Source organism: Tenrec ecaudatus, chromosome X (genome assembly GCF_050624435.1).
Source record: "Tenrec ecaudatus isolate mTenEca1 chromosome X, mTenEca1.hap1, whole genome shotgun sequence".
In the NCBI taxonomy this organism is placed as follows: Eukaryota; Metazoa; Chordata; class Mammalia; order Afrosoricida; family Tenrecidae; genus Tenrec; species Tenrec ecaudatus.
In genome coordinates, this window is record NC_134548.1 from 68,488,886 (window position 1) to 68,560,974 (window position 72,089).

A 72,089-nucleotide genomic window follows, 5' to 3' on the forward strand; every position below is an offset into this window, starting at 1 on the left:
TCAACACAAAAGAGACAGCTCTGTGGTGACCCGTCTTCCACGGTAAAACATTTCCTAGCGAATAAGGAATCTTCCCATCGCAATGACAATATGAGAGTATTGCCACCGATGGATTTGCCGCTGTGCCTACAAACATCATCTTGAGGCCATACAGTAGTGAAGCACGGGAACCCAGGCGCTCCACCCTTTACCCCAGACCAGTGAAACACTGTGTCTAAAATGCCCACATGCCTGTATCTATGCCCGTTTAAAGTTAACGCTAAACCGAAATCTTCTTTCCCACTATTTTGCAGCATTTTAAAGAAGTACACTGGGAAAGATTTCTCTGCAAGGAAGAAACTGCAGGCGGCGTGGCTGAAATGAGAATATCATGCTGCACGAGCTCTTTGCCCTCAGATGTAGAAGTGTCATCAGTGGGCATCATAGAGAAACGGGACTTTAATAAGTGATCATCAACCTCTGTGAATTCCCTTTGTTCTAGACGCCTGAAATAAAGAGTTGTCCTGAGTCACATGAACCTCCACCGAGTGGTCTTAATGTGGCGCGGGAACATGCCGGTATAAGAGAATTCCGAAGAAGGCTGAACGTCCACAATTGAATGGTCATTGCCAGAAATGAAGTGGCAGCCGGATCAGACTGGGAAACTTCAGCTTCCATTAGACAATGAAGATGTGAGAATCTGGTACGTCCACAATTCACGGTTTCCTTAGATCCATGAAATTCCGTGTAGAATTTTAGTCAGAAAATGAAAACTCCGGAGCCTCTGTTCTGCAGGCCCGGGTGTAGCTCCCAGAGGCACCCTGGTGCTCCTCTAGAATTTCGATAAAAATCGTTTTCACTGGAATAAAGAACCTTGATCAAGACAGGTGGGTCTTGACAAACGAAATTGCTGCGTGTGCCCGGTATACTGACAAGCACCCACCTGTGCTAGTCCATGGCGTATTCAGCACAGGAATCTGCATCGATTGAGCCAAGACAAAGGAACGCTCAGGGAGGCAGCACCCGTGTAGAAAAGCATTTGTACTTCAAAGATGAGGCCAATGAGGTGAAAGGACAAACCCATGGCAAATAGTTTTCATCATCGGCCGAATTTCACGGAGCAATATTGCTGGGAGAGAAAAGGCACCCCCAGAGGGTGGCACGCTCAACAAAACTACCTGGGGCAGGAGCCGAGTTGCCCAAGGCACTAGGCGTGTCAGGCCTCAGCATTATAAGGAGGGTTCACTGAAGTCCCTGAGTGAAGTTTTCTCCGCTGTCCTACGGCTACGTTCCTAAAATTTACTCTGCGGTTTCTGATGATCCTGGGTTATGAACGGCCACCATTCACCGTTCTCCTTACACTCGTGCGTCTCCATCGACCTTAAAAGAAAGGGAGGACAGGCAACTGCTGGCAGGTAAATTCAGCACACTTTGTCTCAACACAAAAGAGACAGCTCTGTGGTGACCCGTCTTCCACGGTAAAACATTTCCTAGCGAATAAGGAATCTTCCCATCGCAATGACAATATGAGAGTATTGCCACCGATGGATTTGCCGCTGTGCTTACAAACATCATCTTGAGGCCATACAGTAGTGAAGCACGGGAACCCAGGCGCTCCACCCTTTACCCCAGACCAGTGAAACACTGTGTCTAAAATGCCCACATGCCTGTATCTATGCCCGTTTAAAGTTAACGCTAAACCGAAATCTTCTTTCCCACTATTTTGCAGCATTTTAAAGAAGTACACTGGGAAAGATTTCTCTGCAAGGAAGAAACTGCAGGCGGCGTGGCTGAAATGAGAATATCATGCTGCACGAGCTTTTTGCCCTCAGATGTAGAAGTGTCATCAGTGGGCATCATAGAGAAACGGGACTTTAATAAGTGATCATCAACCTCTGTGAATTCCCTTTGTTCTAGACGCCTGAAATAAAGAGTTGTCCTGAGTCACATGAACCTCCACCGAGTGGTCTTAATGTGGCGCGGGAACATGCCGGTATAAGAGAATTCCGAAGAAGGCTGAACGTCCACAATTGAATGGTCATTGCCAGAAATGAAGTGGCAGCCGGATCAGACTGGGAAACTTCAGCTTCCATTAGACAATGAAGATGTGAGAATCTGGTACGTCCACAATTCACGGTTTCCTTAGATCCATGAAATTCCGTGTAGAATTTTAGTCAGAAAATGAAAACTCCGGAGCCTCTGTTCTGCAGGCCCGGGTGTAGCTCCCAGAGGCACACTGGTGCTCCTCTAGAATTTCGATAAAAATCGTTTTCACTGGAATAAAGAACCTTGATCAAGCCAGGTGGGTCTTGACAAACGAAATTGCTGCGTGTGCCCGGTATACTGACAAGCACCCACCTGTGCTAGTCCATGGCGTATTCAGCACAGGAATCTGCATCGATTGAGCCAAGACAAAGGAACGCTCAGGGAGGCAGCACCCGTGTAGAAAAGCATTTGTACTTCAAAGATGAGGCCAATGAGGTGAAAGGACAAACCCATGGCAAATAGTTTTCATCATCGGCCGAATTTCACGGAGCAATATTGCTGGGAGAGAAAAGGCACCCCCAGAGGGAGGCACGCTCAACAAAACTACCTGGGGCAGGAGCCGGGTTGCCCAAGGCACTAGGCGTGTCAGGCCTCAGCATTGTAAGGAGGGTTCACTGAAGTCCCTGAGTGAAGTTTTCTCCGCTGTCCTACGTCTACGTTCCTAAAATTTACTCTGCGGTTTCTGATGATCCTGGGTTATGAACGGCCACCATTCACCGTTCTCCTTACACTCGTGCGTCTCCATCGACCTTAAAAGAAAGGGAGGACAGGCAACTGCTGGCAGGTAAATTCAGCACACTTTGTCTCAACACAAAAGAGACAGCTCTGTGGTGACCCGTCTTCCACGGTAAAACATTTCCTAGCGAATAAGGAATCTTCCCATCGCAATGACAATATGAGAGTATTGCCACCGATGGATTTGCCGCTGTGCCTACAAACATCATCTTGAGGCCATACAGTAGTGAAGCACGGGAACCCAGGCGCTCCACCCTTTACCCCAGACCAGTGAAACACTGTGTCTAAAATGCCCACATGCCTGTATCTATGCCCGTTTAAAGTTAACGCTAAACCGAAATCTTCTTTCCCACTATTTTGCAGCATTTTAAAGAAGTACACTGGGAAAGATTTCTCTGCAAGGAAGAAACTGCAGGCGGCGTGGCTGAAATGAGAATATCATGCTGCACGAGCTCTTTGCCCTCAGATGTAGAAGTGTCATCAGTGGGCATCATAGAGAAACGGGACTTTAATAAGTGATCATCAACCTCTGTGAATTCCCTTTGTTCTAGACGCCTGAAATAAAGAGTTGTCCTGAGTCACATGAACCTCCACCGAGTGGTCTTAATGTGGCGCGGGAACATGCCGGTATAAGAGAATTCCGAAGAAGGCTGAACGTCCACAATTGAATGGTCATTGCCAGAAATGAAGTGGCAGCCGGATCAGACTGGGAAACTTCAGCTTCCATTAGACAATGAAGATGTGAGAATCTGGTACGTCCACAATTCACGGTTTCCTTAGATCCATGAAATTCCGTGTAGAATTTTAGTCAGAAAATGAAAACTCCGGAGCCTCTGTTCTGCAGGCCCGGGTGTAGCTCCCAGAGGCACCCTGGTGCTCCTCTAGAATTTCGATAAAAATCGTTTTCACTGGAATAAAGAACCTTGATCAAGACAGGTGGGTCTTGACAAACGAAATTGCTGCGTGTGCCCGGTATACTGACAAGCACCCACCTGTGCTAGTCCATGGCGTATTCAGCACAGGAATCTGCATCGATTGAGCCAAGACAAAGGAACGCTCAGGGAGGCAGCACCCGTGTAGAAAAGCATTTGTACTTCAAAGATGAGGCCAATGAGGTGAAAGGACAAACCCATGGCAAATAGTTTTCATCATCGGCCGAATTTCACGGAGCAATATTGCTGGGAGAGAAAAGGCACCCCCAGAGGGTGGCACGCTCAACAAAACTACCTGGGGCAGGAGCCGAGTTGCCCAAGGCACTAGGCGTGTCAGGCCTCAGCATTATAAGGAGGGTTCACTGAAGTCCCTGAGTGAAGTTTTCTCCGCTGTCCTACGGCTACGTTCCTAAAATTTACTCTGCGGTTTCTGATGATCCTGGGTTATGAACGGCCACCATTCACCGTTCTCCTTACACTCGTGCGTCTCCATCGACCTTAAAAGAAAGGGAGGACAGGCAACTGCTGGCAGGTAAATTCAGCACACTTTGTCTCAACACAAAAGAGACAGCTCTGTGGTGACCCGTCTTCCACGGTAAAACATTTCCTAGCGAATAAGGAATCTTCCCATCGCAATGACAATATGAGAGTATTGCCACCGATGGATTTGCCGCTGTGCTTACAAACATCATCTTGAGGCCATACAGTAGTGAAGCACGGGAACCCAGGCGCTCCACCCTTTACCCCAGACCAGTGAAACACTGTGTCTAAAATGCCCACATGCCTGTATCTATGCCCGTTTAAAGTTAACGCTAAACCGAAATCTTCTTTCCCACTATTTTGCAGCATTTTAAAGAAGTACACTGGGAAAGATTTCTCTGCAAGGAAGAAACTGCAGGCGGCGTGGCTGAAATGAGAATATCATGCTGCACGAGCTTTTTGCCCTCAGATGTAGAAGTGTCATCAGTGGGCATCATAGAGAAACGGGACTTTAATAAGTGATCATCAACCTCTGTGAATTCCCTTTGTTCTAGACGCCTGAAATAAAGAGTTGTCCTGAGTCACATGAACCTCCACCGAGTGGTCTTAATGTGGCGCGGGAACATGCCGGTATAAGAGAATTCCGAAGAAGGCTGAACGTCCACAATTGAATGGTCATTGCCAGAAATGAAGTGGCAGCCGGATCAGACTGGGAAACTTCAGCTTCCATTAGACAATGAAGATGTGAGAATCTGGTACGTCCACAATTCACGGTTTCCTTAGATCCATGAAATTCCGTGTAGAATTTTAGTCAGAAAATGAAAACTCCGGAGCCTCTGTTCTGCAGGCCCGGGTGTAGCTCCCAGAGGCACACTGGTGCTCCTCTAGAATTTGGATAAAAATCGTTTTCACTGGAATAAAGAACCTTGATCAAGCCAGGTGGGTCTTCACAAACGAAATTGCTGCGTGTGCCCGGTATACTGACAAGCACCCACCTGTGCTAGTCCATGGCGTATTCAGCACAGGAATCTGCATCGATTGAGCCAAGACAAAGGAACGCTCAGGGAGGCAGCACCCGTGTAGAAAAGCATTTGTACTTTAAAGATGAGGCCAATGAGGTGAAAGGACAAACCCATGGCAAATAGTTTTCATCATCGGCCGAATTTCACGGAGGAATATTGCTGGGAGAGAAAAGGCACCCCCAGAGGGAGGCACGCTCAAGAAAACTACCTAGGGCAGGAGCCGGGTTGCCCCCAGGCACTAGGCGTGTCAGGCCTCAGCATTGTAAGGAGGGTTCACTGAAGTCCCTGAGTGAAGTTTTCTCCGCTGTCCTACGTCTACGTTCCTAAAATTTACTCTGCGGTTTCTGATGATCCAGGGTTATGAACGGCCACCATTCACCGTTCTCCTTACACTCGTGCGTCTCCATCGACCTTAAAAGAAAGGGAGGACAGGCAACTGCTGGCAGGTAAATTCAGCACACTTTGTCTCAACACAAAAGAGACAGCTCTGTGGTGACCCGTCTTCCACGGTAAAACATTTCCTAGCGAATAAGGAATCTTCCCATCGCAATGACAATATGAGAGAATTGCCACCGATGGATTTGCCGCTGTGCCTACAAACATCATCTTGAGGCCATACAGTAGTGAAGCACGGGAACCCAGGCGCTCCACCCTTTACCCTAGACCAGTGAAACACTGTGTCTAAAATGCCCACATGCCTGTATCTATGCCCGTTTAAAGTTAACGCTAAACCGAAATCTTCTTTCCCACTATTTTGCAGCATTTTAAAGAAGTACACTGGGAAAGATTTCTCTGCAAGGAAGAAACTGCAGGCGGCGTGGCTGAAATGAGAATATCATGCTGCACGAGCTCTTTGCCCTCAGATGTTGAAGTGTCATCAGTGGGCATCATAGAGAAACGGGACTTTAATAAGTGATCATCAACCTCTGTGAATTCCCTTTGTTCTAGACACCTGAAATAAAGAGTTGTCCTGAGTCACATGAACCTCCACCGAGTGGTCTTAATGTGGCGCGGGAACATGCCGGTATAAGAGAATTCCGAAGAAGGCTGAACGTCCACAATTGAATGGACATTGACAGAAATGAAGTGGCAGCCGGATCAGACTGGGAAACTTCAGCTTCCATTAGACAATGAAGATGTGAGAATCTGGTACGTCCACAATTCACGGTTTCCTTAGATCCATGAAATTCCGTGTAGAATTTTAGTCAGAAAATGAAAACTCCGGAGCCTCTGTTCTGCAGGCCCAGGTGTAGCTCCCAGAGGCACCCTGGTGCTCCTCTAGAATTTGGATAAAAATCGTTTTCACTGGAATAAAGAACCTTGATCAAGCCAGGTGGGTCTTGACAAACGAAATTGCTGCGTGTGCCCGGTATACTGACAAGCACCCACCTGTGCTAGTCCATGGCGTATTCAGCACAGGAATCTGCATCGATTGAGCCAAGACAAAGGAACGCTCAGGGAGGCAGCACCCGTGTAGAAAAGCATTTGTACTTCAAAGATGAGGCCAATGAGGTGAAAGGACAAACCCATGGCAAATAGTTTTCATCATCGGCCGAATTTCACGGAGCAATATTGCTGGGAGAGAAAAGGCACCCCCAGAGGGAGGCACGCTCAACAAAACTACCTGGGGCAGGAGCCGGGTTGCCCAAGGCACTAGGCGTGTCAGGCCTCAGCATTGTAAGGAGGGTTCACTGAAGTCCCTGAGTGAAGTTTTCTCCGCTGTCCTACGTCTACGTTCCTAAAATTTACTCTGCGGTTTCTGATGATCCTGGGTTATGAACGGCCACCATTCACCGTTCTCCTTACACTCGTGCGTCTCCATCGACCTTAAAAGAAAGGGAGGACAGGCAACTGCTGGCAGGTAAATTCAGCACACTTTGTCTCAACACAAAAGAGACAGCTCTGTGGTGACCCGTCTTCCACGGTAAAACATTTCCTAGCGAATAAGGAATCTTCCCATCGCAATGACAATATGAGAGTATTGCCACCGATGGATTTGCCGCTGTGCCTACAAACATCATCTTGAGGCCATACAGTAGTGAAGCACGGGAACCCAGGCGCTCCACCCTTTACCCCAGACCAGTGAAACACTGTGTCTAAAATGCCCACATGCCTGTATCTATGCCCGTTTAAAGTTAACGCTAAACCGAAATCTTCTTTCCCACTATTTTGCAGCATTTTAAAGAAGTACACTGGGAAAGATTTCTCTGCAAGGAAGAAACTGCAGGCGGCGTGGCTGAAATGAGAATATCATGCTGCACGAGCTCTTTGCCCTCAGATGTAGAAGTGTCATCAGTGGGCATCATAGAGAAACGGGACTTTAATAAGTGATCATCAACCTCTGTGAATTCCCTTTGTTCTAGACGCCTGAAATAAAGAGTTGTCCTGAGTCACATGAACCTCCACCGAGTGGTCTTAATGTGGCGCGGGAACATGCCGGTATAAGAGAATTCCGAAGAAGGCTGAACGTCCACAATTGAATGGTCATTGCCAGAAATGAAGTGGCAGCCGGATCAGACTGGGAAACTTCAGCTTCCATTAGACAATGAAGATGTGAGAATCTGGTACGTCCACAATTCACGGTTTCCTTAGATCCATGAAATTCCGTGTAGAATTTTAGTCAGAAAATGAAAACTCCGGAGCCTCTGTTCTGCAGGCCCGGGTGTAGCTCCCAGAGGCACCCTGGTGCTCCTCTAGAATTTCGATAAAAATCGTTTTCACTGGAATAAAGAACCTTGATCAAGCCAGGTGGGTCTTGACAAACGAAATTGCTGCGTGTGCCCGGTATACTGACAAGCACCCACCTGTGCTAGTCCATGGCGTATTCAGCACAGGAATCTGCATCGATTGAGCCAAGACAAAGGAAAGCTCAGGGAGGCAGCACCCGTGTAGAAAAGCATTTGTACTTCAAAGATGAGGCCAATGAGGTGAAAGGACAAACCTATGGCAAATAGTTTTCATCATCGGCCGAATTTCACGGAGCAATATTGCTGGGAGAGAAAAGGCACCCCCAGAGGGAGGCACGCTCAACAAAACTACCTAGGGCAGGAGCCGGGTTGCCCCCAGGCACTAGGCGTGTCAGGCCTCAGCATTGTAAGGAGGGTTCACTGAAGTCCCTGAGTGAAGTTTTATCCGCTGTCCTATGTCTACGTTCCTAAAATTTACTCTGCGGTTTCTGATGATCCAGGGTTATGAACGGCCACCATTCACCGTTCTCCTTACACTCGTGCGTCTCCATCGACCTTAAAAGAAAGGGAGGACAGGCAACTGCTGGCAGGTAAATTCAGCACACTTTGTGTCAACGCAAAAGAGACAGCTCTGTGGTGACCCGTCTTCCACGGTAAAACATTTCCTAGCGAATAAGGAATCTTCCCATCGCAATGACAATATGAGAGAATTGCCACCGATGGATTTGCCGCTGTGCCTACAAACATCATCTTGAGGCCATACAGTAGTGAAGCACGGGAACCCAGGCGCTCCACCCTTTACCCTAGACCAGTGAAACACTGTGTCTAAAATGCCCACATGCCTGTATCTATGCCCGTTTAAAGTTAACGCTAAACCGAAATCTTCTTTCCCACTATTTTGCAGCATTTTAAAGAAGTACACTGGGAAAGATTTCTCTGCAAGGAAGAAACTGCAGGCGGCGTGGCTGAAATGAGAATATCATGCTGCACGAGCTCTTTGCCCTCAGATGTAGAAGTGTCATCAGTGGGCATCATAGAGAAACGGGACTTTAATAAGTGATCATCAACCTCTGTGAATTCCCTTTGTTCTAGACGCCTGAAATAAAAAGTTGTCCTGAGTCACATGAACCTCCACCGAGTGGTCTTAATGTGGCGCGGGAACATGCCGGTATAAGAGAATTCCGAAGAAAGCTGAACGTCCACAATTGAATGGTCATTGCCAGAAATGAAATGGCAGCCGGATCAGACTGGGAAACTTCAGCTTCCATTAGACAATGAAGATGTGAGAATCTGGTACGTCCAGAATTCACGGTTTCCTTAGATCCATGAAATTCCGTGTAGAATTTTAGTCAGAAAATGAAAACTCCGGAGCCTCTGTTCAGCAGGCCCGGGTGTAGCTCCCAGAGGCACCCTGGTGCTCCTCTAGAATTTGGATAAAAATCGTTTTCACTGGAATAAAGAACCTTGATCATGCCAAGTGGGTCTTGACAAACGAAATTGCTGCGTGTGCCCGGTATACTGACAAGCACCCACCTGTGCTAGTCCATGGCGTATTCAACACAGGAATCTGCATCGATTGAGCCAAGACAAAGGAACGCTCAGGGAGGCAGCACCCGTGTAGAAAAGCATTTGTACTTCAAAGATGAGGCCAATGAGATGAAAGGACAAACCAATGGCAAATAGTTTTCATCATCGGCCGAATTTCACGGAGCAATATTGCTGGGAGAGAAAAGGCACCCCCAGAGGGAGGCACGCTCAACAAAACTACCTGGGGCAGGAGCCGTGTTGCCCAAGGCACTAGGCGTGTCAGGCCTCAGCATTGTAAGGAGGGTTCACTGAAGTCCCTGAGTGAAGTTTTCTCCGCTGTCCTACGTCTACGTTCCTAAAATTTACTCTGCGGTTTCTGATGATCCTGGGTTATGAACGGCCACCATTCACCGTTCTCCTTACACTCGTGCGTCTCCATCGACCTTAAAAGAAAGGGAGGACAGGAAACTGCTGGCAGGTAAATTCAGCACACTTTGTCTCAACACAAAAGAGACAGCTCTGTGGTGACCCGTCTTCCACGGTAAAACATTTCCTAGCGAATAAGGAATCTTCCCATCGCAATGACAATATGAGAGTATTGCCACCGATGGATTTGCCGCTGTGCCTACAAATATCATCTTGAGGCCATACAGTAATGAAGCACGGGAACCCAGGCGCTCCACCCTTTACCCCAGACCAGTGAAACACTGTGTCTAAAATGCCCACATGCCTGTATCTATGCCCGTTTAAAGTTAACGCTAAACCGAAATCTTCTTTCCCACTATTTTGCAGCATTTTAAAGAAGTACACTGGGAAAGATTTCTCTGCAAGGAAGAAACTGCAGGCGGAGTGGCTGAAATGAGAATATCATGCTGCACGAGCTCTTTGCCCTCAGATGTAGAAGTGTCATCAGTGGGCATCATAGAGAAACGGGACTTTAATAAGTGATCATCAACCTCTGTGAATTCCCTTTGTTCTAGACACCTGAAATAAAGAGTTGTCCTGATTCACATGAACCTCCACCGAGTGGTCTTAATGTGGCGCGGGAACATGCCGGTATAAGAGAATTCCGAAGAAGGCTGAACGTCCACAATTGAATGGTCATTGCCAGAAATGAAGTGGCAGCCGGATCAGACTGGGAAACTTCAGCTTCCATTAGACAATGAAGATGTGAGAATCTGGTACGTCCACAATTCACGGTTTCCTTAGATCCATGAAATTCCGTGTAGAATTTTAGTCAGAAAATGAAAACTCCGGAGCCTCTGTTCTGCAGGCCCGGGTGTAGCTCCCAGAGGCACCCTGGTGCTCCTCTAGAATTTGGATAAAAATCGTTTTCACTGGAATAAAGAACCTTGATCAAGCCAGGTGGGTCTTGACAAACGAAATTGCTGCGTGTGCCCGGTATACTGACAAGCACCCACCTGTGCTAGTCCATGGCGTATTCAGCACAGGAATCTGCATCGATTGAGCCAAGACAAAGGAACGCTCAGGGAGGCAGCACCCGTGTAGAAAAGCATTTGTACTTCAAAGATGAGGCCAATGAGGTGAAAGGACAAACCCATGGCAAATAGTTTTCATCATCGGCCGAATTTCACGGAGCAATATTGCTGGGAGAGAAAAGGCACCCCCAGAGGGAGGCACGCTCAACAAAACTACCTGGGGCAGGAGCCGGGTTGCCCCCAGGCACTAGGCGTGTCAGGCCTCAGCATTGTAAGGAGGGTTCACTGAAGTCCCTGAGTGAAGTTTTCTCCGCTGTCCTATGTCTACGTTCCTAAAATTTACTCTGCGGTTTCTGATGATCCAGGGTTATGAACGGCCACCATTCACCGTTCTCCTTACACTCGTGCGTCTCCATCGACCTTAAAAGAAAGGGAGGACAGGCAACTGCTGGCAGGTAAATTCAGCACACTTTGTGTCAACACAAAAGAGACAGCTCAGTGGTGACCCGTCTTCCACGGTAAAACATTTCCTAGCGAATAAGGAATCTTCCCATCGCAATGACAATATGAGAGAATTGCCACCGATGGATTTGCCGCTGTGCCTACAAACATCATCTTGAGGCCATACAGTAGTGAAGCACGGGAACCCAGGCGCTCCACCCTTTACCCTAGACCAGTGAAACACTGTGTCTAAAATGCCCACATGCCTGTATCTATGCCCGTTTAAAGTTAACGCTAAACCGAAATCTTCTTTCCCACTATTTTGCAGCATTTTAAAGAAGTACACTGGGAAAGATTTCTCTGCAAGGAAGAAACTGCAGGCGGCGTGGCTGAAATGAGAATATCATGCTGCATGAGCTCTTTGCCCTCAGATGTAGAAGTGTCATCAGTGGGCATCATAGAGAAACGGGACTTTAATAAGTGATCATCAACCTCTGTGAATTCCCTTTGTTCTAGACGCCTGAAATAAAGAGTTGTCCTGAGTCACATGAACCTCCACCGAGTGGTCTTAATGTGGCGCGGGAACATGCCGGTATAAGAGAATTCCGAAGAAGGCTGAACGTCCACAATTGAATGGTCATTGCCAGAAATGAAGTGGCAGCCGGATCAGACTGGGAAACTTCAGCTTCCATTAGACAATGAAGATGTGAGAATCTGGTACGTCCACAATTCACGGTTTCTTTAGATCCATGAAATTCCGTGTAGAATTTTAGTCAGAAAATGAAAACTCCGGAGCCTCTGTTCTGCAGGCACGGGTGTAGCTCCCAGAGGCACCCTGGTGCTCCTCTAGAATTTGGATAAAAATCGTTTTCACTGGAATAAAGAACCTTGATCAAGCCAAGTGGGTCTTGACAAAAGAAATTGCTGCGTGTGCCCGGTATACTGACAAGCACCCACCTGTGCTAGTCCATGGCGTATTCAGCACAGGAATCTGCATCGATTGAGCCAAGACAAAGGAAAGCTCAGGGAGGCAGCACCCGTGTAGAAAAGCATTTGTACTTCAAAGATGAGGCCAATGAGGTGAAAGGACAAACCCATGGCAAATAGTTTTCATCATCGGCCAAATTTCACGGAGCAATATTGCTGGGAGAGAAAAGGCACCCCCAGAGGGAGGCACGCTCAACAAAACTACCTGGGGCAGGAGCCGGGTTGCCCAAGGCACTAGGCGTGTCAGGCCTCAGCATTGTAAGGAGGGTTCACTGAAGTCCCTGAGTGAAGTTTTCTCCGCTGTCCTACGTCTACGTTCCTAAAATTTACTCTGCGGTTTCTGATGATCCTGGGTTATGAACGGCCACCATTCACCGTTCTCCTTACACTCGTGCGTCTCCATCGACCTTAAAAGAAAGGGAGGACAGGCAACTGCTGGCAGGTAAATTCAGCACACTTTGTCTCAACACAAAAGAGACAGCTCTGTGGTGACCCGTCTTCCACGGTAAAACATTTCCTAGCGAATAAGGAATCTTCCCATCGCAATGACAATATGAGAGTATTGCCACCGATGGATTTGCCGCTGTGCCTACAAACATCATCTTGAGGCCATACAGTAGTGAAGCACGGGAACCCAGGCGCTCCACCCTTTACCCCAGACCAGTGAAACACTGTGTCTAAAATGCCCACATGCCTGTATCTATGCCCGTTTAAAGTTAACGCTAAACCGAAATCTTCTTTCCCACTATTTTGCAGCATTTTAAAGAAGTACACTGGGAAAGATTTCTCTGCAAGGAAGAAACTGCAGGCGGCGTGGCTGAAATGAGAATATCATGCTGCACGAGCTCTTTGCCCTCAGATGTAGAAGTGTCATCAGTGGGCATCATAGAGAAACGGGACTTTAATAAGTGATCATCAACCTCTGTGAATTCCCTTTGTTCTAGACGCCTGAAATAAAGAGTTGTCCTGAGTCACATGAACCTCCACCGAGTGGTCTTAATGTGGCGCGGGAACATGCCGGTATAAGAGAATTCCGAAGAAGGCTGAACGTCCACAATTGAATGGTCATTGCCAGAAATGAAGTGGCAGCCGGATCAGACTGGGAAACTTCAGCTTCCATTAGACAATGAAGATGTGAGAATCTGGTACGTCCACAATTCACGGTTTCCTTAGATCCATGAAATTCCGTGTAGAATTTTAGTCAGAAAATGAAAACTCCGGAGCCTCTGTTCTGCAGGCCCGGGTGTAGCTCCCAGAGGCACCCTGGTGCTCCTCTAGAATTTCGATAAAAATCGTTTTCACTGGAATAAAGAACCTTGATCAAGCCAGGTGGGTCTTGACAAACGAAATTGCTGCGTGTGCCCGGTATACTGACAAGCACCCACCTGTGCTAGTCCATGGCGTATTCAGCACAGGAATCTGCATCGATTGAGCCAAGACAAAGGAAAGCTCAGGGAGGCAGCACCCGTGTAGAAAAGCATTTGTACTTCAAACATGAGGCCAATGAGGTGAAAGGACAAACCCATGGCAAATAGTTTTCATCATCGGCCAAATTTCACGGAGCAATATTGCTGGGAGAGAAAAGGCACCCCCAGAGGGAGGCACGCTCAACAAAACTACCTAGGGCAGGAGCCGGGTTGCCCCCAGGCACTAGGCGTGTCAGGCCTCAGCATTGTAAGGAGGGTTCACTGAAGTCCCTGAGTGAAGTTTTCTCCGCTGTCCTACGTCTACGTTCCTAAAATTTACTCTGCGGTTTCTGATGATCCAGGGTTATGAACGGCCACCATTCACCGTTCTCCTTACACTCGTGCGTCTCCATCGACCTTAAAAGAAAGGGAGGACAGGCAACTGCTGGCAGGTAAATTCAGCACACTTTGTGTCAACACAAAAGAGACAGCTCAGTGGTGACCCGTCTTCCACGGTAAAACATTTCCTAGCGAATAAGGAATCTTCCCATCGCAATGACAATATGAGAGAATTGCCACCGATGGATTTGCCGCTGTGCCTACAAACATCATCTTGAGGCCATACAGTAGTGAAGCACGGGAACCCAGGCGCTCCACCCTTTACCCTAGACCAGTGAAACACTGTGTCTAAAATGCCCACATGCCTGTATCTATGCCCGTTTAAAGTTAACGCTAAACCGAAATCTTCTTTCCCACTATTTTGCAGCATTTTAAAGAAGTACACTGGGAAAGATTTCTCTGCAAGGAAGAAACTGCAGGCGGCGTGGCTGAAATGAGAATATCATGCTGCACGAGCTCTTTGCCCTCAGATGTAGAAGTGTCATCAGTGGGCATCATAGAGAAACGGGACTTTAATAAGTGATCATCAACCTCTGTGAATTCCCTTTGTTCTAGACGCCTGAAATAAAGAGTTGTCCTGAGTCACATGAACCTCCACCGAGTGGTCTTAATGTGGCGCGGGAACATGCCGGTATAAGAGAATTCCGAAGAAAGCTGAACGTCCACAATTGAATGGTCATTGCCAGAAATGAAATGGCAGCCGGATCAGACTGGGAAACTTCAGCTTCCATTAGACAATGAAGATGTGAGAATCTGGTACGTCCACAATTCACGGTTTCCTTAGATCCATGAAATTCCGTGTAGAATTTTAGTCAGAAAATGAAAACTCCGGAGCCTCTGTTCTGCAGGCCCGGGTGTAGCTCCCAGAGGCACCCTGGTGCTCCTCTAGAATTTGGATAAAAATCGTTTTCACTGGAATAAAGAACCTTGATCAAGCCAAGTGGGTCTTGACAAAAGAAATTGCTGCGTGTGCCCGGTATACTGACAAGCACCCACCTGTGCTAGTCCATGGCGTATTCAGCACAGGAATCTGCATCGATTGAGCCAAGACAAAGGAAAGCTCAGGGAGGCAGCACCCGTGTAGAAAAGCATTTGTACTTCAAAGATGAGGCCAATGAGGTGAAAGGACAAACCTATGGCAAATAGTTTTCATCATCGGCCGAATTTCACGGAGCAATATTGCTGGGAGAGAAAAGGCACCCCCAGAGGGAGGCACGCTCAACAAAACTACCTGGGGCAGGAGCCGTGTTGCCCAAGGCACTAGGCGTGTCAGGCCTCAGCATTGTAAGGAGGGTTCACTGAAGTCCCTGAGTGAAGTTTTCTCCGCTGTCCTACGTCTACGTTCCTAAAATTTACTCTGCGGTTTCTGATGATCCTGGGTTATGAACGGCCACCATTCACCGTTCTCCTTACACTCGTGCGTCTCCATCGACCTTAAAAGAAAGGGAGGACAGGCAACTGCTGGCAGGTAAATTCAGCACACTTTGTCTCAACACAAAAGAGACAGCTCTGTGGTGACCCGTCTTCCACGGTAAAACATTTCCTAGCGAATAAGGAATCTTCCCATCGCAATGACAATATGAGAGTATTGCCACCGATGGATTTGCCGCTGTGCCTACAAACATCATCTTGAGGCCATACAGTAGTGAAGCACGGGAACCCAGGCGCTCCACCCTTTACCCCAGACCAGTGAAACACTGTGTCTAAAATGCCCACATGCCTGTATCTATGCCCGTTTAAAGTTAACGCTAAACCGAAATCTTCTTTCCCACTATTTTGCAGCATTTTAAAGAAGTACACTGGGAAAGATTTCTCTGCAAGGAAGAAACTGCAGGCGGCGTGGCTGAAATGAGAATATCATGCTGCACGAGCTCTTTGCCCTCAGATGTAGAAGTGTCATCAGTGGGCATCATAGAGAAACGGGACTTTAATAAGTGATCATCAACCTCTGTGAATTCCCTTTGTTCTAGACGCCTGAAATAAAGAGTTGTCCTGAGTCACATGAACCTCCACCGAGTGGTCTTAATGTGGCGCGGGAACATGCCGGTATAAGAGAATTCCGAAGAAGGCTGAACGTCCACAATTGAATGGTCATTGCCAGAAATGAAGTGGCAGCCGGATCAGACTGGGAAACTTCAGCTTCCATTAGACAATGAAGATGTGAGAATCTGGTACGTCCACAATTCACGGTTTCCTTAGATCCATGAAATTCCGTGTAGAATTTTAGTCAGAAAATGAAAACTCCGGAGCCTCTGTTCTGCAGGCCCGGGTGTAGCTCCCAGAGGCACCCTGGTGCTCCTCTAGAATTTCGATAAAAATCGTTTTCACTGGAATAAAGAACCTTGATCAAGCCAGGTGGGTCTTGACAAACGAAATTGCTGCGTGTGCCCGGTATACTGACAAGCACCCACCTGTGCTAGTCCATGGCGTATTCAGCACAGGAATCTGCATCGATTGAGCCAAGACAAAGGAAAGCTCAGGGAGGCAGCACCCGTGTAGAAAAGCATTTGTACTTCAAACATGAGGCCAATGAGGTGAAAGGACAAACCCATGGCAAATAGTTTTCATCATCGGCCAAATTTCACGGAGCAATATTGCTGGGAGAGAAAAGGCACCCCCAGAGGGAGGCACGCTCAACAAAACTACCTAGGGCAGGAGCCGGGTTGCCCCCAGGCACTAGGCGTGTCAGGCCTCAGCATTGTAAGGAGGGTTCACTGAAGTCCCTGAGTGAAGTTTTCTCCGCTGTCCTACGTCTACGTTCCTAAAATTTACTCTGCGGTTTCTGATGATCCAGGGTTATGAACGGCCACCATTCACCGTTCTCCTTACACTCGTGCGTCTCCATCGACCTTAAAAGAAAGGGAGGACAGGCAACTGCTGGCAGGTAAATTCAGCACACTTTGTGTCAACACAAAAGAGACAGCTCAGTGGTGACCCGTCTTCCACGGTAAAACATTTCCTAGCGAATAAGGAATCTTCCCATCGCAATGACAATATGAGAGAATTGCCACCGATGGATTTGCCGCTGTGCCTACAAACATCATCTTGAGGCCATACAGTAGTGAAGCACGGGAACCCAGGCGCTCCACCCTTTACCCTAGACCAGTGAAACACTGTGTCTAAAATGCCCACATGCCTGTATCTATGCCCGTTTAAAGTTAACGCTAAACCGAAATCTTCTTTCCCACTATTTTGCAGCATTTTAAAGAAGTACACTGGGAAAGATTTCTCTGCAAGGAAGAAACTGCAGGCGGCGTGGCTGAAATGAGAATATCATGCTGCACGAGCTCTTTGCCCTCAGATGTAGAAGTGTCATCAGTGGGCATCATAGAGAAACGGGACTTTAATAAGTGATCATCAACCTCTGTGAATTCCCTTTGTTCTAGACGCCTGAAATAAAGAGTTGTCCTGAGTCACATGAACCTCCACCGAGTGGTCTTAATGTGGCGCGGGAACATGCCGGTATAAGAGAATTCCGAAGAAAGCTGAACGTCCACAATTGAATGGTCATTGCCAGAAATGAAATGGCAGCCGGATCAGACTGGGAAACTTCAGCTTCCATTAGACAATGAAGATGTGAGAATCTGGTACGTCCACAATTCACGGTTTCCTTAGATCCATGAAATTCCGTGTAGAATTTTAGTCAGAAAATGAAAACTCCGGAGCCTCTGTTCTGCAGGCCCGGGTGTAGCTCCCAGAGGCACCCTGGTGCTCCTCTAGAATTTGGATAAAAATCGTTTTCACTGGAATAAAGAACCTTGATCAAGCCAAGTGGGTCTTGACAAAAGAAATTGCTGCGTGTGCCCGGTATACTGACAAGCACCCACCTGTGCTAGTCCATGGCGTATTCAGCACAGGAATCTGCATCGATTGAGCCAAGACAAAGGAAAGCTCAGGGAGGCAGCACCCGTGTAGAAAAGCATTTGTACTTCAAAGATGAGGCCAATGAGGTGAAAGGACAAACCTATGGCAAATAGTTTTCATCATCGGCCGAATTTCACGGAGCAATATTGCTGGGAGAGAAAAGGCACCCCCAGAGGGAGGCACGCTCAACAAAACTACCTGGGGCAGGAGCCGTGTTGCCCAAGGCACTAGGCGTGTCAGGCCTCAGCATTGTAAGGAGGGTTCACTGAAGTCCCTGAGTGAAGTTTTCTCCGCTGTCCTACGTCTACGTTCCTAAAATTTACTCTGCGGTTTCTGATGATCCTGGGTTATGAACGGCCACCATTCACCGTTCTCCTTACACTCGTGCGTCTCCATCGACCTTAAAAGAAAGGGAGGACAGGCAACTGCTGGCAGGTAAATTCAGCACACTTTGTCTCAACACAAAAGAGACAGCTCTGTGGTGACCCGTCTTCCACGGTAAAACATTTCCTAGCGAATAAGGAATCTTCCCATCGCAATGACAATATGAGAGTATTGCCACCGATGGATTTGCCGCTGTGCCTACAAACATCATCTTGAGGCCATACAGTAGTGAAGCACGGGAACCCAGGCGCTCCACCCTTTACCCCAGACCAGTGAAACACTGTGTCTAAAATGCCCACATGCCTGTATCTATGCCCGTTTAAAGTTAACGCTAAACCGAAATCTTCTTTCCCACTATTTTGCAGCATTTTAAAGAAGTACACTGGGAAAGATTTCTCTGCAAGGAAGAAACTGCAGGCGGCGTGGCTGAAATGAGAATATCATGCTGCACGAGCTCTTTGCCCTCAGATGTAGAAGTGTCATCAGTGGGCATCATAGAGAAACGGGACTTTAATAAGTGATCATCAACCTCTGTGAATTCCCTTTGTTCTAGACGCCTGAAATAAAGAGTTGTCCTGAGTCACATGAACCTCCACCGAGTGGTCTTAATGTGGCGCGGGAACATGCCGGTATAAGAGAATTCCGAAGAAGGCTGAACGTCCACAATTGAATGGTCATTGCCAGAAATGAAGTGGCAGCCGGATCAGACTGGGAAACTTCAGCTTCCATTAGACAATGAAGATGTGAGAATCTGGTACGTCCACAATTCACGGTTTCCTTAGATCCATGAAATTCCGTGTAGAATTTTAGTCAGAAAATGAAAACTCCGGAGCCTCTGTTCTGCAGGCCCGGGTGTAGCTCCCAGAGGCACCCTGGTGCTCCTCTAGAATTTCGATAAAAATCGTTTTCACTGGAATAAAGAACCTTGATCAAGCCAGGTGGGTCTTGACAAACGAAATTGCTGCGTGTGCCCGGTATACTGACAAGCACCCACCTGTGCTAGTCCATGGCGTATTCAGCACAGGAATCTGCATCGATTGAGCCAAGACAAAGGAAAGCTCAGGGAGGCAGCACCCGTGTAGAAAAGCATTTGTACTTCAAACATGAGGCCAATGAGGTGAAAGGACAAACCCATGGCAAATAGTTTTCATCATCGGCCAAATTTCACGGAGCAATATTGCTGGGAGAGAAAAGGCACCCCCAGAGGGAGGCACGCTCAACAAAACTACCTAGGGCAGGAGCCGGGTTGCCCCCAGGCACTAGGCGTGTCAGGCCTCAGCATTGTAAGGAGGGTTCACTGAAGTCCCTGAGTGAAGTTTTCTCCGCTGTCCTACGTCTACGTTCCTAAAATTTACTCTGCGGTTTCTGATGATCCAGGGTTATGAACGGCCACCATTCACCGTTCTCCTTACACTCGTGCGTCTCCATCGACATTAAAAGAAAGGGAGGACAGGCAACTGCTGGCAGGTAAATTCAGCACACTTTGTGTCAACACAAAAGAGACAGCTCAGTGGTGACCCGTCTTCCACGGTAAAACATTTCCTAGCGAATAAGGAATCTTCCCATCGCAATGACAATATGAGAGAATTGCCACCGATGGATTTGCCGCTGTGCCTACAAACATCATCTTGAGGCCATACAGTAGTGAAGCACGGGAACCCAGGCGCTCCACCCTTTACCCTAGACCAGTGAAACACTGTGTCTAAAATGCCCACATGCCTGTATCTATGCCCGTTTAAAGTTAACGCTAAACCGAAATCTTCTTTCCCACTATTTTGCAGCATTTTAAAGAAGTACACTGGGAAAGATTTCTCTGCAAGGAAGAAACTGCAGGCGGCGTGGCTGAAATGAGAATATCATGCTGCACGAGCTCTTTGCCCTCAGATGTAGAAGTGTCATCAGTGGGCATCATAGAGAAACGGGACTTTAATAAGTGATCATCAACCTCTGTGAATTCCCTTTGTTCTAGACGCCTGAAATAAAGAGTTGTCCTGAGTCACATGAACCTCCACCGAGTGGTCTTAATGTGGCGCGGGAACATGCCGGTATAAGAGAATTCCGAAGAAAGCTGAACGTCCACAATTGAATGGTCATTGCCAGAAATGAAATGGCAGCCGGATCAGACTGGGAAACTTCAGCTTCCATTAGACAATGAAGATGTGAGAATCTGGTACGTCCACAATTCACGGTTTCCTTAGATCCATGAAATTCCGTGTAGAATTTTAGTCAGAAAATGAAAACTCCGGAGCCTCTGTTCTGCAGGCCCGGGTGTAGCTCCCAGAGGCACCCTGGTGCTCCTCTAGAATTTCGATAAAAATCGTTTTCACTGGAATAAAGAACCTTGATCAAGCCAAGTGGGTCTTGACAAAAGAAATTGCTGCGTGTGCCCGGTATACTGACAAGCACCCACCTGTGCTAGTCCATGGCGTATTCAGCACAGGAATCTGCATCGATTGAGCCAAGACAAAGGAAAGCTCAGGGAGGCAGCACCCGTGTAGAAAAGCATTTGTACTTCAAAGATGAGGCCAATGAGGTGAAAGGACAAACCTATGGCAAATAGTTTTCATCATCGGCCGAATTTCACGGAGCAATATTGCTGGGAGAGAAAAGGCACCCCCAGAGGGAGGCACGCTCAACAAAACTACCTGGGGCAGGAGCCGTGTTGCCCAAGGCACTAGGCGTGTCAGGCCTCAGCATTGTAAGGAGGGTTCACTGAAGTCCCTGAGTGAAGTTTTCTCCGCTGTCCTACGTCTACGTTCCTAAAATTTACTCTGCGGTTTCTGATGATCCTGGGTTATGAACGGCCACCATTCACCATTCTCCTTACACTCGTGCGTCTCCATCGACCTTAAAAGAAAGGGAGGACAGGCAACTGCTGGCAGGTAAATTCAGCACACTTTGTCTCAACACAAAAGAGACAGCTATGTGGTGACCCGTCTTCCACGGTAAAACATTTCCTAGCGAATAAGGAATCTTCCCATCGCAATGACAATATGAGAGTATTGCCACCGATGGATTTGCCGCTGTGCCTACAAACATCATCTTGAGGCCATACAGTAGTGAAGCACGGGAACCCAGGCGCTCCACCCTTTACCCCAGACCAGTGAAACACTGTGTCTAAAATGCCCACATGCCTGTATCTATGCCCGTTTAAAGTTAACGCTAAACCGAAATCTTCTTTCCCACTATTTTGCAGCATTTTAAAGAAGTACACTGGGAAAGATTTCTCTGCAAGGAAGAAACTGCAGGCGGCGTGGCTGAAATGAGAATATCATGCTGCACGAGCTCTTTGCCCTCAGATGTAGAAGTGTCATCAGTGGGCATCATAGAGAAACGGGACTTTAATAAGTGATCATCAACCTCTGTGAATTCCCTTTGTTCTAGACACCTGAAATAAAGAGTTGTCCTGAGTCACATGAACCTCCACCGAGTGGTCTTAATGTGGCGCGGGAACATGCCGGTATAAGAGAATTCCGAAGAAGGCTGAACGTCCACAATTGGATGGTCATTGCCAGAAATGAAGTGGCAGCCGGATCAGACTGGGAAACTTCAGCTTCCATTAGACAATGAAGATGTGAGAATCTGGTACGTCCACAATTCACGGTTTCCTTAGATCCATGAAATTCCGTGTAGAATTTTAGTCAGAAAATGAAAACTCCGGAGCCTCTGTTCTGCAGGCCCAGGTGTAGCTCCCAGAGGCACCCTGGTGCTCCTCTAGAATTTGGATAAAAATCGTTTTCACTGGAATAAAGAACCTTGATCAAGCCAGGTGGGTCTTGACAAACGAAATTGCTGCGTGTGCCCGGTATACTGACAAGCACCCACCTGTGCTAGTCCATGGCGTATTCAGCACAGGAATCTGCATCGATTGACCCAAGACAAAGGAAAGCTCAGGGAGGCAGCACCCGTGTAGAAAAGCATTTGTACTTCAAAGATGAGGCCAATGAGGTGAAAGGACAAACCCATGGCAAATAGTTTTCATCATCGGCCAAATTTCACGGAGCAATATTGCTGGGAGAGAAAAGGCACCCCCAGAGGGAGGCACGCTCAACAAAACTACCTGGGGCAGGAGCCGTGTTGCCCAAGGCACTAGGCGTGTCAGGCCTCAGCATTGTAAGGAGGGTTCACTGAAGTCCCTGAGTGAAGTTTTCTCCGCTGTCCTACGTCTACGTTCCTAAAATTTACTCTGCGGTTTCTGATGATCCTGGGTTATGAACGGCCACCATTCACCGTTCTCCTTACACTCGTGCGTCTCCATCGACCTTAAAAGAAAGGGAGGACAAGCAACTGCTGGCAGGTAAATTCAGCACACTGTGTCTCAACACAAAAGAGACAGCTATGTGGTGACCCGTCTTCCACGGTAAAACATTTCCTAGCGAATAAGGAATCTTCCCATCGCAATGACAATATGAGAGTATTGCCACCGATGGATTTGCCGCTGTGCCTACAAACATCATCTTGAGGCCATACAGTAGTGAAGCACGGGAACCCAGGCGCTCCACCCTTTACCCCAGACCAGTGAAACACTGTGTCTAAAATGCCCACATGCCTGTATCTATGCCCGTTTAAAGTTAACGCTAAACCGAAATCTTCTTTCCCACTATTTTGCAGCATTTTAAAGAAGTACACTGGGAAAGATTTTTCTGCAAGGAAGAAACTACAGGCGGCGTGGCTGAAATGAGAATATCATGCTGCACGAGCTCTTTGCCCTCAGATGTAGAAGTGTCATCAGTGGGCATCATAGAGAAACGGGACTTTAATAAGTGATCATCAACCTCTGTGAATTCCCTTTGTTCTAGACGCCTGAAATAAAGAGTTGTCCTGAGTCACATGAACCTCCACCGAGTGGTCTTAATGTGGCGCGGGAACATGCCGGTATAAGAGAATTCCGAAGAAGGCTGAACGTCCACAATTGAATGGTCATTGCCAGAAATGAAGTGGCAGCCGGATCAGAAAGGGAAACTTCAGCTTCCATTAGACAATGAAGATGTGAGAATCTGGTACGTCCACAATTCACGGTTTCCTTAGATCCATGAAATTCCGTGTAGAATTTTAGTCAGAAAATGAAAACTCCGGAGCCTCTGTTCTGCAGGCCCGGGTGTAGCTCCCAGAGGCACCCTGGTGCTCCTCTAGAATTTGGATAAAAATCGTTTTCACTGGAATAAAGAACCTTGATCAAGCCAGGTGGGTCTTGACAAAGGAAATTGCTGCGTGTGCCCGGTATACTGACAAGCACCCACCTGTGCTAGTCCATGGCTTATTCAGCACAGGAATCTGCATCCATTGAGCCAAGACAAAGGAACGCTCAGGGAGGCAGCACCCGTGTAGAAAAGCATTTGTACTTCAAAGATGAGGCCAATGAGGTGAAAGGACAAACCCATGGCAAATAGTTTTCATCATCGGCCGAATTTCACGGAGCAATATTGCTGGGAGAGAAAAGGCACCCCCAGAGGGAGGCACGCTCAACAAAACTACCTGGGGCAGGAGCCGTGTTGCCCAAGGCACTAGGCGTGTCAGGCCTCAGCATTGTAAGGAGGGTTCACTGAAGTCCCTGAGTGAAGTTTTCTCCGCTGTCCTACGTCTACGTTCCTGAAATTTACTCTGCGGTTTCTGATGATCCAGGGTTATGAATGGCCACCATTCACCGTTCTCCTTACACTCGTGCATCTCCATCGACCTTAAAAGAAAGGGAGGACAAGCAACTGCTGGCAGGTAAATTCAGCACACTTTGTCTCAACACAAAAGAGACAGCTCTGTGGTGACCCGTCTTCCACGGTAAAACATTTCCTAGCGAATAAGGAATCTTCCCATCGCAATGACAATATGAGAGAATTGCCACCGATGGATTGCCGCTGTGCCTACAAACATCATCTTGAGGCCATACAGTAGTGAAGCACGGGAACCCAGGCGCTCCACCCTTTACCCTAGACCAGTGAAACACTGTGTCTAAAATGCCCACATGCCTGTATCTATGCCCGTTTAAAGTTAACGCTAAACCGAAATCTTCTTTCCCACTATTTTGCAGCATTTTAAAGAAGTACACTGGGAAAGATTTCTCTGCAAGGAAGAAACTGCAGGCGGCGTGGCTGAAATGAGAATATCATGCTGCATGAGCTCTTTGCCCTCAGATGTAGAAGTGTCATCAGTGGGCATCATAGAGAAACGGGACTTTAATAAGTGATCATCAACCTCTGTGAATTCCCTTTGTTCTAGACGCCTGAAATAAAGAGTTGTCCTGAGTCACATGAACCTCCACCGAGTGGTCTTAATGTGGCGCGGGAACATGCCGGTATAAGAGAATTCCGAAGAAAGCTGAACGTCCACAATTGAATGGTCATTGCCAGAAATGAAATGGCAGCCGGATCAGACTGGGAAACTTCAGCTTCCATTAGACAATGAAGATGTGAGAATCTGGTACGTCCACAATTCACGGTTTCCTTAGATCCATGAAATTCCGTGTAGAATTTTAGTCAGAAAATGAAAACTCCGGAGCCTCTGTTCAGCAGGCCCGGGTGTAGCTCCCAGAGGCACACTGGTGCTCCTCTAGAATTTGGATAAAAATCGTTTTCACTGGAATAAAGAACCTTGATCAAGCCAAGTGGGTCTTGACAAACGAAATTGCTGCGTGTGCCCGGTATACTGACAAGCACCCACCTGTGCTAGTCCATGGCGTATTCAGCACAGGAATCTGCATCGATTGAGCCAAGACAAAGGAAAGCTCAGGGAGGCAGCACCCTTGTAGAAAAGCATTTGTACTTCAAAGATGAGGCCAATGAGGTGAAAGGACAAACCTATGGCAAATAGTTTTCATCATCGGCCGAATTTCACGGAGCAATATTGCTGGGAGAGAAAAGGCACCCCCAGAGGGAGGCACGCTCAACAAAACTACCTGGGGCAGGAGCCTTGTTGCCCAAGGCACTAGGCGTGTCAGGCCTCAGCATTGTAAGGAGGGTTCACTGAAGTCCCTGAGTGAAGTTTTCTCCGCTGCCCTACGGCTACGTTCCTAAAATTTACTCTGCGGTTTCTGATGATCCTGGGTTATGAACGGCCACCATTCACCGTTCTCCTTACACTCGTGCGTCTCCATCGACCTTAAAAGAAAGGGAGGACAAGCAACTGCTGGCAGTAAATTCAGCACACTTTGTCTCAACACAAAAGAGACAGCTATGTGGTGACCCGTCTTCCACGGTAAAACATTTCCTAGCGAATAAGGAATCTTCCCATCGCAATGACAATATGAGAGTATTGCCACCGATGGATTTGCCGCTGTGCCTACAAACATCATCTTGAGGCCATACAGTAGTGAAGCACGGGAACCCAGGCGCTCCTCCCTTTACCCTAGACCAGTGAAACACTGTGTCTAAAATGCCCACATGCCTGTATCTATGCCCGTTTAAAGTTAACGCTAAACCGAAATCTTCTTTCCCACTATTTTGCAGCATTTTAAAGAAGTACACTGGGAAAGATTTCTCTGCAAGGAAGAAACTGCAGGCGGCGTGGCTGAAATGAGAATATCATGCTGCATGAGCTCTTTGCCCTCAGATGTAGAAGTGTCATCAGTGGGCATCATAGAGAAACGGGACTTTAATAAGTGATCATCAACCTCTGTGAATTCCCTTTGTTCTAGACGCCTGAAATAAAGAGTTGTCCTGAGTCACATGAACCTCCACCGAGTGGTCTTAATGTGGCGCGGGAACATGCCGGTATAAGAGAATTCCGAAGAAGGCTGAACGTCCACAATTGAATGGTCATTGCCAGAAATGAAGTGGCAGCCGGATCAGACTGGGAAACTTCAGCTTCCATTAGACAATGAAGATGTGAGAATCTGGTACGTCCACAATTCACGGTTTCCTTAGATCCATGAAATTCCGTGTAGAATTTTAGTCAGAAAATGAAAACTCCGGAGCCTCTGTTCTGCAGGCCCGGGTGTAGCTCCCAGAGGCACCCTGGTGCTCCTCTAGAATTTCGATAAAAATCGTTTTCACTGGAATAAAGAACCTTGATCAAGCCCGGTGGGTCTTGACAAACGAAATTGCTGCGTGTGCCCGGTATACTGACAAGCACCCACCTGTGCTAGTCCATGGCGTATTCAGCACAGGAATCTGCATCGATTGAGCCAAGACAAAGGAAAGCTCAGGGAGGCAGCACCCTTGTAGAAAAGCATTTGTACTTCAAAGATGAGGCCAATGAGGTGAAATGACAAACCCATGGCAAATAGTTTTCATCATAGGCCAAATTTCACGGAGCAATATTGCTGGGAGAGAAAAGGCACCCCCAGAGGGAGGCACGCTCAACAAAACTACCTAGGGCAGGAGCCGGGTTGCCCCCAGGCACTAGGCGTGTCAGGCCTCAGCATTGTAAGGAGGGTTCACTGAAGTCCCTGAGTGAAGTTTTCTCCGCTGTCCTACGTCTACATTCCTAAAATTTACTCTGCGGTTTCTGATGATCCAGGGTTATGAACGGCCACCATTCACCGTTCTCCTTACACTCGTGCGTCTCCATCGACCTTAAAAGAAAGGGAGTACAGGCAACTGCTGGCAGGTAAATTCAGCACACTTTGTCTCAACACAAAAGAGACAGCTCTGTGGTGACCCGTCTTCCACGGTAAAACAGTTCCTAGCGAATAAGGAATCTTCCCATCGCAATGACAATATGAGAGAATTGCCACCGATGGATTTGCCGCTGTGCCTACAAACATCATCTTGAGGCCATACAGTAGTGAAGCACGGGAACCCAGGCGCTCCACCCTTTACCCTAGACCAGTGAAACACTGTGTCTAAAATGCCCACATGCCTGTATCTATGCCCGTTTAAAGTTAACGCTAAACCGAAATCTTCTTTCCCACTATTTTGCAGCATTTCAAAGAAGAACACTGGGAAAGATTTCTCTGCAAGGAAGAAACTGCAGGCGGCGTGGCTGAAATGAGAATATCATGCTGCATGAGCTCTTTGCCCTCAGATGTAGAAGTGTCATCAGTGGGCATCATAGAGAAACGGGACTTTAATAAGTGATCATCAACCTCTGTGAATTCCCTTTGTTCTAGACGCCTGAAATAAAGAGTTGTCCTGAGTCACATGAACCTCCACCGAGTGGTCTTAATGTGGCGCGGGAACATGCCGGTATAAGAGAATTCCGAAGAAAGCTGAACGTCCACAATTGAATGGTCATTGCCAGAAATGAAATGGCAGCCGGATCAGACTGGGAAACTTCAGCTTCCATTAGACAATGAAGATGTGAGAATCTGGTACGTCCACAATTCACGGTTTCCTTAGATCCATGAAATTCCGTGTAGAATTTTAGTCAGAAAATGAAAACTCCGGAGCCTCTGTTCAGCAGGCCCGGGTGTAGCTCCCAGAGGCACACTGGTGCTCCTCTAGAATTTGGATAAAAATCGTTTTCACTGGAATAAAGAACCTTGATCAAGCCAAGTGGGTCTTGACAAACGAAATTGCTGCGTGAGCCCAGTATACTGACAAGCACCCACCTGTGCTAGTCCATGGCGTATTCAGCACAGGAATCTGCATCGATTGAGCCAAGACAAAGGAAAGCTCAGGGAGGCAGCACCCGTGTAGAAAAGCATTTGTACTTCAAAGATGAGGCCAATGAGGTGAAAGGACAAACCTATGGCAAATAGTTTTCATCATCGGCCGAATTTCACGGAGCAATATTGCTGGGAGAGAAAAGGCACCCCCAGAGGGAGGCACGCTCAACAAAACTACCTGGGGCAGGAGCCGTGTTGCCCAAGGCACTAGGCGTGTCAGGCCTCAGCATTGTAAGGAGGGTTCACTGAAGTCCCTGAGTGAAGTTTTCTCCGCTGTCCTACGGCTACGTTCCTAAAATTTACTCTGCGGTTTCTGATGATCCTGGGTTATGAACGGCCACCATTCACCGTTCTCCTTACACTCGTGCGTCTCCATCAACCTTAAAAGAAAGGGAGGACAAGCAACTGCTGGCAGGTAAATTCAGCACACTTTGTCTCAACACAAAAGAGACAGCTATGTGGTGACCCGTCTTCCATGGTAAAACATTTCCTAGCGAATAAGGAATCTTCCCATCGCAATGACAATATGAGAGTATTGCCACCGATGGATTTGCCGCTGTGCCTACAAACATCATCTTGAGGCCATACAGTAGTGAAGCACGGGAACCCAGGCGCTCCACCCTTTACCCTAGACCAGTGAAACACTGTGTCTAAAATGCCCACATGCCTGTATCTATGCCCGTTTAAAGTTAACGCTAAACCGAAATCTTCTTTCCCACTATTTTGCAGCATTTTAAAGAAGTACACTGGGAAAGATTTCTCTGCAAGGAAGAAACTGCAGGCGGCGTGGCTGAAATGAGAATATCATGCTGCATGAGCTCTTTGCCCTCAGATGTAGAAGTGTCATCAGTGGGCATCATAGAGAAACGGGACTTTAATAAGTGATCATCAACCTCTGTGAATTCCCTTTGTTCTAGACGCCTGAAATAAAGAGTTGTCCTGAGTCACATGAACCTCCACCGAGTGGTCTTAATGTGGCGCGGGAACATGCCGGTATAAGAGAATTCCGAAGAAAGCTGAACGTCCACAATTGAATGGTCATTGCCAGAAATGAAATGGCAGCCGGATCAGACTGGGAAACTTCAGCTTCCATTAGACAATGAAGATGTGAGAATCTGGTACGTCCACAATTCACGGTTTCCTTAGATCCATGAAATTCCGTGTAGAATTTTAGTCAGAAAATGAAAACTCCGGAGCCTCTGTTCAGCAGGCCCGGGTGTAGCTCCCAGAGGCACACTGGTGCTCCTCTAGAATTTGGATAAAAATCGTTTTCACTGGAATAAAGAACCTTGATCAAGCCCGGTGGGTCTTGACAAACGAAATTGCTGCGTGAGCCCGGTATACTGACAAGCACCCACCTGTGCTAGTCCATGGCGTATTCAGCACAGGAATCTGCATCGATTGAGCCAAGACAAAGGAAAGCTCAGGGAGGCAGCACCCGTGTAGAAAAGCATTTGTACTTCAAAGATGAGGCCAATGAGGTGAAAGGACAAACCTATGGCAAATAGTTTTCATCATCGGCCGAATTTCACGGAGCAATATTGCTGGGAGAGAAAAGGCACCCCCAGAGGGAGGCACGCTCAACAAAACTACCTGGGGCAGGAGCCGTGTTGCCCAAGGCACTAGGCGTGTCAGGCCTCAGCATTGTAAGGAGGGTTCACTGAAGTCCCTGAGTGAAGTTTACTCCGCTGTCCTACGGCTACGTTCCTAAAATTTACTCTGCGGTTTCTGATGATCCTGGGTTATGAACGGCCACCATTCACCGTTCTCCTTACACTCGTGCGTCTCCATCAACCTTAAAAGAAAGGGAGGACAAGCAACTGCTGGCAGGTAAATTCAGCACACTTTGTCTCAACACAAAAGAGACAGCTATGTGGTGACCCGTCTTCCATGGTAAAACATTTCCTAGCGAATAAGGAATCTTCCCATCGCAATGACAATATGAGAGTATTGCCACCGATGGATTTGCCGCTGTGCCTACAAACATCATCTTGAGGCCATACAGTAGTGAAGCACGGGAACCCAGGCGCTCCACCCTTTACCCTAGACCAGTGAAACACTGTGTCTAAAATGCCCACATGCCTGTATCTATGCCCGTTTAAAGTTAACGCTAAACCGAAATCTTCTTTCCCACTATTTTGCAGCATTTTAAAGAAGTACACTGGGAAAGATTTCTCTGCAAGGAAGAAACTGCAGGCGGCGTGGCTGAAATGAGAATATCATGCTGCATGAGCTCTTTGCCCTCAGATGTAGAAGTGTCATCAGTGGGCATCATAGAGAAACGGGACTTTAATAAGTGATCATCAACCTCTGTGAATTCCCTTTGTTCTAGACGCCTGAAATAAAGAGTTGTCCTGAGTCACATGAACCTCCACCGAGTGGTCTTAATGTGGCGCGGGAACATGCCGGTATAAGAGAATTCCGAAGAAGGCTGAACGTCCACAATTGAATGGTCATTGCCAGAAATGAAGTGGCAGCCGGATCAGACTGGGAAACTTCAGCTTCCATTAGACAATGAAGATGTGAGAATCTGGTACGTCCACAATTCACGGTTTCCTTAGATCCATGAAATTCCGTGTAGAATTTTAGTCAGAAAATGAAAACTCCGGAGCCTCTGTTCTGCAGGCCCGGGTGTAGCTCCCAGAGGCACCCTGGTGCTCCTCTAGAATTTCGATAAAAATCGTTTTCACTGGAATAAAGAACCTTGATCAAGCCCGGTGGGTCTTGACAAACGAAATTGCTGCGTGTGCCCGGTATACTGACAAGCACCCACCTGTGCTAGTCCATGGCGTATTCAGCACAGGAATCTGCATCGATTGAGCCAAGACAAAGGAAAGCTCAGGGAGGCAGCACCCGTGTAGAAAAGCATTTGTACTTCAAAGATGAGGCCAATGAGGTGAAAGGAAAAACCCATGGCAAATAGTTTTCATCATCGGCCAAATTTCACGGAGCAATATTGCTGGGAGAGAAAAGGCACCCCCAGAGGGAGGCACGCTCAACAAAACTACCTAGGGCAGGAGCCGGGTTGCCCCCAGGCACTAGGCGTGTCAGGCCTCAGCATTGTAAGGAGGGTTCACTGAAGTCCCTGAGTGAAGTTTTCTCCGCTGTCCTACGTCTACGTTCCTAAAATTTACTCTGCGGTTTCTGATGATCCAGGGTTATGAACGGCCACCATTCACCGTTCTCCTTACACTCGTGCGTCTCCATCGACCTTAAAAGAAAGGGAGGACAGGCAACTGCTGGCAGGTAAATTCAGCACACTTTGTCTCAACACAAAAGAGACAGCTCTGTGGTGACCCGTCTTCCACGGTAAAACATTTCCTAGCGAATAAGGAATCTTCCCATCGCAATGACAATATGAGAGAATTGCCACCGATGGATTTGCCGCTGTGCCTACAAACATCATCTTGAGGCCATACAGTAGTGAAGCACGGGAACCCAGGCGCTCCACCCTTTACCCCAGACCAGTGAAACACTGTGTCTAAAATGCCCACATGCCTGTATCTATGCCCGTTTAAAGTTAACGCTAAACCGAAATCTTCTTTCCCACTATTTTGCAGCATTTCAAAGAAGTACACTGGGAAAGATTTCTCTGCAAGGAAGAAACTGCAGGCGGCGTGGCTGAAATGAGAATATCATGCTGCATGAGCTCTTTGCCCTCAGATGTAGAAGTGTCATCAGTGGGCATCATAGAGAAACGGGACTTTAATAAGTGATCATCAACCTCTGTGAATTCCCTTTGTTCTAGACGCCTGAAATAAAGAGTTGTCCTGAGTCACATAAACCTCCACCGAGTGGTCTTAATGTGGCGCGGGAACATGCCGGTATAAGAGAATTCCGAAGAAAGCTGAACGTCCACAATTGAATGGTCATTGCCAGAAATGAAATGGCAGCCGGATCAGACTGGGAAACTTCAGCTTCCATTAGACAATGAAGATGTGAGAATCTGGTACGTCCACAATTCACGGTTTCCTTAGATCCATGAAATTCCGTGTAGAATTTTAGTCAGAAAATGAAAACTCCGGAGCCTCTGTTCAGCAGGCCCGGGTGTAGCTCCCAGAGGCACACTGGTGCTCCTCTAGAATTTGGATAAAAATCGTTTTCACTGGAATAAAGAACCTTGATCAAGCCAAGTGGGTCTTGACAAACGAAATTGCTGCGTGTGCCCGGTATACTGACAAGCACCCACCTGTGCTAGTCCATGGCGTATTCAGCACAGGAATCTGCATCGATTGAGCCAAGACAAAGGAAAGCTCAGGGAGGCAGCACCCGTGTAGAAAAGCATTTGTACTTCAAAGATGAGGCCAATGAGGTGAAAGGACAAACCTATGGCAAATAGTTTTCATCATCGGCCGAATTTCACGGAGCAATATTGCTGGGAGAGAAAAGGCACCCCCAGAGGGAGGCACGCTCAACAAAACTACCTGGGGCAGGAGCCGTGTTGCCCAAGGCACTAGGCGTGTCAGGCCTCAGCATTGTAAGGAGGGTTCACTGAAGTCCCTGAGTGAAGTTTTCTCCGCTGTCCTACGGCTACGTTCCTAAAATTTACTCTGCGGTTTCTGATGATCCTGGGTTATGAACGGCCACCATTCACCGTTCTCCTTACACTCGTGCGTCTCCATCGACCTTAAAAGAAAGGGAGGACAAGCAACTGCTGGCAGGTAAATTCAGCACACTTTGTCTCAACACAAAAGAGACAGCTATGTGGTGACCCGTCTTCCACGGTAAAACATTTCCTAGCGAATAAGGAATCTTCCCATCGCAATGACAATATGAGAGTATTGCCACCGATGGATTTGCCGCTGTGCCTACAAACATCATCTTGAGGCCATACAGTAGTGAAGCACGGGAACCCAGGCGCTCCACCCTTTACCCCAGACCAGTGAAACACTGTGTCTAAAATGCCCACATGCCTGTATCTATGCCCGTTTAAAGTTAACGCTAAACCGAAATCTTCTTTCCCACTATTTTGCAGCATTTTAAAGAAGTACACTGGGAAAGATTTCTCTGCAAGGAAGAAACTGCAGGCGGCGTGGCTGAAATGAGAATATCATGCTGCACGAGCTCTTTGCCCTCAGATGTAGAAGTGTCATCAGTGGGCATCATAGAGAAACGGGACTTTAATAAGTGATCATCAACCTCTGTGAATTCCCTTTGTTCTAGACGCCTGAAATAAAGAGTTGTCCTGAGTCACATGAACCTCCACCGAGTGGTCTTAATGTGGCGCGGGAACATGCCGGTATAAGAGAATTCCGAAGAAGGCTGAACGTCCACAATTGAATGGTCATTGCCAGAAATGAAGTGGCAGCCGGATCAGACTGGGAAACTTCAGCTTCCATTAGACAATGAAGATGTGAGAATCTGGTGCGTCCACAATTCACGGTTTCCTTAGATCCATGAAATTCCGTGTAGAATTTTAGTCAGAAAATGAAAACTCCGGAGCCTCTGTTCTGCAGGCCCGGGTGTAGCTCCCAGAGGCACCCTGGTGCTCCTCTAGAATTTGGATAAAAATCGTTTTCACTGGAATAAAGAACCTTGATCAAGCCAGGTGGGTCTTGACAAACGAAATTGCTGCGTGTGCCCGGTATACTGACAAGCACCCACCTGTGCTAGTCCATGGCATATTCAGCACATGAATCTGCATCGATTGAGCCAAGACAAAGGAAAGCTCAGGGAGGCAGCACCCATGTAGAAAAGCATTTGTACTTCAAAGATGAGGCCAATGAGGTGAAAGGACAAACCTATGGCAAATAGTTTTCATCATCGGCCGAATTTCACGGAGCAATATTGCTGGGAGAGAAAAGGTACCCCCAGAGGGAGGCACGCTCAACAAAACTACCTGGGGCAGGAGCCGTGTTGCCCAAGGCACTAGGCGTGTCAGGCCTCAGCATTGTAAGGAGGGTTCACTGAAGTCCCTGAGTGAAGTTTTCTCCGCTGTCCTACGTCTACGTTCCTAAAATTTACTCTGCGGTTTCTGATGATCCAGGGTTATGAACGGCCACCATTCACCGTTCTCCTTACACTCGTGCGTCTCCATCGACCTTAAAAGAAAGGGAGGACAGGCAACTGCTGGCAGGTAAATTCAGCACACTTTGTCTCAACACAAAAGAGACAGCTCTGTGGTGACCCGTCTTCCACGGTAAAACATTTCCTAGCGAATAAGGAATCTTCCCATCGCAATGACAATATGAGAAAATTGCCACCGATGGATTTGCCGCTGTGCCTACAAACATCATCTTGAGGCCATACAGTAGTGAAGCACGGGAACCCAGGCGCTCCACCCTTTACCCCAGACCAGTGAAACACTGTGTCTGAAATGCCCACATGCCTGTATCTATGCCCGTTTAAAGTTAACGCTAAACCGAAATCTTCTTTCCCACTATTTTGCAGCATTTTAAAGAAGTACACTGGGAAAGATTTTTCTGCAAGGAAGAATCTGCAGGCGGCGTGGCTGAAATGAGAATATCATGCTGCACGAGCTCTTTGCCCTCAGATGTAGAAGTGTCATCAGTGTGCATCATAGAGAAACGGGACTTTAATAAGTGATCATCAACCTCTGTGAATTCCCTTTGTTCTAGACGCCTGAAATAAAGAGTTGTCCTGAGTCACATGAACCTCCACCGAGTGGTCTTAATGTGGCGCGGGAACATGCCGGTATAAGAGAATTCCGAAGAAGGCTGAACGTCCACAATTGAATGGTCATTGCCAGAAATGAAGTGGCAGCCGGATCAGACTGGGAAACTTCAGCTTCCATTAGACAATGAAGATGTGAGAATCTGGTACGTCCACAATTCACGGTTTCCTTAGATCCATGAAATTCCGTGTAGAATTTTAGTCAGAAAATGAAAACTCCGGAGCCTCTGTTCTGCAGGCCCGGGTGTAGCTCCCAGAGGCACCCTGGTACTCCTCTAGAATTTGGATAAAAATCGTTTTCACTGGAATAAAGAACCTTGATCAAGCCAGGTGGGTCTTGACAAACGAAATTGCTGCGTGTGCCCGGTATACTGACAAGCACCCACCTGTGCTAGTCCATGGCGTATTCAGCACAGGAATCTGCATCGATTGAGCCAAGACAAAGGAACGCTCAGGGAGGCAGCACCCGTGTAGAAAAGCATTTGTACTTCAAAGATGAGGCCAATGAGGTGAAAGGACAAACCCATGGCAAATAGTTTTCATCATCGGCCGAATTTCACGGAGCAATATTGCTGGGAGAGAAAAGGCACCCCCAGAGGGAGGCACGCTCAACAAAACTACCTGGGGCAGGAGCCGTGTTGCCCAAGGCACTAGGCGTGTCAGGCCTCAGCATTGTAAGGAGGGTTCACTGAAGTCCCTGAGTGAAGTTTTCTCCGCTGTCCTACGTCTACGTTCCTGAAATTTACTCTGCGGTTTCTGATGATCCAGGGTTATGAATGGCCACCATTCACCGTTCTCCTTACACTCGTGCGTCTCCATCGACCTTAAAAGAAAGGGAGGACAAGCAACTGCTGGCAGGTAAATTCAGCACACTTAGTCTCAACACAAAAGAGACAGCTCTGTGGTGACCCGTCTTCCACGGTAAAACATTTCCTAGCGAATAAGGAATCTTCCCATCGCAATGACAATATGAGAGAATTGCCACCGATGGATTTGCCGCTGTGCCTACAAACATCATCTTGAGGCCATACAGTAGTGAAGCACGGGAACCCAGGCGCTCCACTCTTTACCCTAGACCAGTGAAACACTGTGTCTAAAATGCCCACATGCCTGTATCTATGCCCGTTTAAAGTTAACGCTAAACCGAAATCTTCTTTCCCACTATTTTGCAGCATTTTAAAGAAGTACACTGGGAAAGATTTCTCTGCAAGGAAGAAACTGCAGGCGGCGTGGCTGAAATGAGAATATCATGCTGCATGAGCTCTTTGCCCTCAGATGTAGAAGTGTCATCAGTGGGCATCATAGAGAAACGGGACTTTAATAAGTGATCATCAACCTCTGTGAATTCCCTTTGTTCTAGACGCCTGAAATAAAGAGTTGTCCTGAGTCACATGAACCTCCACCGAGTGGTCTTAATGTGGCGCCGGAACATGCCGGTATAAGAGAATTCCGAAGAAGGCTGAACGTCCACAATTGAATGGTCATTGCCAGAAATGAAGTGGCAGCCGGATCAGACTGGGAAACTTCAGCTTCCATTAGACAATGAAGATGTGAGAATCTGGTACGTCCACAATTCACGGTTTCCTTAGATCCATGAAATTCCGTGTAGAATTTTAGTCAGAAAATGAAAACTCCGGAGCCTCTGTTCTGCAGGCCCGGGTGTAGCTCCCAGAGGCACCCTGGTGCTCCTCTAGAATTTCGATAAAAATCGTTTTCACTGGAATAAAGAACCTTGATCAAGCCAGGTGGGTCTTCACAAACGAAATTGCTGCGTGTGCCCGGTATACTGACAAGCACCCACCTGTGCTAGTCCATGGCGTATTCAGCACAGGAATCTGCATCGATTGAGCCAAGACAAAGGAAAGCTCAGGGAGGCAGCACCCTTGTAGAAAAGCATTTGTACTTCAAAGATGAGGCCAATGAGGTGAAAGGACAAACCTATGGCAAATAGTTTTCATCATAGGCCGAATTTCACGGAGCAATATTGCTGGGAGAGAAAAGGCACCCCCAGAGGGAGGCACGCTCAACAAAACTACCTGGGGCAGGAGCCGTGTTGCCCAAGGCACTAGGCGTGTCAGGCCTCAGCATTGTAAGGAGGGTTCACTGAAGTCCCTGAGTGAAGTTTTCTCCGCTGTCCTACGTCTACGTTCCTAAAATTTACTCTGCGGTTTCTGATGATCCTGGGTTATGAACGGCCACCATTCACCGTTCTCCTTACACTCGTGCGTCTCCATCGACCTTAAAAGAAAGGGAGGACAAGCAACTGCTGGCAGGTAAATTCAGCACAATTTGTCTCAACACAAAAGAGACAGCTATGTGGTGACCCGTCTTCCACGGTAAAACATTTCCTAGCGAATAAGGAATCTTCCCATCGCAATGACAATATGAGAGTATTGCCACCGATGGATTTGCCGCTGTGCCTACAAACATCATCTTGAGGCCATACAGTAGTGAAGCACGGGAACCCAGGCGCTCCACCCTTTACCCCAGACCAGTGAAACACTGTCTCTAAACATGCCCACATGCCTGTATCTATGCCCGTTTAAAGTTAACGCTAAACCGAAATCTTCTTTCCCACTATTTTGCAGCATTTTAAAGAAGTACACTGGGAAAGATTTCTCTGCAAGGAAGAAACTGCAGGCGGCGTGGCTGAAATGAGAATATCATGCTGCATGAGCTCTTTGCCCTCAGATGTAGAAGTGTCATCAGTGGGCATCATAGAGAAACGGGACTTTAATAAGTGATCATCAACCTCTGTGAATTCCCTTTGTTCTAGACGCCTGAAATAAAGAGTTGTCCTGAGTCACATGAACCTCCACCGAGTGGTCTTAATGTGGCGCGGGAACATGCCGGTATAAGAGAATTCCGAAGAAGGCTGAACGTCCACAATTGAATGGTCATTGCCAGAAATGAAGTGGCAGCCGGATCAGACTGGGAAACTTCAGCTTCCATTAGACAATGAAGATGTGAGAATCTGGTACGTCCACAATTCACGGTTTCCTTAGATCCATGAAATTCCGTGTAGAATTTTAGTCAGAAAATGAAAACTCCGGAGCCTCTGTTCTGCAGGCCCGGGTGTAGCTCCCAGAGGCACCCTGGTGCTCCTCTAGAATTTCGATAAAAATCGTTTTCACTGGAATAAAAAACCTTGATCAAGCCAGGTGGGTCTTGACAAACGAAATTGCTGCGTGTGCCCGGTATACTGACAAGCACCCACCTGTGCTAGTCCATGGCGTATTCAGCACAGGAATCTGCATCGATTGAGCCAAGACAAAGGAAAGCTCAGGGAGGCAGCACCCGTGTAGAAAAGCATTTGTACTTCAAAGATGAGGCCAATGAGGTGAAAGGACAAACCCATGGCAAATAGTTTTCATCATCGGCCAAATTTCACGGAGCAATATTGCTGGGAGAGAAAAGGCACCCCCAGAGGGAGGCACGCTCAACAAAACTACCTAGGGCAGGAGCCGGGTTGCCCCCAGGCACTAGGCGTGTCAGGCCTCAGCATTGTAAGGAGGGTTCACTGAAGTCCCTGAGTGAAGTTTTCTCCGCTGTCCTACGTCTACGTTCCTAAAATTTACTCTGCGGTTTCTGATGATCCAGGGTTATGAACGGCCACCATTCACCGTTCTCCTTACACTCGTGCGTCTCCATCGACCTTAAAAGAAAGGGAGGACAGGCAACTGCTGGCAGGTAAATTCAGCACACTTTGTCTCAACACAAAAGAGACAGCTCTGTGGTGACCCGTCTTCCACGGTAAAACATTTCCTAGCGAATAAGGAATCTTCCCATCGCAATGACAATATGAGAGAATTGCCACCGATGGATTTGCCGCTGTGCCTACAAACATCATCTTGAGGCCATACAGTAGTGAAGCACGGGAACCCAGGCACTCCACCCTTTACCCTAGACCAGTGAAACACTGTGTCTAAAATGCCCACATGCCTGTATCTATGCCCGTTTAAAGTTAACGCTAAACCGAAATCTTCTTTCCCACTATTTTGCAGCATTTTAAAGAAGTACACTGGGAAAGATTTCTCTGCAAGGAAGAAACTGCAGGCGGCGTGGCTGAAATGAGAATATCATGCTGCATGAGCTCTTTGCCCTCAGATGTAGAAGTGTCATCAGTGGGCATCATAGAGAAACGGGACTTTAATAAGTGATCATCAACCTCTGTGAATTCCCTTTGTTCTAGACGCCTGAAATAAAGAGTTGTCCTGAGTCACATGAACCTCCACCGAGTGGTCTTAATGTGGCGCGGGAACATGCCGGTATAAGAGAATTCCGAAGAAAGCTGAACGTCCACAATTGAATGGTCATTGCCAGAAATGAAATGGCAGCCGGATCAGACTGGGAAACTTCAGCTTCCATTAGACAATGAAGATGTGAGAATCTGGTACGTCCACAATTCACGGTTTCCTTAGATCCATGAAATTCCGTGTAGAATTTTAGTCAGAAAATGAAAACTCCGGAGCCTCTGTTCAGCAGGCCCGGGTGTAGCTCCCAGAGGCACACTGGTGCTCCTCTAGAATTTGGATAAAAATCGTTTTCACTGGAATAAAGAACCTTTATCAAGCCAAGTGGGTCTTGACAAACGAAATTGCTGCGTGTGCCCGGTATACTGACAAGCACCCACCTGTGCTAGTCCATGGCGTATTCAGCACAGGAATCTGCATCGATTGAGCCAAGACAAAGGAAAGCTCAGGGAGGCAGCACCCTTGTAGAAAAGCATTTGTACTTCAAAGATGAGGCCAATGAGGTGAAAGGACAAACCTATGGCAAATAGTTTTCATCATAGGCCGAATTTCACGGAGCAATATTGCTGGGAGAGAAAAGGCACCCCCAGAGGGAGGCACGCTCAACAAAACTACCTGGGGCAGGAGCCGTGTTGCCCAAGGCACTAGGCGTGTCAGGCCTCAGCATTGTAAGGAGGGTTCACTGAAGTCCCTGAGTGAAGTTTTCTCCGCTGTCCTACGTCTACGTTCCTAAAATTTACTCTGCGGTTTCTGATGATCCTGGGTTATGAACGGCCACCATTCACCGTTCTCCTTACACTCGTGCGTCTCCATCGACCTTAAAAGAAAGGGAGGACAAGCAACTGCTGGCAGGTAAATTCAGCCCACTTTGTCTCAACACAAAAGAGACAGCTATGTGGTGACCCGTCTTCCACGGTAAAACATTTCCTAGCGAATAAGGAATCTTCCCATCGCAATGACAATATGAGAGTATTGCCACCGATGGATTTGCCGCTGTGCCTACAAACATCATCTTGAGGCCATACAGTAGTGAATCACGGGAACCCAGGCGCTCCACCCTTTACCCCAGACCAGTGAAACACTGTGTCTAAAATGCCCACATGCCTGTATCTATGCCCGTTTAAAGTTAACGCTAAACCGAAATCTTCTTTCCCACTATTTTGCAGCATTTTAAAGAAGTACACTGGGAAAGATTTCTCTGCAAGGAAGAAACTGCAGGCGGCGTGGCTGAAATGAGAATATCATGCTGCACGAGCTCTTTGCCCTCAGATGTAGAAGTGTCATCAGTGGGCATCATAGAGAAACGGGACTTTAATAAGTGATCATCAACCTCTGTGAATTCCCTTTGTTCTAGACGCCTGAAATAAAGAGTTGTCCTGAGTCACATGAACCTCCACCGAGTGGTCTTAATGTGGCGCGGGAACATGCCGGTATAAGAGAATTCCGAAGAAGGCTGAACGTCCACAATTGAATGGTCATTGCCAGAAATGAAGTGGCAGCCGGATCAGACTGGGAAACTTCAGCTTCCATTAGACAATGAAGATGTGAGAATCTGGTACGTCCACAATTCACGGTTTCCTTAGATCCATGAAATTCCGTGTAGAATTTTAGTCAGAAAATGAAAACTCCGGAGCCTCTGTTCTGCAGGCCCGGGTGTAGCTCCCAGAGGCACCCTGGTGCTCCTCTAGAATTTCGATAAAAATCGTTTTCACTGGAATAAAGAACCTTGATCAAGCCAGGTGGGTCTTGACAAACGAAATTGCTGCGTGTGCCCGGTATACTGACAAGCACCCACCTGTGCTAGTCCATGGCGTATTCAGCACAGGAATCTGCATCGATTGAGCCAAGACAAAGGAAAGCTCAGGGAGGCAGCACACGTGTAGAAAAGCATTTGTACTTCAAAGATGAGGCCAATGAGGTGAAAGGACAAACCCATGGCAAATAGTTTTCATCATCTGCCAAATTTCACGGAGCAATATTGCTGGGAGAGAAAAGGCACCCCCAGAGGGAGGCACGCTCAACAAAACTACCTAGGGCAGGAGCCGGGTTGCCCCCAGGCACTAGGCGTGTCAGGCCTCAGCATTGTAAGGAGGGTTCACTGAAGTCCCTGAGTGAAGTTTTCTCCGCTGTCCTACGTCTACGTTCCTAAAATTTACTCTGCGGTTTCTGATGATCCAGGGTTATGAACGGCCACCATTCACCGTTCTCCTTACACTCGTGCGTCTCCATCGACCTTCAAAGAAAGGGAGGACAGGCAACTGCTGGCAGGTAAATTCAGCACACTTTGTCTCAACACAAAAGAGACAGCTCTGTGGTGACCCGTCTTCCACGGTAAAACATTTCCTAGCGAATAAGGAATCTTCCCATCGCAATGACAATATCAGAGAATTGCCACCGATGGATTTGCCGCTGTGCCTACAAACATCATCTTGAGGCCATACAGTAGTGAAGCACGGGAACCCAGGCACTCCACCCTTTACCCTAGACCAGTGAAACACTGTGTCTAAAATGCCCACATGCCTGTATCTATGCCCGTTTAAAGTTAACGCTAAACCGAAATCTTCTTTCCCACTATTTTGCAGCATTTTAAAGAAGTACACTGGGAAAGATTTCTCTGCAAGGAAGAAACTGCAGGCGGCGTGGCTGAAATGAGAATATCATGCTGCATGAGCTCTTTGCCCTCAGATGTAGAAGTGTCATCAGTGGGCATCATAGAGAAACGGGACTTTAATAAGTGATCATCAACCTCTGTGAATTCCCTTTGTTCTAGACGCCTGAAATAAAGAGTTGTCCTGAGTCACATGAACCTCCACCGAGTGGTCTTAATGTGGCGCGGGAACATGCCGGTATAAGAGAATTCCGAAGAAAGCTGAACGTCCACAATTGAATGGTCATTGCCAGAAATGAAATGGCAGCCGGATCAGACTGGGAAACTTCAGCTTCCATTAGACAATGAAGATGTGAGAATCTGGTACGTCCACAATTCACGGTTTCCTTAGATCCATGAAATTCCGTGTAGAATTTTAGTCAGAAAATGAAAACTCCGGAGCCTCTGTTCAGCAGGCCCGGGTGTAGCTCCCAGAGGCACACTGGTGCTCCTCTAGAATTTGGATAAAAATCGTTTTCACTGGAATAAAGAACCTTGATCAAGCCAAGTGGGTCTTGACAAACGAAATTGCGGCGTGTGCCCGGTATACTGACAAGCACCCACCTGTGCTAGTCCATGGCGTATTCAGCACAGGAATCTGCATCTATTGAGCCAAGACAAAGGAAAGCTCAGGGAGGCAGCACCCTTGTAGAAAAGCATTTGTACTTCAAAGATGAGGCCAATGAGGTGAAAGGACAAACCTATGGCAAATAGTTTTCATCATAGGCCGAATTTCACGGAGCAATATTGCTGGGAGAGAAAAGGCTACGCCAGAGGGAGGCACGCTCAACAAAACTACCTGGGGCAGGAGCCGTGTTGCCCAAGGCACTAGGCGTGTCAGGCCTCAGCATTGTAAGGAGGGTTCACTGAAGTCCCTGAGTGAAGTTTTCTCCGCTGTCCTACGTCTACGTTCCTAAAATTTACTCTGCGGTTTCTGATGATCCTGGGTTATGAACGGCCACCATTCACCGTTCTCCTTACACTCGTGCGTCTCCATCGACCTTAAAAGAAAGGGAGGACAAGCAACTGCTGGCAGGTAAATTCAGCACACTTTGTCTCAACACAAAAGAGACAGCTATGTGGTGACCCGTCTTCCACGGTAAAACATTTCCTAGCGAATAAGGAATCTTCCCATCGCAATGACAATATGAGAGTATTGCCACCGATGGATTTGCCGCTGTGCCTACAAACATCATCTTGAGGCCATACAGTAGTGAAGCACGGGAACCCAGGCGCTCCACCCTTTACCCTAGACCAGTGAAACACTGTGTCTAAAATGCCCACATGCCTGTATCTATGCCCTTTTAAAGTTAACGCTAAACCGAAATCTTCTTTCCCACTATTTTGCAGCATTTTAAAGAAGTACACTGGGAAAGATTTCTCTGCAAGGAAGAAACTGCAGGCGGCGTGGCTGAAATGAGAATATCATGCTGCATGAGCTCTTTGCCCTCAGATGTAGAAGTGTCATCAGTGGGCATCATAGAGAAACGGGACTTTAATAAGTGATCATCAACCTCTGTGAATTCCCTTTGTTCTAGACGCCTGAAATAAAGAGTTGTCCTGAGTCACATGAACCTCCACCGAGTGGTCTTAATGTGGCGCGGGAACATGCCGGTATAAGAGAATTCCGAAGAAGGCTGAACGTCCACAATTGAATGGTCATTGCCAGAAATGAAGTGGCAGCCGGATCAGACTGGGAAACTTCAGCTTCCATTAGACAATGAAGATGTGAGAATCTGGTACGTCCACAATTCACGGTTTCCTTAGATCCATGAAATTCCGTGTAGAATTTTAGTCAGAAAATGAAAACTCCGGAGCCTCTGTTCTGCAGGCCCGGGTGTAGCTCCCAGAGGCACCCTGGTGCTCCTCTAGAATTTGGATAAAAATCGTTTTCACTGGAATAAAGAACCTTGATCAAGCCAGGTGGGTCTTGACAAACGAAATTGCTGCGTGTGCCCGGTATACTGACAAGCACCCACCTGTGCTAGTCCATGGCGTATTCAGCACAGGAATCTGCATCGATTGAGCCAAGACAAAGGAAAGCTCAGGGAGGCAGCACCCGTGTAGAAAAGCATTTGTACTTCAAAGATGAGGCCAATGAGGTGAAAGGACAAACCCATGGCAAATAGTTTTCATCATCGGCCAAATTTCACGGAGCAATATTGCTGGGAGAGAAAAGGCACCCCCAGAGGGAGGCACGCTCAACAAAACTACCTAGGGCAGGAGCCGGGTTGCCCCCAGGCACTAGGCGTGTCAGGCCTCAGCATTGTAAGGAGGGTTCACTGAAGTCCCTGAGTGAAGTTTTCTCCGCTGTCCTACGTCTACGTTCCTAAAATTTACTCTGCGGTTTCTGATGATCCAGGGTTATGAAAGGCCACCATTCACCGTTCTCCTTACACTCGTGCGTCTCCATCGACCTTAAAAGAAAGGGAGGACAGGCAACTGCTGGCAAGTAAATTCAGCACACTTTGTCTCAACACAAAAGAGACAGCTCTGTGGTGACCCGTCTTCCACGGTAAAACATTTCCTAGCGAATAAGGAATCTTCCCATCGCAATGACAATATGAGAGAATTGCCACCGATGGATTTGCCGCTGTGCCTACAAACATCATCTTGAGGCCATTCAGTAGTGAAGCACGGGAACCCAGGCGCTCCACCCTTTACCCTAGACCAGTGAAACACTGTGTCTAAAATGCCCACATGCCTGTATCTATGCCCGTTTAAAGTTAACGCTAAACCGAAATCTTCTTTCCCACTATTTTGCAGCATTTTAAAGAAGTACACTGGGAAAGATTTCTCTGCAAGGAAGAAACTGCAGGCGGCGTGGCTGAAATGAGAATATCATGCTGCATGAGCTCTTTGCCCTCAGATGTAGAAGTGTCATCAGTGGGCATCATAGAGAAACGGGACTTTAATAAGTGATCATCAACCTCTGTGAATTCCCTTTGTTCTAGACGCCTGAAATAAAGAGTTGTCCTGAGTCACATGAACCTCCACCGAGTGGTCTTAATGTGGCGCGGGAACATGCCGGTATAAGAGAATTCCGAAGAAGGCTGAACGTCCACAATTGAATGGTCATTGCCAGAAATGAAGTGGCAGCCGGATCAGACTGGGAAACTTCAGCTTCCATTAGACAATGAAGATGTGAGAATCTGGTACGTCCACAATTCACGGTTTCCTTAGATCCATGAAATTCCGTGTAGAATTTTAGTCAGAAAATGAAAACTCTGGAGGGTCTGTTCTGCAGGCCCGGGTGTAGCTCCCAGAGGCACCCTGGTGCTCCTCTAGAATTTGGATAAAAATCGTTTTCACTGGAATAAAGAACCTTGATCAAGCCAGGTGGGTCATGACAAACGAAATTGCTGCGTGTGACCGGTATACTGACAAGCACCCACCTGTGCTAGTCCATGGCGTATTCAGCACAGGAATCTGCATCGATTGAGCCAAGACAAAGGAAAGCTCAGGGAGGCAGCACCCGTGTAGAAAAGCATTTGTACTTCAAAGATGAGGCCAATGAGGTGAAAGGACAAACCCATGGCAAATAGTTTTCATCATCGGCCAAATTTCACGGAGCAATATTGCTGGGAGAGAAAAGGCACCCCCAGAGGGAGGCATGCTCAACAAAACTACCTAGGGCAGGAGCCGGGTTGCCCCCAGGCACTAGGCGTGTCAGGCCTCAGCATTGTAAGGAGGGTTCACTGAAGTCCCTGAGTGAAGTTTTCTCCGCTGTCCTACGTCTACGTTCCTAAAATTTACTCTGCGGTTTCTGATGATCCAGGGTTATGAACGGCCACCATTCACCGTTCTCCTTACACTCGTGCGTCTCCATCGACCTTAAAAGAAAGGGAGGACAGGCAACTGCTGGCAGGTAAATTCAGCACACTTTGTCTCAACACAAAAGAGACAGCTCTGTGGTGACCCGTCTTCCACGGTAAAACATTTCCTAGCGAATAAGGAATCTTCCCATCGCAATGACAATATGAGAGAATTGCCACCGATGGATTTGCCGCTGTGCCTACAAACATCATCTTGAGGCCATTCAGTAGTGAAGCACGGGAACCCAGGCGCTCCACCCTTTACCCCAGACCAGTGAAACACTGTGTCTAAAATGCCCACATGCCTGTATCTATGCCCGTTTAAAGTTAACGCTAAACCGAAATCTTCTTTCCCACTATTTTGCAGCATTTTAAAGAAGTACACTGGGAAAGATTTCTCTGCAAGGAAGAAACTGCAGGCGGCGTGGCTGAAATGAGAATATCATGCTGCATGAGCTCTTTGCCCTCAGATGTAGAAGTGTCATCAGTGGGCATCATAGAGAAACGGGACTTTAATAAGTGATCATCAACCTCTGTGAATTCCCTTTGTTCTAGACGCCTGAAATAAAGAGTTGTCCTGAGTCACATGAACCTCCACCGAGTGGTCTTAATGTGGCGCGGGAACATGCCGGTATAAGAGAATTCCGCAGAAAGCTGAACGTCCACAATTGAATGGTCATTGCCAGAAATGAAATGGCAGCCGGATCAGACTGGGAAACTTCAGCTTCCATTAGACAATGAAGATGTGAGAATCTGGTACGTCCACAATTCACGGTTTCCTTAGATCCATGAAATTCCGTGTAGAATTTTAGTCAGAAAATGAAAACTCCGGAGCCTCTGTTCAGCAGGCCCGGGTGTAGCTCCCAGAGGCACACTAGTGCTCCTCTAGAATTTGGATAAAAATCGTTTTCACTGGAATAAAGAACCTTTATCAAGCCAAGTGGGTCTTGACAAACGAAATTGCTGCGTGTGCCAGGTATACTGACAAGCACCCACCTGTGCTAGTCCATGGCGTATTCAGCACAGGAATCTGCATCGATTGAGCCAAGACAAAGGAAAGCTCAGGGAGGCAGCACCCTTGTAGAAAAGCATTTGTACTTCAAAGATGAGGCCAATGAGGTGAAAGGACAAACCTATGGCAAATAGTTTTCATCATCGGCCGAATTTCACAGAGCAATATTGCTGGGAGAGAAAAGGCACCCCCAGAGGGAGGCACGCTCAACAAAACTACCTAGGGCAGGAGCCGTGTTGCCCAAGGCACTAGGCGTGTCAGGCCTCAGCATTGTAAGGAGGGTTCACTGAAGTCCCTGAGTGAAGTTTTCTCCGCTGTTCTACGTCTACGTTCCTAAAATTTACTCTGCGGTTTCTGATGATCCTGGGTTATGAACGGCCACCATTCACCGTTCTCCTTACACTCGTGCGTCTCCATCGACCTTAAAAGAAAGGGAGGACAAGCAACTGCTGGCAGGTAAATTCAGCACACTTTGTCTCAACACAAAAGAGACAGCTATGTGGTGACCCGTCTTCCATGGTAAAACATTTCTTAGCGAATAAGGAATCTTCCCATCGCAATGACAATATGAGAGTATTGCCACCGATGGATTTGCCGCTGTGCCTACAAACATCATCTTGAGGCCATACAGTAGTGAAGCACGGGAACCCAGGCGCTCCACCCTTTACCCCAGACCAGTGAAACACTGTCTCTAAACATGCCCACATACCTGTATCTATGCCCGTTTAAAGTTAACGCTAAACCGAAATCTTCTTTCCCACTATTTTGCAGCATTTTAAAGAAGTACACTGGGAAAGATTTCTCTGCAAGGAAGAAACTGCAGGCGGCGTGGCTGAAATGAGAATATCATGCTGCATGAGCTCTTTGCCCTCAGATGTAGAAGTGTCATCAGTGGGCATCATAGAGAAACGGGACTTTAATAAGTGATCATCAACCTCTGTGAATTCCCTTTGTTCTAGACGCCTGAAATAAAGAGTTGTCCTGAGTCACATGAACCTCCACCGAGTGGTCTTAATGTGGCGCGGGAACATGCCGGTATAAGAGAATTCCGAAGAAGGCTGAACGTCCACAATTGAATGGTCATTGCCAGAAATGAAGTGGCAGCCGGATCAGACTGGGAAACTTCAGCTTCCATTAGACAATGAAGATGTGAGAATCTGGTACGTCCACAATTCACGGTTTCCTTAGATCCATGAAATTCCGTGTAGAATTTTAGTCAGAAAATGAAAACTCCGGAGCCTCTGTTCTGCAGGCCCGGGTGTAGCTCCCAGAGGCACCCTGGTGCTCCTCTAGAATTTCGATAAAAATCGTTTTCACTGGAATAAAGAACCTTGATCAAGCCAGGTGGGTCTTGACAAACGAAATTGCTGCGTGTGCCCGGTATACTGACAAGCACCCACCTGTGCTAGTCCATGGCGTATTCAGCACAGGAATCTGCATCGATTGAGCCAAGACAAAGGAAAGCTCAGGGAGGCAGCACCCGTGTAGAAAAGCATTTGTACTTCAAAGATGAGGCCAATGAGGTGAAAGGACAAACCCATGGCAAATAGTTTTCATCATCGGCCAAATTTCACGGAGCAATATTGCTGGGAGAGAAAAGGCACCCCCAGAGGGAGGCACGCTCAACAAAACTACCTAGGGCAGGAGCCGACTTGCCCCCAGGCACTAGGCGTGTGAGGCCTCAGCATTGTAAGGAGGGTTCACTGAAGTCCCTGAGTGAAGTTTTCTCCGCTGTCCTACGTCTACGTTCCTAAAATTTACTCTGCGGTTTCTGATGATCCAGGGTTATGAACGGCCACCATTCACCGTTCTCCTTACACTCGTGCGTCTCCATCGACCTTCAAAGAAAGGGAGGACAGGCAACTGCTGGCAGGTAAATTCAGCACACTTTGTCTCAACACAAAAGAGACAGCTCTGTGGTGACCCGTCTTCCACGGTAAAACATTTCCTAGCGAATAAGGAATCTTCCCATCGCAATGACAATATCAGAGAATTGCCACCGATGGATTTGCCGCTGTGCCTACAAACATCATCTTGAGGCCATACAGTAGTGAAGCACGGGAACCCAGGCACTCCACCCTTTACCCTAGACCAGTGAAACACTGTGTCTAAAATGCCCACATGCCTGTATCTATGCCCGTTTAAAGTTAACGCTAAACCGAAATCTTCTTTCCCACTATTTTGCAGCATTTTAAAGAAGTACACTGGGAAAGATTTCTCTGCAAGGAAGAAACTGCAGGCGGCGTGGCTGAAATGAGAATATCATGCTGCATGAGCTCTTTGCCCTCAGATGTAGAAGTGTCATCAGTGGGCATCATAGAGAAACGGGACTTTAATAAGTGATCATCAACCTCTGTGAATTCCCTTTGTTCTAGACGCCTGAAATAAAGAGTTGTCCTGAGTCACATGAACCTCCACCGAGTGGTCTTAATGTGGCGCGGGAACATGCCGGTATAAGAGAATTCCGAAGAAGGCTGAACGTCCACAATTGAATGGTCATTGCCAGAAATGAAGTGGCAGCCGGATCAGACTGGGAAACTTCAGCTTCCATTAGACAATGAAGATGTGAGAATCTGGTACGTCCACAATTCACGGTTTCCTTAGATCCATGAAATTCCGTGTAGAATTTTAGTCAGAAAATGAAAACTCCGGAGCCTCTGTTCTGCAGGCCCGGGTGTAGCTCCCAGAGGCACCCTGGTGCTCCTCTAGAATTTCGATAAAAATCGTTTTCACTGGAATAAAGAACCTTGATCAAGCCAGGTGGGTCTTGACAAACGAAATTGCTGCGTGTGCCCGGTATACTGACAAGCACCCACCTGTGCTAGTCCATGGCGTATTCAGCACAGGAATCTGCATCGATTGAGCCAAGACAAAGGAAAGCTCAGGGAGGCAGCACCCGTGTAGAAAAGCATTTGTACTTCAAAGATGAGGCCAATGAGGTGAAAGGACAAACCCATGGCAAATAGTTTTCATCATCGGCCAAATTTCACGGAGCAATATTGCTGGGAGAGAAAAGGCACCCCCAGAGGGAGGCACGCTCAACAAAACTACCTAGGGCAGGAGCCGACTTGCCCCCAGGCACTAGGCGTGTGAGGCCTCAGCATTGTAAGGAGGGTTCACTGAAGTCCCTGAGTGAAGTTTTCTCCGCTGTCCTACGTCTACGTTCCTAAAATTTACTCTGCGGTTTCTGATGATCCAGGGTTATGAACGGCCACCATTCACCGTTCTCCTTACACTCGTGCGTCTCCATCGACCTTCAAAGAAAGGGAGGACAGGCAACTGCTGGCAGGTAAATTCAGCACACTTTGTCTCAACACAAAAGAGACAGCTCTGTGGTGACCCGTCTTCCACGGTAAAACATTTCCTAGCGAATAAGGAATCTTCCCATCGCAATGACAATATCAGAGAATTGCCACCGATGGATTTGCCGCTGTGCCTACAAACATCATCTTGAGGCCATACAGTAGTGAAGCACGGGAACCCAGGCACTCCACCCTTTACCCTAGACCAGTGAAACACTGTGTCTAAAATGCCCACATGCCTGTATCTATGCCCGTTTAAAGTTAACGCTAAACCGAAATCTTCTTTCCCACTATTTTGCAGCATTTTAAAGAAGAACACTGGGAAAGATTTCTCTGCAAGGAAGAAACTGCAGGCGGCGTGGCTGAAATGAGAATATCATGCTGCATGAGCTCTTTGCCCTCAGATGTAGAAGTGTCATCAGTGGGCATCATAGAGAAACGGGACTTTAATAAGTGATCATCAACCTCTGTGAATTCCCTTTGTTCTAGACGCCTGAAATAAAGAGTTGTCCTGAGTCACAGGAACCTCCACCGAGTGGTCTTAATGTGGCGCGGGAACATGCCGGTATAAGAGAATTCCGAAGAAAGCTGAACGTCCACAATTGAATGGTCATTGCCAGAAATGAAATGGCAGCCGGATCAGACTGGGAAACTTCAGCTTCCATTAGACAATGAAGATGTGAGAATCTGGTACGTCCACAATTCACGGTTTCCTTAGATCCATGAAATTCCGTGTAGAATTTTAGTCAGAAAATGAAAACTCCGGAGCCTCTGTTCAGCAGGCCCGGGTGTAGCTCCCAGAGGCACACTGGTGCTCCTCTAGAATTTGGATAAAAATCGTTTTCACTGGAATAAAGAACCTTGATCAAGCCAAGTGGGTCTTGACAAACGAAATTGCTGCGTGTGCCCGGTATACTGACAAGCACCCACCTGTGCTAGTCCATGGCGTATTCAGCACAGGAATCTGCATCGATTGAGCCAAGACAAAGGAAAGCTCAGGGAGGCAGCACCCTTGTAGAAAAGCATTTGTACTTCAAAGATGAGGCCAATGAGGTGAAAGGACAAACCTATGGCAAATAGTTTTCATCATCGGCCGAATTTCACGGAGCAATATTGCTGGGAGAGAAAAGGCACCCCCAGAGGGAGGCACGCTCAACAAAACTACCTGGGGCAGGAGCCGTGTTGCCCAAGGCACTAGGCGTGTCAGGCCTCAGCATTGTAAGGAGGGTTCACTGAAGTCCCTGAGTGAAGTTTTCTCCGCTGTCCTACGTCTACGTTCCTAAAATTTACTCTGCGGTTTCTGATGATCCTGGGTTATGAACGGCCACCATTCACCGTTCTCCTTACACTCGTGCGTCTCCATCGACCTTAAAAGAAAGGGAGGACAAGCAACTGCTGGCAGGTAAATTCAGCACACTTTGTCTCAACACAAAAGAGACAGCTATGTGGTGACCCGTCTTCCACGGTAAAACATTTCCTAGCGAATAAGGAATCTTCCCATCGCAATGACAATATGAGAGTATTGCCACCGATGGATTTGCCGCTGTGCCTACAAACATCATCTTGAGGCCATACAGTAGTGAAGCACGGGAACCCAGGCGCTCCACCCTTTACCCCAGACCAGTGAAACACTGTCTCTAAACATGCCCACATGCCTGTATCTATGCCCGTTTAAAGTTAACGCTAAACCGAAATCTTATTTCCCACTATTTTGCAGCATTTTAAAGAAGTACACTGGGAAAGATTTCTCTGCAAGGAAGAAACTGCAGGCGGCGTGGCTGAAATGAGAATATCATGCTGCACGAGCTCTTTGCCCTCAGATGTAGAAGTGTCATCAGTGGGCATCATAGAGAAACGGGACTTTAATAAGTGATCATCAACCTCTGTGAATTCCCTTTGTTCTAGACGCCTGAAATAAAGAGTTGTCCTGAGTCACATGAACCTCCACCGAGTGGTCTTAATGTGGCGCGGGAACATGCCGGTATAAGAGAATTCCGAAGAAGGCTGAACGTCCACAATTGAATGGTCATTGCCAGAAATGAAGTGGCAGCCGGATCAGACTGGGAAACTTCAGCTTCCATTAGACAATGAAGATGTGAGAATCTGGTACGTCCACAATTCACGGTTTCCTTAGATCCATGAAATTCCGTGTAGAATTTTAGTCAGAAAATGAAAACTCCGGAGCCTCTGTTCTGCAGGCCCGGGTGTAGCTCCCAGAGGCACCCTGGTGCTCCTCTAGAATTTGGATAAAAATCGTTTTCACTGGAATAAAGAACCTTGATCAAGCCAGGTGGGTCTTGACAAACGAAATTGCTGCGTGTGCCCCTTATACTGACAAGCACCCACCTGTGCTAGTCCATGGCGTATTCAGCACAGGAATCTGCATCGATTGAGCCAAGACAAAGGAAAGCTCAGGGAGGCAGCACCCTTGTAGAAAAGCATTTGTACTTCAAAGATGAGGCCAATGAGGTGAAAGGACAAACCCATGGCAAATAGTTTTCATCATCGGCCGAATTTCACGGAGCAATATTGCTGGGAGAGAAAAGGCACCCCCAGAGGGAGGCACGCTCAACAAAACTACCTAGGGCAGGAGCCGTGTTGCCCCCAGGCACTAGGCGTGTCAGGCCTCAGCATTGTAAGGAGGGTTCACTGAAGTCCCTGAGTGAAGTTTTCTCCGCTGTCCTACGTCTACGTTCCTAAAATTTACTCTGCGGTTTCTGATGATCCTGGGTTATGAACGGCCACCATTCACCGTTCTCCTTACACTCGTGCGTCTCCATCAACCTTAAAAGAAAGGGAGGACACGCAACTGCTGGCAGGTAAATTCAGCACACTTTGTCTCAACACAAAAGAGACAGCTCTGTGGTGACCCGTCTTCCACGGTAAAACATTTCCTAGCGAATAAGGAATCTTCCCATCGCAATGACAATATGAGAGAATTGCCACCGATGGATTTGCCCCTGTGCCTACAAACATCATCTTGAGGCCATACAGTAGTGAAGCAGGGGAACCCAGGCGCTTCACCCTTTACCCTAGACCAGTGAAACACTGTCTCTAAACATGCCCACATGCCTGTATCTATGCCCATTTAAAGTTAACACTAAACCGAAATCTTCTGTCCCACTATTTTGCAGCATTTTAAAGAAGTACACTGGGAAAGATTTTTCTGCAAGGAAGAAACTGCAGGCGGCGTGGCTGAAATAAGAATATCATGCTGCATGAGCTCTTTGCCCTCAGATGTAGAAGTGTCATCAGTGGGCATCATAGAGAAACGGGACTTTAATAAGTGATCATCAACCTCTGTGAATTCCCTTTGTTCTAGACGCCTGAAATAAAGAGTTGTCCTGAGTCACATGAACCTCCACCGAGTGGTCTTAATGTGGCGCGGGAACATGCCGGTATAAGAGAATTCCGAAGAAGGCTGAACGTCCACAATTGAATGGTCATTGCCAGAAATGAAGTGGCAGCCGGATCAGAATGGGAAACTTCAGCTTCCATTAGACAATGAAGATGTGAGAATCTGGTACGTCCGCAATTCACGGTTTCCTTAGATCCATGAAATTCCGTGTAGAATTTTAGTCAGAAAATGAAAACTCCGGAGCCTCTGTTCAGCAGGCCCGGGTGTAGCTCCGACAAGCACACTGGTGCTCCTCTAGAATTTGGATAAAAATCGTTTTCACTGGAATAAAGAACCTTGATCAAGCCAGGTGGGTCTTGACCAACGAAATTGCTGGGTGAGTCCGGTATACTGACAAGCACCCACCTGTGCTAGTTTATGGCGTATTCAGCACAGGAATCTGCATCGATTGAGCCAAGACAAAGGAAAGCTCAGGGAGGCAGCACCCGTGTAGAAAAGCATTTGTACTTCAAAGATGAGGCCAATGAGGTGAAAGGACAAACCCATGGCAAATAGTTTTCATCATCGGCAGAATTTCACAGAGCAATATTGCTGGGAGAGAAAAGGCACCACCTGAGGGAGGCACGCTCAACAAAACTACCTGGGGCAGGAGCCGTGTTGCCCAAGGCACTAGGCGTGTGAGGCCTCAGCATTGTAAGGAGGGTTCACTGAAGTCCCTGAGTGAAGTTTTCTCCGCTGTCCTACGTCTACGTTCCTAAAATTTACTCTGTGGTTTCTGATGATCCTGGGTTATGAACGGCCACCATTCACCGTTCTCCTTACACTCGTGCGTCTCCATCGACCTTAAAAGAAAGGGAGGACACGCAACTGCTGGCAGGTAAATTCAGCACACTTTGTCTCAACACAAAAGAGACAGCTCTGTGGTGACCCGTCTTCCACGGTAAAACATTTCCTAGCGAATAAGGAATCTTCCCATCGCAATGACAATATGAGAGTATTGCCACCGATGGATTTGCCGCTGTGCCTACAAACATCATCTTGAGGCCATACAGTAGTGAAGCACGGGAACCCAGGCGCTCCACCCTTTACCCCAGACCAGTGAAACACTGTCTCTAAACATGCCCACATGCCTGTATCTATGCCCGTTTAAAGTTAACGCTAAACCGAAATCTTCTTTCCCACTATTTTGCAGCATTTTAAAGAAGTACACTGGGAAAGATTTCTCTGCAAGGAAGAAACTGCAGGCGGCGTGGCTGAAATGAGAATATCATGCTGCATGAGCTCTTTGCCCTCAGATGTAGAAGTGTCATCAGTGGGCATCATAGAGAAACGGGACTTTAATAAGTGATCATCAACCTCTGTGAATTCCCTTTGTTCTAGACGCCTGAAATAAAGAGTTGTCCTGAGTCACAGGAACCTCCACCGAGTGGTCTTAATGTGGCGCGGGAACATGCCGGTATAAGAGAATTCCGAAGAAAGCTGAACGTCCACAATTGAATGGTCATTGCCAGAAATGAAATGGCAGCCAGATCAGACTGGGAAACTTCAGCTTCCATTAGACAATGAAGATGTGAGAATCTGGTACGTCCACAATTCACGGTTTCCTTAGATCCATGAAATTCCGTGTAGAATTTTAGTCAGAAAATGAAAACTCCGGAGCCTCTGTTCAGCAGGCCCGGGTGTAGCTCCCAGAGGCACACTGGTGCTCCTCTAGAATTTGGATAAAAATCGTTTTCACTGGAATAAAGAACCTTGATCAAGCCAAGTGGGTCTTGACAAACGAAATTGCTGCGTGTGCCCGGTATACTGACAAGCACCCACCTGTGCTAGTCCATGGCGTATTCAGCACAGGAATCTGCATCGATTGAGCCAAGACAAAGGAAAGCTCAGGGAGGCAGCACCCTTGTAGAAAAGCATTTGTACTTCAAAGATGAGGCCAATGAGGTGAAAGGACAAACCCATGGCAAATAGTTTTCATCATCGGCCAAATTTCACGGAGCAATATTGCTGGGAGAGAAAAGGCACCCCCAGAGGGAGGCACGCTCAACAAAACTACCTAGGGCAGGAGCCGACTTGCCCCCAGGCACTAGGCGTGTGAGGCCTCAGCATTGTAAGGAGGGTTCACTGAAGTCCCTGAGTGAAGTTTTCTCCGCTGTCCTACGTCTACGTTCCTAAAATTTACTCTGCGGTTTCTGATGATCCAGGGTTATGAACGGCCACCATTCACCGTTCTCCTTACACTCGTGCGTCTCCATCGACCTTCAAAGAAAGGGAGGACAGGCAACTGCTGGCAGGTAAATTCAGCACACTTTGTCTCAACACAAAAGAGACAGCTCTGTGGTGACCCGTCTTCCACGGTAAAACATTTCCTAGCGAATAAGGAATCTTCCCATCGCAATGACAATATCAGAGAATTGCCACCGATGGATTTGCCGCTGTGCCTACAAACATCATCTTGAGGCCATACAGTAGTGAAGCACGGGAACCCAGGCACTCCACCCTTTACCCTAGACCAGTGAAACACTGTGTCTAAAATGCCCACATGCCTGTATCTATGCCCGTTTAAAGTTAACGCTAAACCGAAATCTTCTTTCCCACTATTTTGCAGCATTTTAAAGAAGAACACTGGGAAAGATTTCTCTGCAAGGAAGAAACTGCAGGCGGCGTGGCTGAAATGAGAATATCATGCTGCATGAGCTCTTTGCCCTCAGATGTAGAAGTGTCATCAGTGGGCATCATAGAGAAACGGGACTTTAATAAGTGATCATCAACCTCTGTGAATTCCCTTTGTTCTAGACGCCTGAAATAAAGAGTTGTCCTGAGTCACAGGAACCTCCACCGAGTGGTCTTAATGTGGCGCGGGAACATGCCGGTATAAGAGAATTCCGAAGAAAGCTGAACGTCCACAATTGAATGGTCATTGCCAGAAATGAAATGGCAGCCGGATCAGACTGGGAAACTTCAGCTTCCATTAGACAATGAAGATGTGAGAATCTGGTACGTCCACAATTCACGGTTTCCTTAGATCCATGAAATTCCGTGTAGAATTTTAGTCAGAAAATGAAAACTCCGGAGCCTCTGTTCAGCAGGCCCGGGTGTAGCTCCCAGAGGCACACTGGTGCTCCTCTAGAATTTGGATAAAAATCGTTTTCACTGGAATAAAGAACCTTGATCAAGCCAAGTGGGTCTTGACAAACGAAATTGCTGCGTGTGCCCGGTATACTGACAAGCACCCACCTGTGCTAGTCCATGGCGTATTCAGCACAGGAATCTGCATCGATTGAGCCAAGACAAAGGAAAGCTCAGGGAGGCAGCACCCTTGTAGAAAAGCATTTGTACTTCAAAGATGAGGCCAATGAGGTGAAAGGACAAACCTATGGCAAATAGTTTTCATCATCGGCCGAATTTCACGGAGCAATATTGCTGGGAGAGAAAAGGCACCCCCAGAGGGAGGCACGCTCAACAAAACTACCTGGGGCAGGAGCCGTGTTGCCCAAGGCACTAGGCGTGTCAGGCCTCAGCATTGTAAGGAGGGTTCACTGAAGTCCCTGAGTGAAGTTTTCTCCGCTGTCCTACGTCTACGTTCCTAAAATTTACTCTGCGGTTTCTGATGATCCTGGGTTATGAACGGCCACCATTCACCGTTCTCCTTACACTCGTGCGTCTCCATCGACCTTAAAAGAAAGGGAGGACAAGCAACTGCTGGCAGGTAAATTCAGCACACTTTGTCTCAACACAAAAGAGACAGCTATGTGGTGACCCGTCTTCCACGGTAAAACATTTCCTAGCGAATAAGGAATCTTCCCATCGCAATGACAATATGAGAGTATTGCCACCGATGGATTTGCCGCTGTGCCTACAAACATCATCTTGAGGCCATACAGTAGTGAAGCACGGGAACCCAGGCGCTCCACCCTTTACCCCAGACCAGTGAAACACTGTCTCTAAACATGCCCACATGCCTGTATCTATGCCCGTTTAAAGTTAACGCTAAACCGAAATCTTATTTCCCACTATTTTGCAGCATTTTAAAGAAGTACACTGGGAAAGATTTCTCTGCAAGGAAGAAACTGCAGGCGGCGTGGCTGAAATGAGAATATCATGCTGCACGAGCTCTTTGCCCTCAGATGTAGAAGTGTCATCAGTGGGCATCATAGAGAAACGGGACTTTAATAAGTGATCATCAACCTCTGTGAATTCCCTTTGTTCTAGACGCCTGAAATAAAGAGTTGTCCTGAGTCACATGAACCTCCACCGAGTGGTCTTAATGTGGCGCGGGAACATGCCGGTATAAGAGAATTCCGAAGAAGGCTGAACGTCCACAATTGAATGGTCATTGCCAGAAATGAAGTGGCAGCCGGATCAGACTGGGAAACTTCAGCTTCCATTAGACAATGAAGATGTGAGAATCTGGTACGTCCACAATTCACGGTTTCCTTAGATCCATGAAATTCCGTGTAGAATTTTAGTCAGAAAATGAAAACTCCGGAGCCTCTGTTCTGCAGGCCCGGGTGTAGCTCCCAGAGGCACCCTGGTGCTCCTCTAGAATTTGGATAAAAATCGTTTTCACTGGAATAAAGAACCTTGATCAAGCCAGGTGGGTCTTGACAAACGAAATTGCTGCGTGTGCCCCTTATACTGACAAGCACCCACCTGTGCTAGTCCATGGCGTATTCAGCACAGGAATCTGCATCGATTGAGCCAAGACAAAGGAAAGCTCAGGGAGGCAGCACCCTTGTAGAAAAGCATTTGTACTTCAAAGATGAGGCCAATGAGGTGAAAGGACAAACCCATGGCAAATAGTTTTCATCATCGGCCGAATTTCACGGAGCAATATTGCTGGGAGAGAAAAGGCACCCCCAGAGGGAGGCACGCTCAACAAAACTACCTAGGGCAGGAGCCGTGTTGCCCCCAGGCACTAGGCGTGTCAGGCCTCAGCATTGTAAGGAGGGTTCACTGAAGTCCCTGAGTGAAGTTTTCTCCGCTGTCCTACGTCTACGTTCCTAAAATTTACTCTGCGGTTTCTGATGATCCTGGGTTATGAACGGCCACCATTCACCGTTCTCCTTACACTCGTGCGTCTCCATCAACCTTAAAAGAAAGGGAGGACACGCAACTGCTGGCAGGTAAATTCAGCACACTTTGTCTCAACACAAAAGAGACAGCTCTGTGGTGACCCGTCTTCCACGGTAAAACATTTCCTAGCGAATAAGGAATCTTCCCATCGCAATGACAATATGAGAGAATTGCCACCGATGGATTTGCCCCTGTGCCTACAAACATCATCTTGAGGCCATACAGTAGTGAAGCAGGGGAACCCAGGCGCTTCACCCTTTACCCTAGACCAGTGAAACACTGTCTCTAAACATGCCCACATGCCTGTATCTATGCCCATTTAAAGTTAACACTAAACCGAAATCTTCTGTCCCACTATTTTGCAGCATTTTAAAGAAGTACACTGGGAAAGATTTTTCTGCAAGGAAGAAACTGCAGGCGGCGTGGCTGAAATAAGAATATCATGCTGCATGAGCTCTTTGCCCTCAGATGTAGAAGTGTCATCAGTGGGCATCATAGAGAAACGGGACTTTAATAAGTGATCATCAACCTCTGTGAATTCCCTTTGTTCTAGACGCCTGAAATAAAGAGTTGTCCTGAGTCACATGAACCTCCACCGAGTGGTCTTAATGTGGCGCGGGAACATGCCGGTATAAGAGAATTCCGAAGAAGGCTGAACGTCCACAATTGAATGGTCATTGCCAGAAATGAAGTGGCAGCCGGATCAGAATGGGAAACTTCAGCTTCCATTAGACAATGAAGATGTGAGAATCTGGTACGTCCGCAATTCACGGTTTCCTTAGATCCATGAAATTCCGTGTAGAATTTTAGTCAGAAAATGAAAACTCCGGAGCCTCTGTTCAGCAGGCCCGGGTGTAGCTCCGACAAGCACACTGGTGCTCCTCTAGAATTTGGATAAAAATCGTTTTCACTGGAATAAAGAACCTTGATCAAGCCAGGTGGGTCTTGACCAACGAAATTGCTGGGTGAGTCCGGTATACTGACAAGCACCCACCTGTGCTAGTTTATGGCGTATTCAGCACAGGAATCTGCATCGATTGAGCCAAGACAAAGGAAAGCTCAGGGAGGCAGCACCCGTGTAGAAAAGCATTTGTACTTCAAAGATGAGGCCAATGAGGTGAAAGGACAAACCCATGGCAAATAGTTTTCATCATCGGCAGAATTTCACAGAGCAATATTGCTGGGAGAGAAAAGGCACCACCTGAGGGAGGCACGCTCAACAAAACTACCTGGGGCAGGAGCCGTGTTGCCCAAGGCACTAGGCGTGTGAGGCCTCAGCATTGTAAGGAGGGTTCACTGAAGTCCCTGAGTGAAGTTTTCTCCGCTGTCCTACGTCTACGTTCCTAAAATTTACTCTGTGGTTTCTGATGATCCTGGGTTATGAACGGCCACCATTCACCGTTCTCCTTACACTCGTGCGTCTCCATCGACCTTAAAAGAAAGGGAGGACACGCAACTGCTGGCAGGTAAATTCAGCACACTTTGTCTCAACACAAAAGAGACAGCTCTGTGGTGACCCGTCTTCCACGGTAAAACATTTCCTAGCGAATAAGGAATCTTCCCATCGCAATGACAATATGAGAGTATTGCCACCGATGGATTTGCCGCTGTGCCTACAAACATCATCTTGAGGCCATACAGTAGTGAAGCACGGGAACCCAGGCGCTCCACCCTTTACCCCAGACCAGTGAAACACTGTCTCTAAACATGCCCACATGCCTGTATCTATGCCCGTTTAAAGTTAACGCTAAACCGAAATCTTCTTTCCCACTATTTTGCAGCATTTTAAAGAAGTACACTGGGAAAGATTTCTCTGCAAGGAAGAAACTGCAGGCGGCGTGGCTGAAATGAGAATATCATGCTGCATGAGCTCTTTGCCCTCAGATGTAGAAGTGTCATCAGTGGGCATCATAGAGAAACGGGACTTTAATAAGTGATCATCAACCTCTGTGAATTCCCTTTGTTCTAGACGCCTGAAATAAAGAGTTGTCCTGAGTCACAGGAACCTCCACCGAGTGGTCTTAATGTGGCGCGGGAACATGCCGGTATAAGAGAATTCCGAAGAAAGCTGAACGTCCACAATTGAATGGTCATTGCCAGAAATGAAATGGCAGCCAGATCAGACTGGGAAACTTCAGCTTCCATTAGACAATGAAGATGTGAGAATCTGGTACGTCCACAATTCACGGTTTCCTTAGATCCATGAAATTCCGTGTAGAATTTTAGTCAGAAAATGAAAACTCCGGAGCCTCTGTTCAGCAGGCCCGGGTGTAGCTCCCAGAGGCACACTGGTGCTCCTCTAGAATTTGGATAAAAATCGTTTTCACTGGAATAAAGAACCTTGATCAAGCCAAGTGGGTCTTGACAAACGAAATTGCTGCGTGTGCCCGGTATACTGACAAGCACCCACCTGTGCTAGTCCATGGCGTATTCAGCACAGGAATCTGCATCGATTGAGCCAAGACAAAGGAAAGCTCAGGGAGGCAGCACCCTTGTAGAAAAGCATTTGTACTTCAAAGATGAGGCCAATGAGGTGAAAGGACAAACCTATGGCAAATAGTTTTCATCATCGGCCGAATTTCACGGAGCAATATTGCTGGGAGAGAAAAGGCACCCCCAGAGGGAGGCACGCTCAACAAAACTACCTGGGGCAGGAGCCGTGTTGCCCAAGGCACTAGGCGTGTCAGGCCTCAGCATTGTAAGGAGGGTTCACTGAAGTCCCTGAGTGAAGTTTTCTCCGCTGTCCTACGTCTACGTTCCTAAAATTTACTCTGCGGTTTCTGATGATCCTGGGTTATGAACGGCCACCATTCACCGTTCTCCTTACACTCGTGCGTCTCCATCGACCTTAAAAGAAAGGGAGGACAAGCAACTGCTGGCAGGTAAATTCAGCACACTTTGTCTCAACACAAAAGAGACAGCTATGTGGTGACCCGTCTTCCACGGTAAAACATTTCCTAGCGAATAAGGAATCTTCCCATCGCAATGACAATATGAGAGTATTGCCACCGATGGATTTGCCGCTGTGCCTACAAACATCATCTTGAGGCCATACAGTAGTGAAGCACGGGAACCCAGGCGCTCCACCCTTTACCCCAGACCAGTGAAACACTGTGTCTAAAATGCCCACATGCCTGTATCTATGCCCGTTTAAAGTTAACGCTAAACCGAAATCTTCTTTCCCACTATTTTGCAGCATTTTAAAGAAGTACACTGGGAAAGATTTCTCTGCAAGGAAGAAACTGTAGGCGGCGTGGCTGAAATGAGAATATCATGCTGCACGAGCTCTTTGCCCTCAGATGTAGAAGTGTCATCAGTGGGCATCATAGAGAAACGGGACTTTAATAAGTGATCATCAACCTCTGTGAATTCCCTTTGTTCTAGACGCCTGAAATAAAGAGTTGTCCTGAGTCACATGAACCTCCACCGAGTGGTCTTAATGTGGCGCGGGAACATGCCGGTATAAGAGAATTCCGAAGAAGGCTGAACGTCCACAATTGAATGGTCATTGCCAGAAATGAAGTGGCAGCCGGATCAGACTGGGAAACTTCAGCTTCCATTAGACAATGAAGATGTGAGAATCTGGTACGTCCACAATTCACGGTTTCCTTAGATCCATGAAATTCCGTGTAGAATTTTAGTCAGAAAATGAAAACTCCGGAGCCTCTGTTCTGCAGGCCCGGGTGTAGCTCCCAGAGGCACCCTGGTGCTCCTCTAGAATTTGGATAAAAATCGTTTTCACTGGAATAAAGAACCTTGATCAAGCCAGGTGGGTCTTGACAAACGAAATTGCTGCGTGTGCCCCTTATACTGACAAGCACCCACCTGTGCTAGTCCATGGCGTATTCAGCACAGGAATCTGCATCGATTGAGCCAAGACAAAGGAAAGCTCAGGGAGGCAGCACCCTTGTAGAAAAGCATTTGTACTTCAAAGATGAGGCCAATGAGGTGAAAGGACAAACCCATGGCAAATAGTTTTCATCATAGGCCGAATTTCACGGAGCAATATTGCTGGGAGAGAAAAGGCACCCCCAGAGGGAGGCACGCTCAACAAAACTACCTAGGGCAGGAGCCGTGTTGCCCCCAGGCACTAGGCGTGTCAGGCCTCAGCATTGTAAGGAGGGTTCACTGAAGTCCCTGAGTGAAGTTTTCTCCGCTGTCCTACGTCTACGTTCCTAAAATTTACTCTGCGGTTTCTGATGATCCTGGGTTATGAACGGCCACCATTCACCGTTCTCCTTACACTCGTGCGTCTCCATCAACCTTAAAAGAAAGGGAGGACACGCAACTGCTGGCAGGTAAATTCAGCACACTTTGTCTCAACACAAAAGAGACAGCTCTGTGGTGACCCGTCTTCCACGGTAAAACATTTCCTAGCGAATAAGGAATCTTCCCATCGCAATGACAATATGAGAGAATTGCCACCGATGGATTTGCCCCTCTGCCTACAAACATCATCTTGAGGCTATACAGTAGTGAAGCAGGGGAACCCAGGCGCTTCACCCTTTACCCTAGACCAGTGAAACACTGTCTCTAAACATGCCCACATGCCTGTATCTATGCCCGTTTAAAGTTAACGCTAAACCGAAATCTTCTGTCCCACTATTTTGCAGCATTTTAAAGAAGTACACTGGGAAAGATTTTTCTGCAAGGAAGAAACTGCAGGCGGCGTGGCTGAAATAAGAATATCATGCTGCATGAGCTCTTTGCCCTCAGATGTAGAAGTGTCATCAGTGGGCATCATAGAGAAACGGGACTTTAATAAGTGATCATCAACCTCTGTGAATTCCCTTTGTTCTAGACGCCTGAAATAAAGAGTTGTCCTGAGTCACATGAACCTCCACCGAGTGGTCTTAATGTGGCGCGGGAACATGCCGGTATAAGAGAATTCCGAAGAAGGCTGAAGGTCCACAATTGAATGGTCATTGCCAGAAATGAAGTGGCAGCCGGATCAGAATGGGAAACTTCAGCTTCCATTAGACAATGAAGATGTGAGAATGTGGTACGTCCGCAATTCACGGTTTCCTTAGATCCATGAAATTCCGTGTAGAATTTTAGTCAGAAAATGAAAACTCCGGAGCCTCTGTTCAGCAGGCCCGGGTGTAGCTCCGACAAGCACACTGGTGCTCCTCTAGAATTTGGATAAAAATCGTTTTCACTGGAATAAAGAACCTTGATCAAGCCAGGTGGGTCTTGACCAACGAAATTGCTGGGTGAGTCCGGTATACTGACAAGCACCCACCTGTGCTAGTTCATGGCGTATTCAGCACAGGAATCTGCATCGATTGAGCCAAGACAAAGGAAAGCTCAGGGAGGCAGCACCCGTGTAGAAAAGCATTTGTACTTCAAAGATGAGGCCAATGAGGTGAAAGGACAAACCCATGGCAAATAGTTTTCATCATCGGCAGAATTTCACAGAGCAATATTGCTGGGAGAGAAAAGGCACCACCTGAGGGAGGCACGCTCAACAAAACTACCTAGGGCAGGAGCCGTGTTGCCCAAGGCACTAGGCGTGTGAGGCCTCAGCATTGTAAGGAGGGTTCACTGAAGTCCCTGAGTGAAGTTTTCTCCGCTGTCCTACGTCTACGTTCCTAAAATTTACTCTGCGGTTTCTGATGATCCTGGGTTATGAACGGCCACCATTCACCGTTCTCCTTACACTCGTGCGTCTCCATCGACCTTAAAAGAAAGGGAGGACACGCAACTGCTGGCAGGTAAATTCAGCACACTTTGTCTCAACACAAAAGAGACAGCTCTGTGGTGACCCGTCTTCCACGGTAAAACATTTCCTAGCGAATAAGGAATCTTCCCATCGCAATGACAATATGAGAGTATTGCCACCGATGGATTTGCCGCTGTGCCTACAAACATCATCTTGAGGCCATACAGTAGTGAAGCACGGGAACCCAGGCGCTCCACCCTTTACCCCAGACCAGTGAAACACTGTCTCTAAACATGCCCACATGCCTGTATCTATGCCCGTTTAAAGTTAACGCTAAACCGAAATCTTCTTTCCCACTATTTTGCAGCATTTTAAAGAAGTACACTGGGAAAGATTTCTCTGCAAGGAAGAAACTGCAGGCGGCGTGGCTGAAATGAGAATATCATGCTGCATGAGCTCTTTGCCCTCAGATGTAGAAGTGTCATCAGTGGGCATCATAGAGAAACGGGACTTTAATAAGTGATCATCAACCTCTGTGAATTCCCTTTGTTCTAGACGCCTGAAATAAAGAGTTGTCCTGAGTCACATGAACCTCCACCGAGTGGTCTTAATGTGGCGCGGGAACATGCCGGTATAAGAGAATTCCGAAGAAGGCTGAACGTCCACAATTGAATGGTCATTGCCAGAAATGAAGTGGCAGCCGGATCAGACTGGGAAACTTCAGCTTCCATTAGACAATGAAGATGTGAGAATCTGGTACGTCCACAATTCACGGTTTCCTTAGATCCATGAAATTCCGTGTAGAATTTTAGTCAGAAAATGAAAACTCCGGAGCCTCTGTTCTGCAGGCCCGGGTGTAGCTCCCAGAGGCACCCTGGTGCTCCTCTAGAATTTCGATAAAAATCGTTTTCACTGGAATAAAGAACCTTGATCAAGCCAGGTGGGTCTTGACAAACGAAATTGCTGCGTGTGCCCGGTATACTGACAAGCACCCACCTGTGCTAGTCCATGGCGTATTCAGCACAGGAATCTGCATCGATTGAGCCAAGACAAAGGAAAGCTCAGGGAGGCAGCACCCGTGTAGAAAAGCATTTGTACTTCAAAGATGAGGCCAATGAGGTGAAAGGACAAACCCATGGCAAATAGTTTTCATCATCGGCCAAATTTCACGGAGCAATATTGCTGGGAGAGAAAAGGCACCCCCAGAGGGAGGCACGCTCAACAAAACTACCTAGGGCAGGAGCCGGGTTGCCCCCAGGCACTAGGCGTGTCAGGCCTCAGCATTGTAAGGAGGGTTCACTGAAGTCCCTGAGTGAAGTTTTCTCCGCTGTCCTACGTCTACGTTCCTAAAATTTACTCTGCGGTTTCTGATGATCCAGGGTTATGAACGGCCACCATTCACCGTTCTCCTTACACTCGTGCGTCTCCATCGACCTTCAAAGAAAGGGAGGACAGGCAACTGCTGGCAGGTAAATTCAGCACACTTTGTCTCAACACAAAAGAGACAGCTCTGTGGTGACCCGTCTTCCACGGTAAAACATTTCCTAGCGAATAAGGAATCTTCCCATCGCAATGACAATATCAGAGAATTGCCACCGATGGATTTGCCGCTGTGCCTACAAACATCATCTTGAGGCCATACAGTAGTGAAGCACGGGAACCCAGGCACTCCACCCTTTACCCTAGACCAGTGAAACACTGTGTCTAAAATGCCCACATGCCTGTATCTATGCCCGTTTAAAGTTAACGCTAAACCGAAATCTTCTTTCCCACTATTTTGCAGCATTTTAAAGAAGTACACTGGGAAAGATTTCTCTGCAAGGAAGAAACTGCAGGCGGCGTGGCTGAAATGAGAATATCATGCTGCATGAGCTCTTTGCCCTCAGATGTAGAAGTGTCATCAGTGGGCATCATAGAGAAACGGGACTTTAATAAGTGATCATCAACCTCTGTGAATTCCCTTTGTTCTAGACGCCTGAAATAAAGAGTTGTCCTGAGTCACATGAACCTCCACCGAGTGGTCTTAATGTGGCGCGGGAACATGCCGGTATAAGAGAATTCCGAAGAAAGCTGAACGTCCACAATTGAATGGTCATTGCCAGAAATGAAATGGCAGCCGGATCAGACTGGGAAACTTCAGCTTCCATTAGACAATGAAGATGTGAGAATCTGGTACGTCCACAATTCACGGTTTCCTTAGATCCATGAAATTCCGTGTAGAATTTTAGTCAGAAAATGAAAACTCCGGAGCCTCTGTTCAGCAGGCCCGGGTGTAGCTCCCAGAGGCACACTGGTGCTCCTCTAGAATTTGGATAAAAATCGTTTTCACTGGAATAAAGAACCTTGATCAAGCCAAGTGGGTCTTGACAAACGAAATTGCTGCGTGTGCCCGGTATACTGACAAGCACCCACCTGTGCTAGTCCATGGCGTATTCAGCACAGGAATCTGCATCGATTGAGCCAAGACAAAGGAAAGCTCAGGGAGGCAGCACCCTTGTAGAAAAGCATTTGTACTTCAAAGATGAGGCCAATGAGGTGAAAGGACAAACCTATGGCAAATAGTTTTCATCATCGGCCGAATTTCACGGAGCAATATTGCTGGGAGAGAAAAGGCACCCCCAGAGGGAGGCACGCTCAACAAAACTACCTGGGGCAGGAGCCGTGTTGCCCAAGGCACTAGGCGTGTGAGGCCTCAGCATTGTAAGGAGGGTTCACTGAAGTCCCTGAGTGAAGTTTTCTCCGCTGTCCTACGTCTACGTTCCTAAAATTTACTCTGCGGTTTCTGATGATCCTGGGTTATGAACGGCCACCATTCACCGTTCTCCTTACACTCGTGCGTCTCCATCGACCTTAAAAGAAAGGGAGGACAAGCAACTGCTGGCAGGTAAATTCAGCACACTTTGTCTCAACACAAAAGAGACAGCTATGTGGTGACCCGTCTTCCACGGTAAAACATTTCCTAGCGAATAAGGAATCTTCCCATCGCAATGACAATATGAGAGTATTGCCACCGATGGATTTGCCGCTGTGCCTACAAACATCATCTTGAGGCCATACAGTAGTGAAGCACGGGAACCCAGGCGCTCCACCCTTTACCCCAGACCAGTGAAACACTGTCTCTAAACATGCCCACATGCCTGTATCTATGCCCGTTTAAAGTTAACGCTAAACCGAAATCTTCTTTCCCACTATTTTGCAGCATTTTAAAGAAGTACACTGGGAAAGATTTCTCTGCAAGGAAGAAACTGTAGGCGGCGTGGCTGAAATGAGAATATCATGCTGCACGAGCTCTTTGCCCTCAGATGTAGAAGTGTCATCAGTGGGCATCATAGAGAAACGGGACTTTAATAAGTGATCATCAACCTCTGTGAATTCCCTTTGTTCTAGACGCCTGAAATAAAGAGTTGTCCTGAGTCACATGAACCTCCACCGAGTGGTCTTAATGTGGCGCGGGAACATGCCGGTATAAGAGAATTCCGAAGAAGGCTGAACGTCCACAATTGAATGGTCATTGCCAGAAATGAAGTGGCAGCCGGATCAGACTGGGAAACTTCAGCTTCCATTAGACAATGAAGATGTGAGAATCTGGTACGTCCACAATTCACGGTTTCCTTAGATCCATGAAATTCCGTGTAGAATTTTAGTCAGAAAATGAAAACTCCGGAGCCTCTGTTCTGCAGGCCCGGGTGTAGCTCCCAGAGGCACCCTGGTGCTCCTCTAGAATTTGGATAAAAATCGTTTTCACTGGAATAAAGAACCTTGATCAAGCCAGGTGGGTCTTGACAAACGAAATTGCTGCGTGTGCCCCTTATACTGACAAGCACCCACCTGTGCTAGTCCATGGCGTATTCAGCACAGGAATCTGCATCGATTGAGCCAAGACAAAGGAAAGCTCAGGGAGGCAGCACCCTTGTAGAAAAGCATTTGTACTTCAAAGATGAGGCCAATGAGGTGAAAGGACAAACCCATGGCAAATAGTTTTCATCATAGGCCGAATTTCACGGAGCAATATTGCTGGGAGAGAAAAGGCACCCCCAGAGGGAGGCACGCTCAACAAAACTACCTAGGGCAGGAGCCGTGTTGCCCCCAGGCACTAGGCGTGTCAGGCCTCAGCATTGTAAGGAGGGTTCACTGAAGTCCCTGAGTGAAGTTTTCTCCGCTGTCCTACGTCTACGTTCCTAAAATTTACTCTGCGGTTTCTGATGATCCTGGGTTATGAACGGCCACCATTCACCGTTCTCCTTACACTCGTGCGTCTCCATCAACCTTAAAAGAAAGGGAGGACACGCAACTGCTGGCAGGTAAATTCAGCACACTTTGTCTCAACACAAAAGAGACAGCTCTGTGGTGACCCGTCTTCCACGGTAAAACATTTCCTAGCGAATAAGGAATCTTCCCATCGCAATGACAATATGAGAGAATTGCCACCGATGGATTTGCCCCTGTGCCTACAAACATCATCTTGAGGCTATACAGTAGTGAAGCAGGGGAACCCAGGCGCTTCACCCTTTACCCTAGACCAGTGAAACACTGTCTCTAAACATGCCCACATGCCTGTATCTATGCCCGTTTAAAGTTAACACTAAACCGAAATCTTCTGTCCCACTATTTTGCAGCATTTTAAAGAAGTACACTGGGAAAGATTTTTCTGCAAGGAAGAAACTGCAGGCGGCGTGGCTGAAATAAGAATATCATGCTGCATGAGCTCTTTGCCCTCAGATGTAGAAGTGTCATCAGTGGGCATCATAGAGAAACGGGACTTTAATAAGTGATCATCAACCTCTGTGAATTCCCTTTGTTCTAGACGCCTGAAATAAAGAGTTGTCCTGAGTCACATGAACCTCCACCGAGTGGTCTTAATGTGGCGCGGGAACATGCCGGTATAAGAGAATTCCGAAGAAGGCTGAAGGTCCACAATTGAATGGTCATTGCCAGAAATGAAGTGGCAGCCGGATCAGAATGGGAAACTTCAGCTTCCATTAGACAATGAAGATGTGAGAATGTGGTACGTCCGCAATTCACGGTTTCCTTAGATCCATGAAATTCCGTGTTGAATTTTAGTCAGAAAATGAAAACTCCGGAGCCTCTGTTCAGCAGGCCCGGGTGTAGCTCCGACAAGCACACTGGTGCTCCTCTAGAATTTGGATAAAAATCGTTTTCACTGGAATAAAGAACCTTGATCAAGCCAGGTGGGTCTTGACCAACGAAATTGCTGGGTGAGTCCGGTATACTGACAAGCACCCACCTGTGCTAGTTCATGGCGTATTCAGCACAGGAATCTGCATCGATTGAGCCAAGACAAAGGAAAGCTCAGGGAGGCAGCACCCGTGTAGAAAAGCATTTGTACTTCAAAGATGAGGCCAATGAGGTGAAAGGACAAACCCATGGCAAATAGTTTTCATCATCGGCAGAATTTCACAGAGCAATATTGCTGGGAGAGAAAAGGCACCACCTGAGGGAGGCACGCTCAACAAAACTACCTGGGGCAGGAGCCGTGTTGCCCAAGGCACTAGGCGTGTGAGGCCTCAGCATTGTAAGGAGGGTTCACTGAAGTCCCTGAGTGAAGTTTTCTCCGCTGTCCTACGTCTACGTTCCTAAAATTTACTCTGCGGTTTCTGATGATCCTGGGTTATGAACGGCCACCATTCACCGTTCTCCTTACACTCGTGCGTCTCCATCGACCTTAAAAGAAAGGGAGGACACGCAACTGCTGGCAGGTAAATTCAGCACACTTTGTCTCAACACAAAAGAGACAGCTCTGTGGTGACCCGTCTTCCACGGTAAAACATTTCCTAGCGAATAAGGAATCTTCCCATCGCAATGACAATATGAGAGAATTGCCACCGATGGATTTAACGCTGTGCCTACAAACATAATCTTGAGGCCATACAGTAGTGAAGCACGGGAACCCAGTTGCTTCACCCTTTACCCCAGACCAGTGAAACACTGTCTCTAAACATGCCCACATGCCTGTATCTATGCCCGTTTAAAGTTAACACTAAACCGAAATCTTCTGTCCCACTATTATGCAGCATTTTAAAGAAGTACACTGGGAAAGATTTTTCTGCAAGGAAGAAACTGCAGGCGGCGTGGCTGAAATAAGAATATCATGCTGCACGAGCTCTTTGCCCTCAGATGTAGAAGTGTCATCAGTGGGCATCATAGAGAAACGGGACTTTAATAAGTGATCATCAACCTCTGTGAATTCCCTTTGTTCTAGACGCCTGAAATAAAGAGGTGTCCTGAGTCACATAAACCTCCACCGACTGGTCTTAATGTGGCGCGGGAACATGCCGGTATAAGAGAATTCCGAAGAAGGCTGAACGTCCACAATTGAATGGTCATTGCCAAAAATGAAGTGGCAGCCGGATCAGACTGGGAAACTTCAGCTTCCATTAGACAATGAAGATGTGAGAATCTGGTACGTCCACAATTCACGGTTTCCTTAGATCCATGAAATTCCGTGTTGAATTTTAGTCAGAAAATGAAAACTCCGGAGCCTCTGTTCAGCAGGCCCGGGTGTAGCTCCCAGAGGCACACTGGTGCTCCTCTAGAATTTGGATAAAAATCGTTTTCACTGGAATAAAGAACCTTGATCAAGCCAGGTGGGTCTTGACAAAGGAAATTGCTGCGTGTGCCCGGTATACTGACAAGCACCCACCTGTGCTAGTCCATGGCATATTCAGCACAGGAATCTGCATCGATTGAGCCAAGACAAAGGAAAGCTCAGGGAGGCAGCACCCGTGTAGAAAAGCATTTGTACTTCAAAGATGAGGCCAATGAGGTGAAAGGACAAACCCATGGCAAATAGTTTTCATCATCGGCCGAATTTCACGGAGCAATATTGCTGGGAGAGAAAAGGCACCCCCAGAGGGAGGCACGCTCAACAAAACTACCTAGGGCAGGAGCCGTGTTGCCCCCAGGCACTAGGCGTGTGAGGCCTCAGCATTGTAAGGAGGGTTCACTGAAGTCCCTGAGTGAAGTTTTCTCCGCTGTCCTACGTCTACGTTGCTAAAATTTACTCTGCGGTTTCTGATGATCCTGGGTTATGAACGGCCACCATTCACCGTTCTCCTTACACTCGTGCGTCTCCATCAACCTTAAAAGAAAGGGAGGACACGCAACTGCTGGCAGGTAAATTCAGCACACTTTGTCTCAACACAAAAGAGACAGCTCTGTGGTGACCCGTCTTCCACGGTAAAACATTTCCTAGCGAATAAGGAATCTTCCCATCGCAATGACAATATGAGAGAATTGCCACCGATGGATTTGCCCCTGTGCCTACAAACATCATCTTGAGGCTATACAGTAGTGAAGCAGGGGAACCCAGGCGCTTCACCCTTTACCCTAGACCAGTGAAACACTGTCTCTAAACATGCCCACATGCCTGTATCTATGCCCGTTTAAAGTTAACACTAAACCGAAATCTTCTGTCCCACTATTTTGCAGCATTTTAAAGAAGTACACTGGGAAAGATTTTTCTGCAAGGAAGAAACTGCAGGCGGCGTGGCTGAAATAAGAATATCATGCTGCACGAGCTCTTTGCCCTCAGATGTAGAAGTGTCATCAGTGGGCATCATAGAGAAACGGGACTTTAATAAGTGATCATCAACCTCTGTGAATTCCCTTTGTTCTAGACGCCTGAAATAAAGAGTTGTCCTGAGTCACATGAACCTCCACCGAGTGGTCTTAATGTGGCGCGGGAACATGCCGGTATAAGAGAATTCCGAAGAAGGCTGAACGTCCACAATTGAATGGTCATTGCCAGAAATGAAGTGGCAGCCGGATCAGAATGGGAAACTTCAGCTTCCATTAGACAATGAAGATGTGAGAATCTGGTACGTCCGCAATTCACGGTTTCCTTAGATCCATGAAATTCCGTGTAGAATTTTAGTCAGAAAATGAAAACTCCGGAGCCTCTGTTCAGCAGGCCCGGGTGTAGCTCCGACAAGCACACTGGTGCTCCTCTAGAATTTGGATAAAAATCGTTTTCACTGGAATAAAGAACCTTGATCAAGCCAGGTGGGTCTTGACAAAGGAAATTGCTGCGTGTGCCCGGTATACTGACAAGCACCCACCTGTGCTAGTTCATGGCGTATTGAGCACAGGAATCTGCATCGATTGAGCCAAGACAAAGGAAAGCTCAGGGAGGCAGCACCCGTGTAGAAAAGCATTTGTACTTCAAAGATGAGGCCAATGAGGTGAAAGGACAAACCCATGGCAAATAGTTTTCATCATCGGCCGAATTTCACAGAGCAATATTGCTGGGAGAGAAAAGGCACCACCTGAGGGAGGCACGCTCAACAAAACTACCTGGGGCAGGAGCCGTGTTGCCCAAGGCACTAGGCGTGTGAGGCCTCAGCATTGTAAGGAGGGTTCACTGAAGTCCCTGAGTGAAGTTTTCTCCGCTGTCCTACGTCTACGTTCCTAAAATTTACTCTGCGGTTTCTGATGATCCTGGG